The sequence below is a fragment of the Leptodactylus fuscus genome, chromosome 3 (assembly GCF_031893055.1).
Source record: "Leptodactylus fuscus isolate aLepFus1 chromosome 3, aLepFus1.hap2, whole genome shotgun sequence".
Lineage (NCBI taxonomy): Eukaryota > Metazoa > Chordata > Amphibia > Anura > Leptodactylidae > Leptodactylus > Leptodactylus fuscus.
This window is the reverse complement of record NC_134267.1, coordinates 187,182,309-187,254,397: the sequence shown is the minus strand read 5'-3', so window position 1 is coordinate 187,254,397 and position 72,089 is coordinate 187,182,309. Positions and strand designations below refer to the sequence as shown.

The following is a 72,089-nucleotide window of genomic DNA, read 5'->3' as shown; positions in this document are numbered from 1 at the left end:
ATTCCCCATTCTTCGGATTGATAGGAGCCTCAGCAGTCAGCCCCCCCAATGATCAGACACACATCCCCTATCCTATGTTTTAGAAAATGGATGTATATGTTAATAATAAATCAATAGTAAAGTTAACCCCAGAAAGGGTCAATCATTGAGCTATATTTACCCTTAAACTTTGGCATTGAAAAATACACTTGATCCCACAAAAAAAAAAGCCCATATGCCAGTACATCACCCCTGAAAAATGTATTGCTCTTGAAAGATGACAATGAAAATACAATAAGAATTGGTTTGTCCTTAAAGGGGTTGGACCAAGATTTGAAGTTGTCTGCTAATTATAGGATAGGGAATTACTTCCTAATCGGTCAGGATCTGACCCACTTAGGGTCAGTGCACACACAGTTTTTTGGCACTGATTTTGACGCTGAATCTGCCTCAATATCATACTCCCAAAAAAACCTCCCAGCCTCAAAAGCAGCCTCCAAAAAAGAGCCTCCCAATAGAGTTCTATTGGGAGGCTCTTTTTGGAGGCTGATTTTGAGGCGGATTCAGCGTCAAAATCAGCGCCAAAAAAAACGTGCACTGACCCTTACCCAGAGAATGGGGGAACACAGCTCTTTTATTTCCATGAGGGCTAACCATGAGGAAACAATCAGGATACCATTTAATTTGACGCTAGGTTCACACTAGCGTTCAGATCTCCGTTCTCAGCTTTCCGTCTTCTGCCGGCAGAAGACGGAAAGCTGTCAGACCGGGTCCGGCCGTGAGTGGCGGTGAGCGTTTTATGCTCTCTGCCGCAAAACCATTTTTTTTAAATCGGACACAGAGTACTGCATGTCCGACTCTGTGTCCGATTTAAAAAAAAAAACGGTTTAGCGGCGGAGAGCATAAAACGCTCACCGGCGCTCACGGCCGGACATCTTTCAAATGAATGGGTATGAAAGAGCCCTGCAGCTTTCCGTCTCCTGCTCTGTTTTGTGCAGGAAACGGAAACCTGCAGAACGGAGACCGGGCGCAGATGTGATCGAGCCCTGACATGTACTTTTAAAGGACATTATTCCTTATTATTTCTGTATTCTCCAGTAGTTTATATTAAGGCAAAATAGGGAAAGCAATTTGGCTATCTGAGTTGTTAAAGGGAAAGTCTCTTGGGGAAGGCGGGACATATGAGAGGGGTTTATATTGTGTTTGTAATACTCATCCTTTAACTCAAACCAGTGAACAAAGGCTGTGAAAAGAAAAAAGGGTCTTCATGTCACTCCCGAAATCAGTACCTCATCCATCATCTGTAACCCAAGAGCAGAGTCATGAAGTGATTTCCATCCATTAATGACATTGCTTTTAATAGGATTAAACGCTGGACATATTTACCAATTCTTTTGATTTTTTTTGCTTGTTAATACCACCCCCAAAACGTCTGCTGTATAGGCTGTCGTTGACATAGAGAACATATCTTTTTTTTATATCGAAGTATAAACTTGTTGAGGAAATCAAATTTTCATCTATTTGGAGACATTTAAAGGGATTGTCCAAAATGTCATATCTAGAAGGCCTATCGGGGCAACACGGGGGCTCAGTGGTTAGCATTGCAGCATTGGAGTCCTGGGTTCGAATCCCGCCAGGAACAACATCTGCAAGGAGTTAGTTTGTATGTTCTCCCTGTGTTTGTGTGGATTTCCTCCCATTCTACGAAGACATACTGATAGGAAAAAAATGTACATTGTGATCCCTAAGTTGGGTTCACAATCCACTATATATATATATATATATATATATATATATATATATATATATATATAATATATATATAATGCCTATCCTTAGGATACCTAAACCACATGCCGCTCACCACAAGCAGAAGTTTGTAAGTCCTGGGCTGATCCACTATATATATAGAATGTACCATACATGTTACCGTCCAATATAATATGGCAATCTCTTTTTCTAAAATTTCCACTAATTTCTATAGAAGGCCCAGCCAGTGATTTGTTACTGCTCCCTGATATATAGAACTACAACAAATGTAATAAAATCAGTAAAGATTATTATTAATACCATCATCATCATCATTATTTGTAGCCTAGAAAAAAACCCTGGACATCTAGAACAATCTTTAAGTGAACAAACCTTCAGGAATTTTATTTCATACCAAAATCTATAAAACTTTATTTGGACATACTATGTAATGAACTCAACATGTTCTCTTACAGCAAGTAATCTATGTAACTTGTTTTATATCATTGTTTCACAAAATGATTTTTATAGAATATTCACCCCCTACACATATAAACACAATATGGCCATGATTTATGTATATTTTTGGCTAAGCCCACACATAGGATCTACCTTTTACTGGCAAGGACTCATTTCATATAAGAACAATCTCTCCATAAAACACAAGCAGTTTCAAAGCCAAATGAATGTTTTATTTTTCTCCATTAGTTTTATGGCTATTTCATGGTTTTTCTACTGTCTACCTATATGGTATAGGCAGTTCAGGACATCTTAGACCTCTATATGCAAAGCATATGTTTATGGGATCAGCGCCACAAATATTTCTTATATTATGTAGTCCTCCCCTTAATAAAGACTTGGACAGAAAGGCCATACATAGCGTTCCTTTTACTGAGCACAATGAGAAAATAAACAGAATTGTCTGCTATGGATGAGAGATGTGAATGCAAGTCTATGAGTATATGTTATATCTCCGTAAACCACATCAAGGATGAAATTCCATTGACAAGTATGATAAGTACCAATAAGATCAGCATGTTCTGACATCACAATGCCCAGATGTCAAGGATGGAAATAAAGTCACCCCCTCACTGCTGTGTAACCTGGAAGTCAACCCAATGAATAGAGAAGGGGAAGCCTTGCTGCTGCAGAACCTCAAAAGACATAACTTGAAGAGAACCCATCACATTGTACATGCAGTTTGATCTGCCAGCAGTATAAGATAGAAAAAAAGGAGCCAAGCCAATTGGCACATAGTCTTGTAGGAATAGATTCATTATACCATGTAAATATTGAGTGAAATCCTGCTGTTTTGGCCCAAATAAAGTTTGGAAGTATTGCCTGTATGAGCATAGAACCGCCCACTGGACTCCTACTCGTAGATTCAATCAATAAAATTATATGGAAACTTTTCCCATCTACTCAGATCTATATCATGATACTGGGAGATAGAATACATACTGTATATCATAGTGGCAAGTTTCCTTTAAAGAGGCTATACCATGAAGAATATTGGTCCTTCATCCATATGTTAGAGGATAAATATCCGATCAGTGGTGGTCTGACTGTTGAGACCCCCATGATCCTGAGGAGGGAGTTGTTTTACGCTCAGTATGAATAGAGTAGCAGGAAAAGCTGCCAAACCCCAGATGGACAAAGGCATGCCCCCTGCTCCTATTCACTTCAATGGCAGCACCAGAGATACCCTAAGTACAGCACTGTCTCCGGCACTACTATTGAAGCCCACCATGGATTTAACCATTTTTCCTATGGCTGCATTCACAACAGGGGTATAGCACCTCCATTCTCTGGTTTGGTGGGGATCTCAGTAGTCAAGCAGGATAGAAAACATGTGCCACATACACCTAGGGCCATATGTGGGGTCTCTCGTCCCCTTTGAGAATTGCTTTTGTAAGCAGGATAAGGATAAGGTGGTGCATAAACCTCTGCGGCACTACTGACTAGTGATATTATTTGTTCCTGACTTGTACTTTATAGGGCTAGTATTGTACCCATTAGTTTAGTGTTATAAGATGCCCCCTTCCGATGTCTACCATGGTGACAGCTTTCCATCAATACAGTCATAATAACCCTCATTGACATATCCATATAATCTATTGGAGGGGACCACATACCCCCCAACTTTTTGGACTGTGAAATAGGGACATTTGTAGTTAACTTTGTTAACATTTACAATATGTTGCATAGCAATATGCTTGAATTTTTTGTCCTTAAAATATTAGCACAAACAATATATGACTATAGACATTTTATGACACCTTATATAGGTTGGGTACCAACAAAAAGAAATAGCACGAGGGATGGAGGCCTTTGTTTCATCCAATATAATCACGTGTCAGCAGAAGTCACATCTCTCCTCCAGTTACTGACCATTGTTGCAGCCTGTGTGCCAGGAATGTGTGCGGCAATGACACACACTGACCAGATATGGAAGGAGAGGTGTGGGAGTAGAAGTGTGGGCAGACTGCCTTCCTCCTTGTTATCCAACAGATCAGCTGCTTCTCATTGTACATTCAGCTCCTTCACTTTGCTGACTTGCATACTAAAGGGCTACAATTCAGCACCTTGTCTCATCTTCCATCATCACAGTGTGTGCTAAGTCTCTGCAGCTATGTGCACATTTCTATGGCCTCCCACTGGGCCCAGTGCCTGACTGACAGCAGTGATCTGGCAGGGAGATGGATGGACAGGAGTAGGTGGGCATGACAAAGACAGAAGAGTGAATTAACCCAGACTCCAGCGGCTCCAGCTTCCACCATTGATGGTTGCTGTCCCAGCTGTACGTGTGGGAGGGGGTCTTGTGGGTCAAAGAAAGAACTTATTGTAGAATATGGATATAACACAATGGTACGGGCATTGTACATTGCATATGTAGGTGCTGTAATATTTACACTACGTCATAGCCACATTTAGGGCAGTTTTGCAGATACAAATTGACCCTGGTTATTCTGGAAACTAACACACAACAGATTTGCCCTGCGCTCAGTACCGTCTGCTCAACAGCTTGCAGTATTGAAGGATTGCAGGTAGTTAGAGTACTGGGAGGGAGATTCAGCCCTAATTGTTACAAATGACTGCCGGAATGAAATGTTACTCACATTAATGGCCTTGGGCCAGCGTTTCCTGTTTACCTTGTACATGGCAGTACTAAATACTGCTGGTTATTCCCATTAATTGTTTCACTTATATGCTGCCCTTTAACCCACACTGTAATGACAGAGAATGTAAGGAAACTGTTCAGACCTGCATTTTATGGCATTGTTCAGTGCTTAATGTTTTATAGCCCAAGTAACGGAGGGGATGGCAGGCTACTTAAATGGCTTAAAGGGCTTGTCCTATTTGTGCCTATCCCTAGAACATTTTTTTTTATTTTATATATCAGAGCTTGTTCAAGAAGTTGTATATCTGAATATATAGCTTCACCATCCCCCGTCCCACTGCAGGGTGATCTTATATTGCTCCCAATGCTTCTAAAATACAAGACCTTCATATAGAATGTGAAGTAAAAAACCTCTGTGTACTTTCATGTTGGATTGGAGGAATATAGTGATACAGTATGGCCCCAAATTAGAGGATGTGTAATGTGAAGTGGACCTAGGGGGTACTGGTCTATTGTGGATGGATTGGTATGTGCAGGAATTTGAGAGTGTTGGGATGCATAAACCCCATGTATTGGCAGGCATAGTTCAGCTTGGGCACAGGGCATCTAGATTCAGGGAATACAAACTATGGAAAGGATGGATAACAGATCCCCTTGGAGCAAAGAGTGGAGTTCGAGATGGGAAGAATGTGTAATGGTTAACTGGATCCTAGTACGCAGTGACATTGATCCAGTACAAGTAGCTCTCGCACCTTCCTCACAAGTATCTCACCTGGGGGAGAAAGAGACTCTCCTGCATTGGCCATGTAGTGGAGGACGAGCAACAAGCGGTTGTTACATTATTGTTTCCAGTCCTATAGACTATATAAAAAGTTGTTCCTTGTCCCCTACTCTCAATAAAACACCTACCAATGACCTTCCAACTGGGTTGTCCTTTTCCTGCATGTTGCAGTTGCCCGGAGCTGTAATACAACCATATATATGAGGCTTTAGATTGGTCATAAATATTACATTTTGTCAGGATATCCTAAAGATAAAAGGCATCTACCTTATCTAATGGCTACTGCCACTGAAAACAAAAAGTTGGAATTGATTTCTCTGCTCTGTTACTTGCCAAATATATTGAGTTTGCCAGGACTATCCAACATTTTTTGTTTAAGCAATCCCAGTACATTTGGGTGGGATTTATATAAGCCACACCCACCCAGTTTGGGATCTGACCTAGAGACACAACTTAAAGGAATACACTAATCTCAGCCGTCCATAGTGTTGAGGAGTTATTGAAACAGTCAACAGTCCCTTATATCCGATAGAGGTAAAAAGGAGTTACAGAAACAGTATTGCCCAGCTATTACTCTGTTTCCATAAATCCTTAGCTATTGTATCTCTGATTTTACTCTGATTGACTTAGGAGGTTACAAAAACACCATAGCCTGCTTGCTGTAACCCCAGGCTTTGTGGCCAAATCTGATAGCCACATATTCCCATCTCAGCCATGATTTACAAAAAACACCCCATTTAAATGGCTCAGTATTGTCAACACATGCTGGTAATTATTATACAGTATGTACGAGCCTCGTATATTATGCTGTCTATAGATACATAGAGTAATGCAGTATGTATATTAATCTGTCTATAGATACATAGAGTAATACAGTATGTATATTATGCAGTCTATAGATACATAGAGTAATACAATATGTATATTAATCTGTCTATAGGTACATAGAGTAACATAGCTAATAATTCCTTTAACTAGGTTTCTCCACTTAATAGCATTGATCATAATCTATGTGTGACTACACCACTATTTAGTCACTAGCAAAATGTAACATATTGTGCCGTCCCCGCATGTAACCTATTTACTATATAAGGTAGAGGGCGGATTTAATTTTTAACAGCTGGTTTTTGCTGTGATTCACATTTTAATGAGAATGCGCTCACCCATGACACCTACCTGCTCAACCACCTTTAATGTTTTACAGCCAGAATTATGTTTAACAGTGTCGTGTTAGTGAGGCCAGAAAGTCATCCACTGATGAACGGGAGCAGATCGGGACAAAGGAATGGATGACCTGGTTCCTCATATGGGGATAACGCTCAGCTTTTTCACTATTGCATTAAATCTTGTGATGGATCCAGGAAGAACTGTAGAATCACAGTATTATTATTACCAACAATACATAGAAGAAGATATAATAACTGAAATAAAACTGGAATTAAACACTAGAAGTTGAAGTGGAAATATTACACAATAATAATAATAATAATAATAATAATAATAATAATAATAATAATCAGTTGTATAATGATAGCGATTAGAAGTGTTTTCTTTCAATGAATAGATTGCAATGAAGAGATATTAATCAACATCTTTTACCGCATAAGACCTTATTCACACAACTTCGTTAAAGATGAGCGAACACTGTTCGGATCAGCCGATCCGAACAGCACGCTCCAATAGAAATGAATGGAAGCACCTGTGACGCCGGCCGGCCGCCGGCAAAGTCAGCGTCACAGGTGCTTCCATTCATTTCTATGGGAGCGTGCTGTTCGGATCGGCTGATCCAAACAGTGTTCGCTCATCTCTAATCTTCATCTGTTTTCTTTTTTTTTTTTAATGTAGATTGTGAGCCCCATATAGAGATCACAATTAGAGATGAGAGAGTACTATGCGAAACTCCCGTTTCGATTAGCACGCACTCATAGGAATGAATGGACGCAGCCGGCACGCAGGGGGTTAAGTGGCCGGCCAAGTCTGCGTGCCTTCCATTCATTCCTATGGGTGCGTGCTATTCGAAACGGCCGTTTCGAATAGTATTCGCTCTTCTCTAATCACAATGTACTTTTTTTTTTCCCTATCAGTATGTCTTTGTAAAATGAGAGGAAATTCATGAAATCACGGGGAGAACATACTAACTCCTTACAGATGTTGCTCCTGGCAGGATTCAAACCCAGGACTCAGTGCTGCAAGGCTGCTGTGCTAACCACTGAGACACCACGTTGCCAATGTGTCTGTTTTCTGTCCATGAACACATTTAATTTCTCATCAGTGAAAATGTTCATTATTTTCTTCCATTCTCTGGCTGTATGTCTGGGATTTTCCATCCATACATCATCCATTATTCACGTCCATTTTGAAAAAAAGAAGAAGGTTAATTTTGTCGAAACGCACTGAACAAGGTGACATGGCTGCAAAAATTCGTCTCCTAGTTCTGAAATGCGTGGTAACCTAGTACCCACCAACCTATTAATGGGCCATGAAAACTGGATGGAATCAGTATTCTCTCCATGGTTTCACTGACCTATTGTCTTGAATAAGAATGTTCTGTCCAAAAAATGGAGAAAAGTGGTGCACGCTTCTGGACGGACACATACACATATAGGAGTCAATAAGTCCATGTGGTAGCTGTGGAAAATACAGACAGTAAATGGACACAAGTCACTAATGTCTGAATGAGGTCTTACCCTAGTAAAATGCAGCCATGTCATAGGGACAATCTACCATTGCTGTTGGTTCCTGCTCCAGGAATCCAACCCTGTTCAGACTAGTGCAGTTTGTTACATTTCTAAAAGATCTATACCAGATATTAAGCATTTCACAATAGAGCCGGAGTAATCTTATTGGCTTATAACTTTGTCAAGACTGGATTAAAAGGGAATGAGGAATGTAACAGAAGGATTTGCATTTCTCCTTTCTGCTGAATCCTCTTCTGGCCTTAAAAAATCTGCATCCAAAACTGCATGTATGATTCCAGATTTAAGCCTAGCTGGTTTCAGGTTACTAACTGCATTAGTCTCACAATACATAACACTGACAATGTATCTTTTAACCTTTTAGATAATAAACTAGTCTCAGGATCTAAAGAAACAGGAAATTCTAGTAATTCCAGGCCACCAGTAGGACAGATCCCCCAGTGCTCACTAGGTGGCGCTGTTGCTTCATGTTGTAAGCAGCAGCAATTTATGGGAAGTCCCAGGACACTGTTTAAATCATTGTTCAGCTTGCAGCTCGCCACATGAAAGTAGAAAAGGCTTTAAATTGCCACTTTCTGCACCGCAAACACTGTTAACAACCAAATTCATTAACAGAGCCATCCATTTTTCACTGACAATTGCGCTGCGCTCGCCCGGTTGCCTGGAGTCATGCATACTGGGGCTTGTATGCAGAGTGTTTGGAATATAGAGACAGACTATTCACATTGTACAGAGAGACACGCTGTATTGTCATGAAGGGCCTAGACTGCAGCCATATTGACTGCGGCATCCTTTCACTATCAGCACCTCAAGAGTTAAAGACGCTTGCCAGTCTTCACCATGCTACAGCTCCTTAATGGTCTACTGGAAATAACTGGGAATGTAAATGTGCTGAATGTATTACATGCAGATCTGTCATATTTTAATATGTGGAAATGATGTTTCGCAGATTATATAGGTCACTTCTGTTACAGGCCTCAGATACAAGGTGACTTTATGTCTAGGGCGATGCTATGGTCACATTACTATCCCTCCATCTATTGTGGACTGAGTCTTTCTACATACATATCGGGTATCTCTTGTATATGAATATTATTATATTTTTGCTTTGCATCACAAAGTAAATCAAGGACATGTATCTGGAGTTTGTAGTCCTCCACAGGTTTCTCCTACACACCAAAAACATACTGATGGCTTCATTTGGAACTTAGATTGTAAGCCCCAATGGGGACAGGGACTGATGTGAGTGATGACAATCTCTGTACGGCACTGTGGAATACGTCAGCGCTATATAAATGAATAAGGTTGTGGTCAATCCTGAGTCAGGGTCTTTGGCGCAGAGTCCATCAGAAATCCCAGATGCACGGTCCTGTAGTTTCTTGAAAAAAAAAAAGACACCCAGCGGATCCCATTATAGTCAATGGGATCCCCCGGGATCTGTTGTTTTCCATCATTAGATGGACCTTTTTCCATTATTCTGGTCCTTTAATAGACCACAAGAAAGGACAAAAGGATGCATTAAATTTTGGGTCGACCTGTTGCTGATCAAGTGAGGGCTCTCGATCTATAATCCACTGTGATCTACAGAATAGATTCTATGTTAGTTCTTGTTTCTTTCTAGCAGAACCTTGAATGGACACCAGAGCACCAGATGGGACTCTCTTCATAAAGTACAATCCACACAGGGGCATAACTAAAGTCTTGTGGGCCCCGGAGCAATCTTTTGTCCGGGGCCCCTTACCTCATCCCTACAGCGATTTCTTGATAGTTATGGTTATGGACGCTAAGTGTAGTTAGGGTAATCTGTAAGTCTCCTTGGTTTATGGGCCAGAAGGAAGCTGCAATCTCAATACTGATGCCAGTGCTTTTGGGTCCCCTAAGGCCCCTGGTTCACATCTCGATTATAGAACTGTTTAAATGACATAATCATTAAATTCTCATGCTTCTCCTTGGAGAATTATCATGTAAGATGCTCGCTTTTAGGGCACAAAACCACCACCATGTTGTCATACTGCTTGGTTGAAGTGTCCCAAATATGCTACTTAGTACCTGGTGCTTGCTCAGTGCAGCAAGATCAACTAGCCTTGGGTTCAGTTGTGTGGTGTGAATGCCCAAGATACCGCTGGACTCATCTCAGGACTCCTCTCTGGCAATTTCCATACAGTACATGCTACGATATAACCTCTTTATTCACAAATATTTGTAAAGGAGGATGTTTAGCTTGCTAAACCCCACCAGTATGCCGAAACATACTGATCCTAAAATCTAGTGACAGCTTCCCATTAATAGTAATTGCTCTGCATAGATAATCCCCCAAAAGTGCCCCCAGAAAATGTACAGTAATCCTACAAAAATGCAGAAAATAAAGATTTACAACGATCCATCCAATAATGAAATGCTGAACTTGTTTGTTTAATAATTCCATAAAACTTTCACATCCATTTCTAGCAATGAGATAATGATAGGTGTAGACGACATTGAAGAACTTGTAATACCTATCATTACAAGATGCAGATTTACTAACATTACAATAGTATTAGAGCATGCAAAATAAACAGAAACATACGCATAGAGAGAGTGAATGGAAGGAGTGACATAATGGATGGCAATGATGAGGACTCAATAATACAATCCTAGAAGCATAGAAAATAAGATTTCTAGTTGGTACTGAATCTTTATTATACCGCCATCAGATGCCACTGGCACTTTCTGTACCTGAACAACTAAGGCTATGTTCATATCAAGTGTGTGATGTATACTTAACCTGTACATCAGGAAAGCTCCCCACGTATGTGCTACACATAGGGTTATATTAGAAGGCCATTGGGTTTCCTTTGGGCCTCTGTCTGGCAGGTTTATATCAGTATACCTAAAGGAATGGTTCGGAATAGCAGAGGATACCTTCTATTGCATACAAAAAATAGTATACCGCACAATATACTTTTTTTTCCTACACTGAAACACTATAGGTGACACCTGGCACTGTATAGCACCCATCAGAAGTGTATAGAGGTCATAAATGTGATGTGAACAGAGCCTAATACACAAGATCCAAGCAACCCATGTATGAAGACTGCTAGAAGCCAAATTATAGCATGAGAAAAAGGAAAAACCTATCGGGAAAGTCATAGTCAGGTGCGGTATTATTTAGGCACTGCAAAGTGTTATTTATTTATTACGCATATTTGTATAGCGTAACCATATTCTGCAGCACTGTACAGACCTCGTCATATGTGTCCCATATACGGCTCACAATCTACTTTCCCTATCAGTGTTTTTGGAGTGTGGGAGGAAACCGGAGTACCCAAGAGGAAACCCACACAAACACGGGGAGAAGATGCAAACTCCTTGTTGCAGATGTTGACCTTAGCCAGATTCGAACCCAGAACTCCAGTTGTTATTTGAGCATTACATCTCAATTGTATCACCATATGACAGCATTCCATCTGCACGCTATGTCAGTATTATGTAGGCTATTTGGTACTATATATGTAGTACTATTATTTTGGCAGTATTGTATGGGTTTATTGACACTCTTCAATGGATTACGGTGAAGCGGTATTATTTTGCCAGTATTATGACACCATTACATTTAAAGCCTTTAAACTACTCCATCTAATCCCTGGTTTATGACAGTATCTGATGGATCTTTGGTGCTGCTTTTATTTGCTTCATCCTGACCATGAACATATTTAGGTGAATATTATAATTTTACTTTGAACTTGATCTTATTAACACGACCAGGTTTGGAATAAAGCGAGGATGTAATTGACAAGGGTCGTGGGCAGCAAAGGGTTTCTATTTTCCATGGTGCAATGCAGTTCTGCCTCATAGGTACATATAAGTGAGATGCTGCAGATTCAGATCCAGGGGGATTATGGTTTAATAGCAAAAAGATTGCTTGCAGCAAAAGCAATGGCAGGAAGCAGTGCTGTACTGAGTGGGCTCCCTGCCTGTAACACTTCACATCAGGGAGGGAGAATGTGTGTAGAACAAGGTGAATGACATGGGTGACACAGAGGAAATGGCCACACTTAAGTGGCAGACCACCTAACCTGGAGAAGTACAGGTGTGAATAGTGTTGCACATTGCTGCTACATTTTACACTTACACTGGGGAGTTAACATGTGGATATCTAGACACAGGGGGTCATGTACAGAAACTGCCTTCAGCACCGAATTATTCTCACTTAGGAAATGACTTATGCACTAAAATGTCCCAGTCTGTATGAGGGAACCCTTAGGGTGCGTTCACACGGAGCATTTTTTTTACGTGTGGAAATAAAAGAAAAAAGTTACATCCTTTCTTGCCACTGATTCTGCATCAAAAACCAAACAGAAAAAAACCCCACATCAAAGTCATTTTTTACATGATGTCAGTGCTCATTTTGGATGCATATTCAGAGCCAGATTTTTTTGTCTCAAACTTTTACTGTGTGAACATACCCTTACGATAGCTGACATTAATGTGTGTTCTGGCAAAAGTCGCTAAATATTATTTACAGATGTCCCATGATGGAAGCGACAAATTTGCAACCTATTTGCCAAAATGTCTCACATGTAAGATGACGGGATATGTTGTGTTTTGTATCACAGAATATCACAGTGTAGTGACCGCCAATTGTCAGTTCTGACCAAGACTTAAGAAAGCTAAAAAGTCTAACTTTATTACAGTTTATGGTGCAGGAAATATGTGACGTGTTCACAATATGCATGAAACCAGCAGACTATGGGTTAATAAAAGTAACAGTGTAGATGGATTAGATGGGAAGAAAGAAAGAAAGAAAGAAAGAAAGAAAGAGAAAGAAAGAAAGAAAGAAAGAAAGAAAGAAAGAAAGAAAGAAAAAGAAAGAAAGAGAAAGGAAGGAAGGAAGGAAGAAGAAAGGAAGGAAGGAAGGAAGGAAGGAAGGAAGGAAGGAAGAAGAAAGGAAGGAAGGAAGGAAGAAGAAAGGAAGGAAGGAAGAAGAAAGGAAGGAGGAAGGAAAGAAAGAAAGAAAGAAAGAAAGAAAGAAAGAAAGAAAGAAAGAAAGAAAGAAGGAAAGAAAGAGAAAGGAATAAAGAAAGAAAATGAATAAATAAATATATATGGATAGATGATAGAATCTGAAATATAGATAGATAGATAGATAGATAGATAGATAGATAGATAGATAGATAGATAGATAGATAGATACATAGATGGATAGACTGTCTAGCTAAACAGGCAACTATATGGATAGATGATAAATAGAGGGAATATATAATAGAATATGAATAAAGAGATATCTAGAATATGATTAGACAGATGATAGATAGATAGATAGATAGATAGATAGATAGATAGATAGATAGTAGGATAGATAGGAGATAGATATGGTCTATGAGTAGATAGATAGATAGACAGACTATGACTAGATAGATAGATAGATAGACAGACTAGGACTAGATAGACTAGGACTAGATAGCTGTGACTAGAGCTATAGACAGCCGAGTGGCCGCTCCGCACTCAGTCTCCGTCTCTCCCTGTCGCCGTCTCTCTCAGTTTGAGACTGACGGGCCAGTCCAGGTAAAGGGGGCGGGGCTTCGCCTTCCCTCTCCCATTTCCCCGCCCCTCTGCCTGTGATTGGCTTTAGAGAGGTTGAGTGAAGGAAAGCCCCGAGGCCCCGCCCACCTGGCAGTGTCTTGCCGCCGCACTAAAACTTGAAGCATTTATTCCACTGGGATACTGCAGGGAGTAGAGGCACAGAGTGTGCAGCCATCATCATCATCATCATCATCCTCCTCCGTCCACAACTCCTGCAGCCGCCATGGCTGGGATTATTCTACACTGCATCTTGTCTTCTCTGCTCTTTGGCTTGAGTTGTGCAGTTACGGGATCTAGGATCTATCCAGCCAGTGAAGGTAAGCCCCGGATCACTGCTGCGGCTACTGCTCCTCCGCGGATCTGCTCTTAGCTCCTGGGTCAGGGCTCTGGATGGTGGTGACCCGACTACTTGACAAAGGTGGATATATGGAGATCTACGGGATCTTGCGACCGCGGAAGTTTCTTGGAGGATGAGGGGACAAGGACTAAGTTTTACTCTGGATGGAGGAGAAGTTGGATGTCCTGCTGATCTGGATCGTCACTCCGGGGGTCCTGGGTAGTGGTCCCTGTACACACTGCTATAGCCCTGACTGTGGAGTAGATGCGGATTACTACATACAGTGTATATGCGGATTACTAGAGTAATAGGCTACATGGTGTAGAGGTGGATTATGACACATATATGGTAGAATGGTCCGTGTATATGTGGATTACTACATGTATATGTGGATTACTAGACTCCTAGCATGGTCAGTGCAGATCTGGATTATGACACATATATGAGAATTACTAGTTTTCTTGGATGATCTGTGTATGTGGGATGAAAGGTGTTTTTCCTAAATGGAAGAACTAGCTGTGTATGTGTATTACTAGATTTATAGTAGATACATTTCAGAATATAATATGTGCATGTCAAGTATTTAATCTGTAAAGGGGAAATGGGATTACTAGGTGTTATGATGTGTGGATTAGATACTAATGTGTGTTAGATGTGTGAAATACAAGATTACTAGCCCATATTGCTTAATATGGATTAATGAATATGTGTGGTGCACTAGATTACTGGATGTGTGAAATGTTGTTGTATATGTGGATTATCCTATGGGATATTAGAAATATAATATGTTTGTGGATTACTGGGATGTATCATGTGTATGTGGAATACTAGACTACTAGAAGGAATCTTGTGTATGGTGTGCATATGGATTACTAGATTACCGTGATGTGTAAATGGATTAGTAGATTATTGAGTGGGATTATGTGTTTATGGATTACTAGATTATTGTATGGAATGATGTGTATATGAATTACCAGGTTACTATGATATAGTTTTTGCATATGGGTTATCGATTGTTGGTAAGAATGATGTGTGGAGTGCAAGGTTAATATAATGTTAAACTATATTAGATATGACTGTTGTGTCTCTGTATATGCTGATACATGAATGTAGGTGTATGTGTGCATACCCTCACCTTACTAGCTAGGGGAACTTGGTGTGAGTGCACTCAGTGGGGAGCCAGTTCTCTCTGTTCTCCCCAGTGCACACTCACCAGTCTTTGCTATATGTAGTGAACAGACTCCTCATTCGCACTGTATCTAAGGGCATGTAGTTTAGCACTGGGGTGTATCTAAGGGCATGTAGCCTTGAATTGTGCAGTATCTAAATCTGGTAGTGAGTTACATCTGAGGTTTATATTTGCATTTATTATGAGTTATATGTAAAGGCAAATAATTTAGAATTGGAGTGCATCTAAGAACATGTAGCATTGTATCTAAACAGTGTATTGAACCTTCCTTTTCACAAATGTCATTGCAAATACAGATGTGTGTATGATGCAGGCGGTGAGGGTGATGCCAGGACTGTTCATGTCACTTGTATGTACATGGTCCGGGGATGCTTAGGGCTATGTAAGGAGATAAATGACATATTATGTAAACAGAGATTATTAAATGCCTCTTGCTCTGTATATAAATATACAATGTATACTATACACAGATGATACATAATGTATTTATATATTTATTTTACCGTGTATGCTGGGTTGTATAGCTATACTTGGAAATATATGTGCAGGGGATGGGACGTATGAAAGGATAGTGTGTCTCCACATTATTATTGTATTATATGGTATGTATGTGTGAGCTTTATGCCCATGGTAAACTTGGCAGCCATAAAGTTGCACTGGAGGTAGTGTGAATGCTGGTCACGTCTGCCATTCTTTTTCCCCTTATTCCCTCTTTTTGTATAAAATGAGACCCATTGTTCTCTTTGTATCTCCCATCTTCCTTATACAAATCTAGATGGATGTAGATTTCAGGGCTGCTGAGTGAATGCGGGTTCTGGGGATATGTTCCTGAATATAAAGATGCTGAAATTTGGTATCAGTTTTGGAAGAATAATGGAAAATAATCACCAGTGAATCGCATTACTGCCTTTAGGGCAGAGAGGACTCTACTAGTATATACTAGGGTACTGTAGTATACTACACATATAATGTATATCACTGCTATACTAATGAAGAATATAACATATATATATATATATATATATATATATATAAAATCTTTTAGCAGTTACTAAATACGAGAATTGAATATGTTGTATCTGAAGTGATACTTTATCACAGCTGAGCCGTAGGATTCTTATTGATACATGCCATTATAGGTATTCTATGGATCCCATCATATGACCTATACTTTTAACTATTGCTGAAATGTCTTGACTAAATCTGTAATTTGCAGGCTGGGCAGGCTAGTATAGCAATTGCCGTATGTATACACCTGTATGTATGGATCTATGTATTGGGCATATTCATGATAGTAGTCCATATTGATATATAAGATTATATAAGAATTATTGCCTCATTATTATCCTATGATCTGTACATAGATCATAGACTTAACCAATTCAATGCAATACCCCAAGATGGAGTTCCTAGACTACAGTGAACCAGTTCTATGTAGTATCCCAAGATGGAGCTCCTAGACTATTGTGAACCATTCCTTACGGTACATATCACTCACAACTATCCACGCTCTTCTCTTTTCAGTTACCCTCTTGGATTCCAGGTCTGTACAGGGAGAACTTGGCTGGATAGCTAGTCCTTTAGAAGGAGGGGTAAGTTCTTGATTCTGTACATTTAACGGAAGGTAATGGGGTGATTGACCCTTTATGTGAGTTACACTGATTATACAGCGTGGCCTACTACCTCTGGAGTCTGCCATATCAATTACCTATTCTGGGCCTGAATCCTTAGATTTTAGTGTGTTAACTATCACTGACAGATGTTGTGTTTTTTATTTTTTATGTTCTTTTTATTTTGTAAAACTACAGATGGTATTGGATTATTGAATAGTATTGGATGGATAGTATTTATTAGATGGAGTTAGAGGTTATAATGCCAGACTGGTCAATGAGATTACAATTATAATCTGGATTATTTCTGTAGATTTACAGTCCCTGGATTGTGAATTTATTTGCTACCCACTAGTGCATAAACAACATATACGAGGTGTGAACGTGAAATAAATTGATTACAAAGACGATGATACCCAAGGGAGATAAATCGTATGTATATAAGACTATAAGAAGTAGCAGTCCCTATATCTGAGCGTCTCTGCCTCTGGATTCTGAGCACATCTCTAGTTGATGTAATGTTCGGAGCAGATGTCAGCAGCAGAGGATCCAGGATGACTGACAGGCAGCTGGCATCGTATCCAGCTCATATTTGCTTCTTGATTGTTGCAGTAGACAGTGTTCTTCGCGTTTCTGTAGCCTATAGGGCTTTTGTTCAGACACAGCCTGTCCCTTTCCCACATGAGCCATGAACAGTGCAAGAGACCGGGGAGACTGAATCCCATACATTTCAAGCTTTGGCGCAGTCCATCCCATGACTGTTCAATATGACCTTGAGGAACATCATCATTTATCTAGTGAGGCTTCTAACAATGAAGCAGGGCAATGCTGCGGAAATAAGATATGCAGCAAACCGTAATTTTGCTCTGTGGCCTAATGATGGCAATCGTCTTGATAGGTTGCTTCACTTTTCTTGCTCCACTTTAGTAGATTACCCAATATTATTCCTGTGCCTTATTATAATATACACCTTCATTAATAGAGTACATTACCTTCTAAACCTGGATATTTGATAAAAGCCATATTACATATAGCCACAAGATCAACTGATGACTTTTTATGTTTGGTTTTATATGTATACACCAGTTTTCTGCTATTTTCTGCAGCTGTGTTATAAATAGACATATAATCTTGACAGTAACCTATAACTTGACATAATATGAATGTCTCGCGTTATTGGTAATATCGAGACTGTCAGGGCTACAGTAATAGTTAAGTGATGCTGATTTTACTTGCCACTCTCCTGTCTCCCTGTGGATATGACAATTTCCTCCAAACCTCGCATACGTATGCAGGCTATTTTTATACCGCTAGTGAAAAATTTAATAGTACATGGACAGTCAGAAATCCTCTGTAGGTAGCATTTGTTCTTTCTCAGTATTCACTGAGGTCATTGACTGAAAAAAATGAATATATTTTTATGCTGAAGGGGTTTTCTTAAATAAAATATATTTTGGTCAACAGTGTGGCTGATAGTTTATGACAGAAGCTCATTTTCCATAGGGACGACAGGCACTATGGGATAGAATAGTCTATTGATTTTTTTTTTAACTTCAGCTGGTCAATTTTGCATACTAAGCGTGACATCTGTCTAATAGATTTGTTATAATTTTATTTTGTAATCGATGTGTGCTTTATTTTTTTAAGACCAGCAGGAGGCGCTAGAAAAGAGTCCAGTGACTCAACCACAATCTGTTATTATGCTTAGAGGGTAAAATATAGAGTTTCTAATAATTCATTTTATTGCAGTGGGAAGAAGTTAGCATTATGGATGAGAAGAATACGCCTATCAGAACCTATCAAGTCTGCAACGTAATGGAATCAAGTCAGAATAACTGGCTAAGGACTGACTGGATCCCACGTAGTGGGGCGCAAAGAGTGTATGTTGAGATTAAGTTCACTTTAAGGGACTGTAACAGTTTGCCTGGAGTGATGGGCACCTGCAAAGAGACCTTTAATTTGTATTATTATGAATCCAACAATGATAAGGAACGTTATATCCGTGAAACGCAGTATGTAAAGATTGACACCATTGCAGCCGATGAGAGCTTCACACAGGTGGACATTGGAGACCGAATTATGAAGCTCAACACGGAGGTCAGAGATGTAGGTCCACTTAGCATGGAGGGCTTCTACTTGGCTTTCCAGGATGTGGGAGCATGTATCGCCCTGGTCTCAGTTCGTGTTTTCTACAAGAAGTGTCCATTGACTGTGCGAAACTTGGCCCAGTTCCCTGACACCATTACAGGGTCTGATACCTCTTCACTGGTGGAAGTTCGGGGTTCCTGTGTCAATAACTCGGAAGAGAAAGAAGTGCCTAAGATGTATTGTGGAGCGGATGGAGAGTGGCTGGTCCCTATTGGGAACTGCTTGTGTAATGCTGGGTATGAAGAGCGCAATGGAGGGTGTCAAGGTAGGAAACCCAACTGTATGTTTCCATCTGGTGTTAAATTGTATAATTGAATATGACATAAGATGAATAGAAACAAGCCATTAATTAGCAGATCCCCTGGGATGGCTGTTGACAGAAGGGTTGTACTCACAAGGCCAAGAGGTCCAGGTGGCAAGGGCTGGCACGGGAGGTAAAATGAACACATGGCACGGCAGAAGGCAGGGAGACATATTCAAGTACTGACTGAGTACATATTACTATGAATTAACCATTGTCCTATCAAAATAGTACTGAAGTAGGCATGGTGAGTTAAATTCCAACTAGCACCACCTTCTAGGTGTTGACTGTTTCAACCTGGGGTAACCTAATATTTTATGGTTTATAGAAATTAACCAATTTTTAACCCAAATTTAACATGTAAGAAGAGTTGCACATAGCAAATTGTGTCCATAAATTGTGCATGCATGTGCATTTTGTGTCTATATATCTGAAGAACACTTCATCTTCTGTATACGTGTATATTGGCTTCTAGTAGGTCCTAGACTCTTACAGAAGGACCGCTTTCCTCTAATGACATCTGATTTATTGTCTTACTGCTTATTCTCTTACTGGACCGGATGTATTGTGTGTGGCACATTGGTTGGCAAGGCGAATGCCTAATGGCATTAGGGTATCTGATTATATAAAAACTGAATACTTGACAAAGGAATATTTCTTTCTTTTGATGAACACATTGGCCTGCTAGTGGAATAAGGTTTTCCAAGAAGCAACAGGTTGCCCATGATCCGTTTAATTGAAAGAACTGTGAACTGCTTTTAAGTCTTGCCACCCTTTTGTGGCCCAGAGTGCCATAATCCAAGCACAGGTCCTTAAGCAAATTACTCAGGGTTCAGTTGTCTTGTAAAGCATTTATGGCACCAGTCTTAAATTGATCCAGGCTTCAATCCCTTTTGTCAGACGAGGTTGTGTGGAAACCTCTGATTAAGGGAAGATCATTAGCAGGCCAAATAGGAAAGCATAAGTACACGTACATACGCAGATGTGTATTATGGATGTGCATAGGTACATCCTTTTTACTCGCTTTATGTATCTCATTTTGCATGGCCTTATGGCCTAAGCTTTGTTGGTAAAATTTTGTTTGATGGTTGCAGCATCTGGCATGCCGGACACCATTTGGCTGGCTTTGTGTCACGTCCTTGCTAAGTTACTCACTCCATGATGTCAGGGCACTGTGCCTGATATTAAATTATCCGCATTCATTCAATCTCTTGAGATGTCCAACTTCAATGTCCAATTTGGTCATAGATCTTATACAGATGAAAGCTATGGGCGTAAATTTGGAGAAATTTAATTGTCCCAGTGAGAGGATAAGAAAGATATACCAGCCTAGAGGTTGTGACCCCTGCTAGCAGGTTGTTCCTTCACTGTCCATAGGAGGTCGGACACAAGCAGAGTGAATATAAGAAGGAGGTCCTAAGGTCATTCAATCCCTCATCTATCTTCTTCTTGTCATTCCCTAGTCACAGCCAAAGATTGATTAAGATCTTCAGTTTGACAAAGGCCTGCTGGCTCTTGGTGGACAAGGGTCAGGCCTAGAAAATCCCAAACCTGAAGGCCTTTGAAAGTTACTTCATTGGTTTAGGGGCATCAAGAACACATTGATCTCAGGTCAAGTAGGCAAACACGAGATCTCTTGTCTACAATTACCTGATTAGGAAGATATAATTTTCTACTGAACATGACCTAAAGCTATCCATATAAGTGTGTGTATATATATATATATATATATATATATATATATATATATATATGTATATATATTCTGAGAGGAGTCAAAATTGTAAAAGTTATCTTTATGTCTGGCATTTAACTACAGAAAGCAGTGACACATTATGATAGTAAACAGTATTATTCAGGGCATTGCTCATAGATAGTCATCATCACATGAAAGCAACATGGTGAAGCACTTGGCCTGTAGCTTGGTGTATTTGTGGTTCTTGAAATCTATTTGACCCTTACATACATTTACCTTACCACTAGTACAGTATATATGAAGTAAGTTGGTGTGTCAGTCTGACAAGGCTATATCTTTAGTTGGCCATATACATTTGATTAAGATGAGCCAAATATACCAGTTTTGGCGGCTTGCCTAACCATCTGAAGGGGGTTGTAGGGTTATAGGTTGGACTCGATGGACTGATGTCTTCATCCAACCTTATCTACTATGTATCTATATCTTAGGCTATCTTCACATCTGTAGTGTGTCTAAAATCTAGATAAAAAGTCTAGGCTTTTTTGTCTGGCAAAACTAAATGGATGCCGATGGAGCCCATTTTAGTCAGTAGGGTCCCTTAGGATCTCCTGGTGTCTGTCATTAGATGGATCCATCTTTACTAGTTGTTTCTTCTGATATTGTGATGGAACAGAACAACGGACTAAAGATCTTGATGTGAACTTAACTTAATCTTTATATGATATTGAGCTGAACTTCATTTGGACATTGGCAGGAGAATAAAAGACCTGACATAGGCTAAGGCCCCTTTTTTGTTGCTGATTTTGTTGCGGTTTTTTGAGTCAAAGCCAAAAATGGCTACAAGAGGAGTGGGAGATATATAAGAAGTTTTTGTACTTCTCCGTCCTGTTCAGTCCACTCCTGGCTTTGGTTCAAAAAACCGTCACAAAATCTGCAACAAAAAAAGCTACATTTCCACAATGTGGGGCCTTAGCCATAGACTTACTCCCCTCTCTCTCTCCTCCCGCAGACCATAGCGTGGTCGGACTGAGTGTTCATGTGTATGGGAAGGTAAAAGGAATATCAGTCATGCTAATGATCATGAATGTGTATGGTCACTATTAGTTTCTATGGCACATACCTTATTTCTTGCATTGCCTCTGCTTTAGGCCCTTTTTTTCTTGTTTGTACCTATACAAGCGTATAAATCCCTATGTTAAAGGCTTCTGCCTTACTAATGTGTAATAGGGACATTGCTTAGTAACATACAGAAGCAATTTCAATGGAGCAGCAGGTGAATATTATTCAACTTTGCAAACAATAATTTGCCTAACTACATGTTGATATCATGAATATTCATGAGTATCATCTCCCATAGCAAATACTGTCTAGGAAACCATCTCTATGTGCATCCTCTTTGCTTTTGTGTCCTCTGCCCTACTGAATGGAGTTTGTCAGCTATGTGTGGAGCTTCTCCCATTCTTCTATTGCATGACATGGTATTTACTTATTGTGTATAATTCTTTGTACACTTTGGTCACAAAGGAGATAACAACATATTTTTCCTAGCATTGGGGCCTAAACCTGCTACGTATTGAGGCTCCCCTGATTGTGTCAGATGCAAACAGATGCCATTCAGAACTTCAGAAAGGGGCAGCAAAAGTTTGTCTCTGCTCTTTTAAATCCGTCTCTCACCCACCTCCTGAGAGTATTTTTTTGGGGGTCCACAATAGTCTCTCCCCTGCGTCTCCTCTTTATATTTAGTTTTAAAGAGCAGTAAGCCATTGGTATGGGAGATTTTTTTGTTGGGGAGAGGGAGGTTTGTGGGGGTTTACATTTATTCGCTTTTTAATAAGGGGCGAACCACAGGATAAACAGTAATTAGGACACCAAACAGACTCGCTGAGCCGATCTAAGTTTTTTATTCCTACCAGCATGAAGTCCTAGCAGTCCGTTTCAAAAGCAGTTTGTTGGTGGAAACTTGAGTAGAAAGAGGGTTAATTCCATAGCGCCAAAGCTGGATGCTAAGCTCAGCTTTGTCTGATATAGCAGGCTTGTAAGAATTTAGAAACTTATAATAGCAAAGTGATGTCATCCATCCAACGCTATTACGGGGAGATTTCCAGGCCCAACTTGCCTTCCAAACCAATAATTGTGCCATGGAGAGTCTTTTAATAGACACACAAACATATTTCAGGGGCGAAACCAATGAAATGATACAGAGATAATATTTTTTATAGATATGCAAATCAGCCTGCAAATGTAGGGGGCGGGGCCTGATATACCAGATTTACCTACAGACGCAGGGAGAGGCTGATAATATAATCCAAAGCTACAGGGGCAACATTAAGCAGAGATTTAAGAGGACATTGAGGGTCAGTGCACGCAGAGTTTTTTGGCGCTGATTTTGACGCTGAATCCGCCTCAAAATCAGCCTCCAAAAAAAGCCTCCCAGTAGAATTCTATTGGGAGGCTTTTTTTGGAAGCTAATTTTGAGACGGATTCAGCATCAAAATCAGCGCCAAAAAACTCCATCCTTAGAGCACTTGTGACTGTTTGTATGCAAATATGACAAATCAGACCCCGCCCACAATGCACTAGAAGCCAATTTGCATATCCATGATTGACTCTTATGTTTGCATTGTCTTATCAATTTGTTGATACAAAAGTAAGTTTTTGCTCCTATTAAACCCCCCTACTCAGCACTATTATTGGTTTGGGAGGAATTTTAGACCTCCAAGCTCCCTTTAAGTACAACGCCATATTAGAAATATGATAGTATTATAAATGGTACCTTTAATGGCACCTTGATTTTAATTTTAGATTGAGGTCTACAATGACGCCCTTAGGATTGGTGCCACCGCTGGAAGACATTGTCACCCTGTGTATAAAAAAAAAGCAGTATAAGTTAATGGTTTGAAACTGAAGCCAACAGACGTATGAATAGTCCAAGTTGTGATTTTTCAGCAATGCATTTGCCATGGTAGTGACCTTCATCTGTAAGTCCCTAAAGAAACCCTTCAGGCTTGTGCCAAAAGAAAACAAATTATCTTCCACAATTGTATTAGCGGGTGGCGCTGCTAACATAATGAATTTTCCAACATATTTTCCTGTAGAGGGAAAAAACGAGAGAAGTGTTACTCTCCGGGAATTATGAGGGGTGAGTTATATTACTAGCTTTCAGCAATTTTGCTTTGTGGCTGCTTTAGAAGGGATTTTCCAGTGTCCCAAGGGTGCCCCTGGGCCCAGCCCAGCCCTCCTTAAACAGTTTGTTTCCTAGTCAAGTTTACTCTGTGCCTGAGGAGCACTGGAGTAAAAAAAATAAAAAAATAACAGACTTCATCTACTATTGAAAATCCGTCTCCTTTTTGGAGTGTGCCAGCAATGGACCAAAACAAGAGCGGGACCATTGCAAATAAATTAGCATGTCAATGCTTTCCTTGAATCAATACTCTTCTGTTTCCCTGTGCCTCTTTTTTTTTAATCGCCCCCATCTGCTTTATGTTTTTGGCGCTCTCCTTTCTCTACTGTGCCACCTTCACCCTCAGTGCAAATTTCTGGCATTGGATGTTGGAAGAAATAGCCCAGATGATCCGTCTGTGCTTGGAAAATAGGATGTCATTTTTATTTTAATACTAGGTTTCCTAAGCACCAGAAGCCTAGACAGTAGTAATAACCCAAGGCCGGTGTTGAATAAGTGTTGTTAACCCTTTGGGAAAGGATTCCATTTCACACTTTATCTTGAATTTGGTGCGCAGTAAATCTTCATTTATGCACTGGCAGGGTTAAATGTCATGTCTAGCCACAAGTGATGCAATTTCCCTCAGTCTTAGCCTGCAAATCTTCTTTCAAAGGTGAGTTTGTTTAATGCCACCTTTCATAGCAAAACTGCAACTTGAGGTCTTATTTTCCCAGAATGTAAAGCAGTAAAATAAATATCCAGGAATACCCAACACTACCACATTTAACCCTGTGCGTGTGTTTGTTCTCCATGTCCCATAGGTAATAACTAGGCTGTGGTCAGGAGTCATTCTGTTTATCCGCATACAATACATGAAGTGTCCGGTGATTCAGAGCCATGAATCCTGGGTGTAACACAGTCAGTAGGGTGGGTCAGGGCTGCGCCACCTTTGACGCTGGACTGAGCTCTTTATGTTTTGTAGAACCTGCATGTTCTCATAATGTTCCCATGCTGCATGCTAAGTACATGTTTTGTGTTGTAGTAAAACAAAAACTACTTCCTTCCTCTGTATTTGTGTGACTCTTCCGATTACTGCTTCTTGCTGATAAGAATTCCTCGCTATTTTCACCTTTCAACTCCCTATGGGAGTCCTAACAATTCATTAATATCTGCCAGCTTGTTGTGCAGGATGATGGGAAAGGTGGAACGTGTGATGGTACTCGTCTTTGTTAACAATTGCCGCTAGTTAGGGAAACAAACAAAATTTGTTGACACATTGAAGATGTGTAATGTGTAGATGTGTAATACATATGTTTATATAGCTTTTATATACTGTTATATAATCTATCTATTTTATATAAATCTACATCATTTACATGAATATTGTTGTGCAGTAATCTTACCAAGATATCCAGTTATCAGTCAATTTTTCTTCTAATTTAAAGGGGTTATGCATACTAATGACACACATCCTATATCCACAGCATAACAGCCTGCTTGCTGACAATCCAACCACATGGTCCCCCAGGGATCACCAGAACAGGTGTCCTCAAGTCTCTGAGGTCCTCTCAGGTTCAAGCGTACAATCACCATACCTGTCACATCTATGGGACTGATGGACTGTCTGTCTTACTGATCTGTATACACGCTACTGCTACATTCATGTATTTTACTTGTGCCCCCCATTGTCATCATCAGTGGGGGTCCCAGTGATCAGACATTTCTCCTCTATCCTTAGAAAAAGCCCTTCTATTATATTCCATAAGAGGACAATGGCATGGAGCAGTAAGAGTATTGTGATCCACCAAACAATATACTAAAATTATAAGCAAGTTAACTGGTTTAAGAAGTATATTCCCACCTGTAGTTTAAGACATAGTCAGTATATACAGTATATCCTGTAGCTGCTGAATACACTTTAATTCATGTGTTATTTCCTACATAGACTAGAACCTGTTAACATCTCCATGCAGAGAACAAAGCTCCAATTTGCATTTGCAATGTTGTATGTTTTGTATTTAGGAACACAAGGCTTTCCCGCCTCCAATCTCCTACTGTCCATCCAGGCACAGGTGGGGGCAATTACAAAACCTTAAGAAACCTTTTATGATATATGTTGCTGTTGTCACCTTGGAACAGACAAACATATCCTAATTGACATACACACATTACCCTAAATAGGAAGTCCTATAGTGTAGGAAGGTAAATAAGTCAAGATATGGGACAACTTAAAGGCAGAGGATACACATTCAGTTGTGACTTTGGATAGCCGCCATTGAGTTGTTTACCCGGGAAGGAAGTAGGAGTGAGGTTCAGCACCGACATGACTGTCTTGTTTGTGCTGAAATTACAAGTGCTTGAAGATTTGAGCCCTGACACGTAGTGCAGATCTATGGGAACATGGTGGTAACATACCAGTCATCACTGTGAAATGAGAACAGATGCTAGGTTAAAACAACAAACCCGAAATAAATATTACTAGAAAGAAAAGGATTATGTTGTGCAACTAATGTATGAAATATTTTATTATTAAATGCCCTGAACACTAGACGTGTCTGTCACATCTCATAAAACTACTCTACTTGTCACTTCTGACATGCTCTTGTACACAAGGAGAGATTTTTGTCCTGCAAACAGTTTGAGAATTTAGCCAAATTTGTGGAACATACTACACATGGCTACCCTTGGGATAACTGGTCTTATGGGCCTATGTCTCCTTGTTATAAGAATCTTTTAACAATAATCTGATCAGTAAGTTCCCCCTGTTATACCACCCCACCGGTGATCAGCTGTAATCTATGGGGAAATCTGTCAGTATGTTTCCTTTTTCTCTATAGCGCCACCACAAGGATAACTTAGTATTACATATGACTCATGCAAATCAGTTGGCTGTCTGTGTAATGCAAAACAGGACCAGTCCTCCATGTGGAGAGATGTTCTTTGCACATGCTGTCCATACTCTGTTATCAGAATGTACTGTAGGATATATTAAAGGGTATAGGGTATGTTAAAGGGTAAATTAAAATGGATTTTCTAAACTAGACAATCCCCTTAAGAGTATCTAAAAGCTGCCCTCCAGAGGAAACTGCCCCTCTGGTGCCACCTATAGGTGGCTCTTCTTCAAGGGCAAGTTCTTTTTGGCTGGATCACAAGCAGAATAGTACGTATATTAGGTTTACATTACAGCGCCTTTGAGTACTATGCAATGCAGTTGACTCACGGAAATCTATACACAGTCTGATGTTTATCTACAACCAGGAATACTTTATGGGCTCATAACTGTGTGATATGGCATCTGTCACCTATGATTGGTATTGGTTCTCTCATGTCCTTGGGGGATATTGCAACATTAAATCCTCCCAGGGTTCCCTGCCCCCTTGTAACAGGCCTGAGAAACTGCTGCTTCATTATCTGCCTGGCTGTATAAGGTTGATTTATAAAGCACCCGGCGCTAAGGGGACGCCGCGCTCATTAATAACTCAGGGAATTGAGGGATAACATCTCCTACCAGCCCTCCGTGCATAAGAGATGAGCTTCCAAGGTTTCTGGAATCCACCTGTGTGTTGTCCTGGCATTTTGCCCAATTTTACAAAAAGGGAAATCCCAACCAAGTTCTTTCCAAAGCAGAGCTTATTGTGCTGAAGAAAATAGCCAATTCGCACTGATGAGGGAGCTCCTGATAGCTTAATATGATGAGATGTATAATCAATACTCAGTCGAGTAAAATTACAGCTTGTTCCTTCTACGGAGCAGATCCATTTCTTAGGAATATGATGAATGCTGAATTTCGGGCCTTAGATCAATCCGATAACAAATATAAGAAAGTTAGAATTCTCAATACAGCTGCTCCCAGCTAATATATCTGTTGAAGGATATATATGTAAGCAGGGTATATTGAGCCGCGTACATGTCTACCTGATGAATTTGGTCATCTGGCATGTCTGGAAGTGATTGTAGGCTCTAATGCATAAACATGATGGTATAGCGGAAGTCAATCAGAGCAATGATATGTTTCTTATGAGGAAAGCCTCAATTATTTCCAAAGGTCATCTGCATATTTCTAATCTGTGTATGTGAAATGAGCCTTTTTCACTGACAGCCCTACAGGTCATGATAGACACATTTTCTATTAGGATGCCCCCCTCTATTGGGTGACGACAAGGTTGCTAAAGGGTAGATATTAATTCCCTTGCTTTAAAGCCATTCAATTTGATTAGAAAAAGTAATGACTTAGGGTATAGACCTTACACATGGCTCCTCATCAGTATCGAGGGTCAGCTCCATAGTCATCAACTCCCAGCGGAGGATCATTTTCCATAGTAATTGCTTCAGCTCATGCTTGCCATCTTTATAATGTATCTGTAATCATAATATCAAGGGACATTTCATTGTTTGGTTTTATTTAGTCATGAATTTTAATAAGATGTAGGCTACATGTGTCATATCGTGTGTCTTGGATCCATAAACCATGGGAGGGCTAATGTTCAAGGGGTGCGTGATGGGAATAAAAATTTGTTAAGGGGCTCAAAATGGGTTAAAACAGAAAAAAAAAGTAATACCACCCAGATAAACCCCCACTTCCGCCATTCTAATACTGCACAGGTATCCCAACAGTCTTGACTTCCTGGATCCTCTCAACAAACAGGAAGTGACCATTCAGCCAATCATTGGCGGTAGAGGAAACTACCTCAATCAGTGATTGACATGTCCTTCATTTCGAGAGGGACCAGGAAGACTAGCGAGGGGCCCGGGCACTATCAGAACAGAAACAGCAAAGATTTCAACACATTCTGAGCCTTTTATCAAAATGTTTCCCCGACTGGACAACTTATTGAAAAGTGAATTAATTCACCTTTGTGTTTTTTAGCCATACTTCCCCTATATTTCCTTCTTAATCCACTGTGTCGTGAAACTATACTTAGAGCATCCTCAATTTGCTATTTTAACACCAGTGAATGAGGTTGCACGCACATTCTCCGAGGTTTCAAAAAGGACAGAATAGACTTGTGAAGAGGTTACCATTCCAAGAGTTTGGCAGAACAAATGGTAGAGGTATTTCATAGCTTCCATAAAAATGTCAGCAGGAGTCACAACCCCTTGAAGATGTCCTGCATTTCTTTGTCTTCTCTTTTTGTGGGAGACCACCCATTTGGGCCAGTCGTCGCATTTGGTGGGCAGGAAAAGTTATAATCCATCATGGCTACCATGACTCTTGAAGTATAGTGCAGAGCAAATACAAAAACCGCAGTGAGCAGAAAGGAGAAAGAGGTCAGTGCTAATAATATGTTCACTGAACACTAAGGTGGGGCGCGGAGAACATTTACAGCCTCCCCTAAATAATATGCACAATGCTTATAACAAAAGTGTCCGCCCCTCATTTCATTTCTTTCATAGTTATGTTGGGAAAGGGCCAGGGGAATATGTTCAATTTGGGTTTTGCATCTCACACGCAAAGCATTGTCCTACAAGACGGTAAGAGGAAATCTTACTCAGTTTACAGTATACAGGACAGTATTAGGTTGGTTTCACATACAGTGCAGTTCCTTGAGCCATAGCCAGAAGTGTATGCAGCAGGATGGAGAAGTATAAATTGTTGGTTTATAATTTCCATCCCTTTTTTAATCTACTGCCTTTAGCTAAAAAAAACTGCATCAACAACAGCTGTGGCATTTTTCCAAAAACAATGTGTGTGAATGCATCCTTATAGCTTCAGAGCCTCTAGAACTTTGTGTCTTTACGATTGGCCTCGGTACACAAGTGAGTAAATACAGCTGAATTGCAGCACAAGGGGGCTCTGGTTCATCAAACTCTGATTTACAGATGGAAAATTCAGTGGAGCCGAACCTGGAGAGTAAATTTTTTTTTACAGAACTGGAAAACTTTGTTCTGCCAACGCTTTGCTAACAACAGCTGATCCCTCCAGCTCTGACGATTGCATCTCTTGAACAGATTGCTAAGTGATGGCTGTTCAGTTTGTTAGGATGGGCTCTGAGCGTAGCTGCTTTACAAGATGCTGAGGTCCTTGCAGTGTAGTGGAAGACGCTTTGCTGAACACAATAGCACACTCAGTAGTCCAATACTATATAGTTTTTTAAAGGAAACTTGTCACATTGTAAATGGAGTCCAGTCTTTGGGCAGCATGTTATAGAGCAGGAGGAGCTGAGCAGATTGATATATAGTTTGTTATAAAATAATCAGTATTTCTGGCATTTGATTCAAATCACTTCTTCCTCTAAATTTAGGAGTCCAGTGGATGCATGCACCTTCATATAGAGGAGGGTAGGACCGCCCACTGGAATCCTAAACTAAACTTAGAATGAGCAGAGATAAAAGTAATAAATGACAGATTATATGTAATCTATGTATCAAACTGTTCAGCTCCTCCTACTCTATAACATACTGCCTGCAGATCAGATAGTATGATCAATGTAACATTCCCTTTAATGTCCTGTTCAACTTCTTCTGAATGGTAATATCTTTGAAATAGTAATATAATGTGTAGGAGAGGGGACTGTTTTACTGGATATTAAGCCTGGTCTTACACGACAGCAAGTTTAGTCCGCAAATGGTCTGCAATTGTGGGTTCTCAATTGCGGACCATTTGCGGACACATTGTATTCAGTGTGGCCTCTTAAACCACCGGATATTTTATCTGTGGCGTGCCGTGCCATGACCGGGGTCTGCACTGAATACCGCAGGTCCACAAAGGCTGTGAATTCACGGCACGGCACAAACTGTCCCATAGAACTCTATAGGCGCATGCGGCTGGACACGGACGTCTGCAGAATGAGTCTTTGGAGTGTAATAAAGTGTTTCTGATCTGCAAATTGCAGACTGCAAACACCACTACGGTCGTGTAAGACCAGTCTAAGACAGATGTGCTGCTCAGGAGTCTGGGTGGCAACCCTTGGGAGCTATAATGACCGCTATATTAGTTGTCACCAAGATGTATGTGTTATGGCCCAAGATAGAATTGATATTTGCAGGGTTATGCTATGACCATTATTATGTATATGGCACTTATAAATCCATGCAGGTAATATACTAGATAAATAATAACAGTAGCATACCTGAGGAATTGGATAGGAAACCCTGCCCTAACCCTGCCCTGCTTTCCATGTTACATAATTTACATTCTTTGTTAGGTATGCTTGTGTTCCTACTACCATTATATCGTGTTCTATATCCGTCAGATCATGGGTTATGGGAAAATGAATGGATAAATACAAACAATTTACAGAGGAGACAGGGCTAAAAGCCGTTCATCTCTCTAGGGGTGAGAGTACAGAAGAAAGGGCTTTAAATAACAGGATTAGCCCTTGTCACTCAGCAGTTAACCAATTAATTAGCCCTGAGCTTGGGCAACCAGGCGACTGGCACTCTTTTTTTGCTTTCTGCAGACAGGGCACCCTCTTACTGAGCTTTTCAAGCTTCTTACACAAAAAAGAAATGAGATTGCATTCTTGAAGGAGTTATTCGGTATGTCATTTTCATTTTCTTGATCATGGTGACAGCCGGTTTGTGTCTGAAATATTCCATAATTCTGTCGGTTTGGTAAAATATAGTCACAAGCCAGTGACTTGACTCTTTTTCCAGCTCAGTAAAATATGCATTTAAACGTGTGAATACATGTATATAATTTGTATAAATCAAGGCGTGCATAATGTATGGCTCCTGTGCTGCAGTTCTTGCTTGACAGCAGCTACAGAAGTCGCCATATTTACCGTGTCCCTGATATACCAAATGTTACATTAAAATGATGGAAACTTTAGACTGGTCTGCAATCCACCATTTTTATGCTTCTCTTGAAATAGAAGAAGAATTTGGATTGTAAACAAGGCAACCAATGCAAGTGTTTCAAGGTCATGTTACTTGCTGGCATTTGTAGTTCAATAGGTGACAAATCTTTGATAAAGGTTACCCATTATATTATGTTAGAGAATGGGAATTTAAGCACTAAAACATATTTGACAAGTGCATAGATACCAACATTTCAGTTGACATATAGGTGAAATTTTGGGTGAAGGTTCACCAGGTTCAACTTTTGGACAGTTGAATAGGCAAATTTGGGACAGCTGGCAAGTGGGCGTGTGTATTTTGTTGTACTTTCTGGTGCAACAGTTTGACAGTTGTGAACCTTATCACCCATGTGTGAAATGGATTGGACCATGGGTTATATGGATAAATGGATGGATGGATGGATGGATGGATGGTGTTGTCTAGGACCATCGGCCCAGTGGGTTGTAGGGTCACTTTCCATGGGTGGAGATGTGAGTGTGCATCCAGATTAGTCTGATCTATTAGGACAGGACTGTGTATTCGAGAATCCTTCTGTTGTCTTTAGATCCTTTTTCTCACCAGTCTTGATCCTAAACCTTAACCCGTTGGTGTTTCTGTGTCATCTGGGTTGTGGATCTGCTTTTGTTGACTAATGAAAAAGAGGGGAAGAAAACTCATCAAAGCCATGCCAAAGATATTGAATTTGTGGCTTGTATTGAACATGTGAACTAAGCTGGGGACAAAGAGGATGGACCTAAATCTCTGGCAATAACCCTTCTCCTCCCCTCCTCATTCCCCCAGCAATCTTACCCAGCAAATCCTCAGCAGAAAAGCATAAGGACAAAACAGAGGACAGAGAATTAAGCACGCACCAAAGACTTTAATTTGTGGCACAGAGAATAGGGATTTGGTGTGAGAATGTATTAACAAGGCACAATAAGGCACACAATAGCGTCACATACACACTTAATGAGTGTCTCTGGAAAGCAGGTTGCATCCACCATTGGCTTTAGTAAATGACCATAGATAGGGAAGAAGTTTAGCACTGAACATACTCATCTGGGATTCTGCATTCTACATTGAAAACATCACCAATTGGAGCAGTTTTTGCTGCTGCAGCATATGCTGCCGATATTCCACTGCTGTATATACGCAGTACATTAGTCCCGTGTGGATATATCCTTCAATTGTAAGACACAGGCAGAAATAACGTCATACTCCTTGACATTAGGTAACAAATCTGGTGCAAGTTGTATTGGAGATGCTTGATAGTGACTGTCATCCGTCTTCTCTAGAAAGACTTTCATATAAATGTACACTTAGATATTTTACAAGATTAGTCAGATTTAGACAATGCTCTTTTTCAGAATGTTCCCTCAACAATAAACTGATCATAGATCCTTAGCAATCACTTGTGGCAAGTGCTCGGTTTCTCTGCAGCGCCATCATAGGAGATATAAGGAATTACACCATTTCCATTGAAATCAGCCGACTGTCTTTAAGTCGCATGAACATGCTAGGTCCTCCAGAATGAGAACTGATCTTTGTAGCCACTCTTTCCACTGAATAATACATAAGGGTGTTGAATGGTAGAACTCCTCAATGAACTCCAAAGAGTTCTCTGAATGTGACCTAGTAGCATTTTATGTAATATATGTAAATGTTAATAATGGAAGATAATAGCACCAATAGTAATAATAATAGTAATGATATCATGCTTGGGTAATGATGTCATGGTTAGAAATTGATTTCATTTCTGAAGAGTGCATCCTTTACTTTTCATTACCGACACAAAGCCTGGATTTTATAGAGCAGGCGGTGCAGCGCCATGTTATAAAATGAAGCATATTCATTTCACTGGGAGCATTTTGTTCCTCCGTAACATGAAATGCAGCGGTAAATACACAGAGACTGACTGTGTTCATTCAGCCGTATTTAAAATGTTGTCAAGTCCAAAGGAGAAAAGTGAGGCCTCCTTGCATACAGTGGCTGGCTGTACACAAGCTGCCTTTGTTTATCTGTGACGGCTGAGTGACAGGCAGTTTCCACTGGCTTTGGATTCTGTGTGCAGGGGATGAGGCCGTGTTTGATGTGGGGATAGGGGCCTGACCTGAGCCTATCTGTCTGCCAAGCTGTGGTTTGTGATTCCTATCAATTTCTCCCATGGGGCTGTTTTCAAGTGAAACTAATCAAACACCTAGCAAGTCATCGGGGCGATGTAACACATAAGTAAAGTTCACTCCGCGCCCTTGGAATGAGATCTGTCAGAGAACAAATAAACAATCAACGCTAGCGATATTACATATAAAATAATTGCAAATAGAATCCACAGAACATGGCAATGTGGGTATAACAGAGCTAAGAGCATCATTGGCACACATAGGAATGATATTGTTACTATCTGTGGTTTTCCATTGGGCTGTAGACAAACCGGTTATCATTATTTCTCTGGGCAAATAAATGTAGCACCCAAAGAGTTAACAAACCAATACCACTCTGCGATATCTATGCTATCACTAGAGACAGTATAAAATATGTCCGATGATTATTTTGTTAGCTACACCGACTCAGTGTATGTCATTGATATGAAATGACTATACCATGTTTTATTCACAATGATGTCTTTATTTTTTTTCACAGCTTGCAAAGTTGGCTACTACAAGGCCCTCTTATCGGATAAAGCGTGCTCCAAGTGTCCTCCCCATAGCTTTGCACTTCGAGAAGGTTCTACCTCCTGCACCTGTGATCGGGGCTATTTTCGAGCTGACAGTGACCCTGCTTCCATGCCATGCACCCGTAAGTTACATGATGCCTCAATCTTTCAGTGAAAACTAAATCCCCTCTTGTCTCTCTGCATGTGGTCACTCTCTAAACAGGAGTCTTTGTCATCTTGATATATGCCTCTTCTATCTCTTGTACTGTACAATCCATACAGTATAGCGCTTACTTGACAGCAGCTGTCACAAGTACAGGGACATTTCTGAAGGTGCCACCCATTGTGCAGCCTGGGTTTATGTTGCACTAAAAGAAGCTCAGATCAGTAGTTCCCACAGCCTTGTGACCTCCCAACTAGGGCTTACCATGAAGCGTTACATTGTCATCTGGAATCATTTGTGATCATATATCAACGGCCTAGCAAATGCCACTAATATATCTCATTTTTAGAACTCTAGATATGAAACATTTTGAAAATTCACCAGATATGTCAGCTGATAGACCACTAGTCTGCCACCAGCGCCAAGTAGTCTGAGACCCCTTTCAGATGGACATATTGCATCCATATTTAGGTGTCTGCATTCTGGACACTGTTATTCCCCACAGTAATATTTGTAGCACCATAGATACAACTAGTCTGAATGTGGTCTCAGGCTATAGGAACTTTATATGTTGTGTACACATATGGCAAAATACTGTGTAATAATATTTGCTCACAAAGATCATAATCATAGAAACTAAGTGGTGAAGCTAGCACCGACGCTCTCTAAAAAGTCATCAATGCATTAGAGTATAGCAAACTCTAAAACTATTAAAATGCATTAAAGGCAGTTATTGTCATTGTAAAGTCTAAAAAATTGCTAAAAATAGGATTATTGTTACTAATTTTCTGATAGCGGTGTCTATGCAAGATAGCGCAAACCAATATAAGGAATGCAGAAAACAATCCCATCAATTGCTTGTTAATGTAGACTTGTTGGAGAGATACAGTAAGCCTGTACACACATGTATACAAGCTGGATTAATAAAAATACCATCAAATGTTTTTGTAGATTCACAGAGAACCAAATTCATTTTTGCCTGCTCCTGTTTAATTTACATAAAGAAAACAGTGCTCTGGTCCACAATCATTTGCAGGCGATTATTTGTCTGAAATGAAGCGTATGACTCCATCATAAAATCCATGCCCTCTGGGTTTCCACCAGCACGCTCCTCCGGTCTTTCATTCATATCTTTTTTTTCCTTTAAATAATCAGATTTGCTGCTCGGGCTGTTATTTCCTCAAGTAACTATATTGTTTTTAAATGGCCATTGCAGCCCTATTAATCTCGGTCGCTTCCTCTAATGCGTCTTGACAGTTATCCGCGTAATGAACCCTAATGAAATGACTGGTGGAACCTGCCTGTGAATTCCACCGCTGCCGCCGGGAGCTGGCTCGCTGAAATGTAAGGGCAGATTGAGAAGCCCGGCCAACCTTCGCTCGCTCCCAAGGTCAAGGATGAAAGCGTAGCATTTCTTCACCGGGTTGTGCATGGTGAACATCTCTCAGCGGGGTTTATTCACGCTGAGTGTATTTTTTTCACTGCTGGAAGTATCTGCAGTGCAGAGTTTTGATCATCCCTCGGCACTAGAATAGTTAACGCTGTTACCCTATAAGCTTTTCTCTTTATGGTTTTTAACCTTCATCTGAATTTCTCTTTTCGCTGGCTCATAAGCACGTACAGATCTGCACAAAAGCAATTATCGGGGAATCTGCAGTGCCTGTTTTTTTCTCCAGGGGTGCTGGCATAACGGATTGAGAGAGCGCTGCAGCAAAATTCTAGCAAGAGCGGTGGTTGTCTTTGACAAAATACTGAGTGTTCTTGTGCTGCTTGTATGATGGGATGATCAGCAACGAGCAAACGCATTCGTATCTATGCAAGATTATAGATCCTAATGAAGTTCATGAACATATAGCTTAAGTGTACGTCATTTAGTCCTGTGTTAGCCTTATTAGGCTTAGTATTTGCTTTGAACCAGATTTTTTGCATTATAAAGAAGAGATGATTTTTTAAAGAAATATATGACTAGGGCGTACAGAAATGTCAGTCGTTCTGCTCATCTTTCCTCCATTGGTATGTTAGAGACAGCGATAGCGAGACAGTATGAGATGACTGCTTGACAAGGCCAATGGGGGACAGAGGTTGTGTCTTTCCCAGCTTGGTTATTAGTAGAAGTCGTCCACAGTAGCTCCATTTCTGTCATCGCTCTGACTACAACACTTGATAGGATGAACACAATTAATTAGCTTGGCAGACGACTTGTGGCACATCTGGCTTACGTTCCCAGCCTTCCTAAAAGCACAAGCAACGCAGCGCAATTTAGGCCGAAAGAACCAGCTGCTTCATTGTGAGCCGCACTGACCTTAAGGGAGTTTATGGTGTCATTGGTTTAATAGGAATCTCCTTTGTAAAAGTTTAGACTTCAGCAATTGTATTAGAAAGCACTCCAGTACTCTTGAGAACTCGGTTAGCCTCTAGGGAACGCGGGATTAATTGTAGGTTGAAATGTCTTGAAACGCATACCAGTCCTTCATAAATTCTTTGTAAAGTGACTCTGGAATCTCGCAAAATAACTTCATTTTTTTTCCTTCCACTTAGGTAGGTGTACTATGATGGAAAATAGGTTCAATATTCAGATTTAAGAGGCTTTCTATTAGAGATGGGTAGCTTCATAGACCCTCACTGGTAAAGGAATCATATCCATTAAGAGGATCTGATGCCTCCCTTAACATGTCTATTTCAGTAATAAATTGTATCCCTTATAGAATTACAATTTTGAAACATCTTCTCTTATATCTCTGCATTGTGCTGTCCTTCTGTTATTCCTCTTAGAAATCTATGAGCCTTATTCACACAGCAGTGCCATTTTTCACGGACCTAATGTCTGTTGAAGTTATTGACATGACAGTGAACAACTTGAAGGCCATGGTTTTAAAAACCATGAATGTCTATGGGTCTGTTCACATGGCTGTCAAAAATTGTCCAAAAAACAGACATGTGAACAGACCCGGTTTTAAAAACAGTCACATGTTCTGAGTCTGTCACACGGCCATTTTTACTACGGGGGGCATGTCACCGCATACTATCATGCTGCCAGTACCAGACGCTCCAGAATTGTTATTTTGTTATTACAGATATATAAGGTGACAGGTCCCCTTTAAATGGCACGTGCCTTTAAAATATGCTTTTTGTAAATAAGTAATCTCATGGTTATATTAGTATTTTTTTGGATTAGGACTTCTTGAAGCTGACAAGGAAATCTGTAACATTACAAGTTATCTAGGTGTTGGGAGCCAGTCAGACATATTTAATCATCAGCTTGTCATCTTTGGAAAGTAGCCAACAATTGGTGCCAGTAGCAAACTTCTAGGCACTTTGGCCATTCAGCTCCTGGGATTTGGCCAGAACCTGAAGCGTATTGTTGAGAGATTGATCATGGGATAAAAACAACATTTGTTTTCAGGTAATTTAGCTTGGCGTGACGTTGTATTATGTAACATAAGCTACAGGTTCCACCTTGGTTCTTCTCAATTTAAACACAGCCAGACTGGTTCCTCCGTCCTCCATTTAGGGTCATTAATCACTTGCTAGGCTTGGGACATTGCATCTCAGGTTATATTATCTGAAGAAGGAGAGCTGGGATCTTGTTTTTACAACTGTCACACGCTGCTACTTTATTTATCAATCCGCAACTACTTTCCTGCCTTCTTAAAAGCAAGATGGAAAGTCTTCTTATTGCCTTCAGCTCGGAGCGATGAATCCTTCCCAGTCACCCATGTCCAAATGTTAATTTACCAGCCTGTAAATCTTACGTGGATAATTTAAAGTGTTTTATACACACCCCAGGTTGTCTTGAGACTCGTAAACAATTTCCATTAATGCACATGACTATTGACTGTATCAAGGCTAGAGGGTCTTCTGCCCTCTATCGCTACATAATCCTAAGTATCTAGCTTTATAAGTGCAAAGTTGCTATATACGGTAAGCTCATTAGCCGGTACTGTCCTTTTCACAGTTTAGCTCAGATACTTTCCCGGTGTAATCTCCTGAACCTTCACAGCATATTGTTGTCAATGCTCAATATTACACAATGTTATGTGCAAGAAATTAATTATTTTGCTCAGGGCTTATTTGGATCCTGAGTGACAGACCATTGGCATCAGGTACAGAAACAAAAATAACACAAAAACACTGCATTAGGCTTCCCTTTGTCTTTTTTATATTACTAATCCGAGCCCACGACACACACCCTCTCCAGTCCGAACTCGCCTAGCAGAGAAACAAAATACTGTAATTTCCAGGACTGTGTCAGAGCCTTTATGTGGAAATTGCCAAGCTCAACAAAAACAAAATTCGACTCTAGAATTGACTGTAAACAGAACCTGAACCATAGAGATAAATTTGGGAGGAGAAGACATAATACCAGCAATTCCGCTATTCTTATTGAAAGACCATGAAGCGAGTCTTCAAGGTCACTCGATTAGAAATGGAAAGGTCAGTCTGGTCTTGGTGTGATTAGTATGAGGAGAGAAATCTAAGGGGATTGGAAATCCACAGATCTAGGAAATTAGTTTCAATTAAGGAAGACCAAGGTTTTGTACGGTCTCTAGCGCTGAATAGATGGCGTATGTGAAAAGACTTAAGACGTAAGAATAGACACAACAGGTTTATAAAGAGGACGCCTGAAGAAGAGATTTCCGTGAGCTTTTCTACAGGTTTTTCAATTTGTTCTCTATAAAAAATATATTTAAAAATATTCTGAATATCTGTATTAATGGATAAGACATCCCGCAGTGAATTGCATCTCAGTAGCAAGAGATGAGTCTACGATATTTGTTTTCTTGAAAAATGTGCAAGTGTGAAAAAGATATCATCTCCGTAGATAGCCTGAAATCAACCTGCCAGGAATGGCACTTCTGTTTTTACTCATTCTCCTGGATAACGTCAAGGTTTTATTCTTCATTTGCCTGTCTCCTCCTTGATGTTCTGCTCAACTGTCACCCCCTCCTCTATATAGACCATCTCCATTCATGTTGGAAGGGGAGGGTGGGGGGCTCTTTCTGACCCATCTCTCTCTTCAGACCTGCCAGCATCTGCGTGCCTAGTTTTCCGCTTGGCTGCCCCTGTGTTCAGAAGCTGCCTGGGCCTCGTCCCACATACCAATTACTGACTTTTTGCTTTCTGAGGATCTTGATTCAATGTGGCACATTTTCCCACGTGAAAGTGGACATAGCCGTTTGGAAAGGTGCCCTCTTGAGCACTGTGGTGTTAAGAATGGAAAGTACTGCTGGGGTGTTATAAACTATATGCATTTCTTGGTTTTAACCCTGTTAACCCTATAATACATTTGTTTTGAAGCATTGAATGAAGCATATATGCTTATCTTTCGGTAGGTTGCATGATCCTGTCCAATATATTCCATGTATAATCTCATGGCTATGTTTCATCCAACAGGACCACCATCAGCCCCGCAAAACCTGATTTCCAATGTCAATGAAACCTCAGTAAATTTGGAGTGGACTGCTCCTCAGAATACAGGTGGAAGGCATGATGTCTCCTTCAATGTAGTCTGTAAGAGGTGCGGTGCCGACCTTACTCGCTGTCGCCCATGTGGAAGTGGAGTTCACTACAGCCCCCAGCAGAATGGCTTGAAGACAACCAAGGTCTCCATCACTGACCTCCAGGCCCATACCAACTACACATTTGAAATTTGGGCTGTGAATGGAGTCTCCAAACAGAACCCTAGTCCGGACCAGGCCGTTTCAGTTACGGTTACAACCAACCAAGCTGGTAAGTGTGCATTCAGTGTTTGCCTTATGTAAATGTGAGAAGTATACCATGTTAATACCATTTGTACAAGCAATAACCAGTAACTATTATCTTGACAGTATGATGGAGAGGTGCAAAGCTTAGTCCTTGCGCTATTAATGGGCCAGGTGTGTTAACATTCACTCCACCCCATCATTAAATAAGGCGGCATACATATTCTCACTGTCTCATTGTCTAGCTGTAGTGTCACCACAATAGATGCCATGTGAAGACGTTGGAACACGAAGCAGTCACCAGCTTGCACCATGTGAAAATCTGCAGCCGCTTTTAATTTTAATAAGCAGAGAAAGCGTCCTGATTTGAATATGCAAATTGCATAATTCATTGATATTTTTTTATTTCCATGGACAGTTCATTTACCCATCAGGAGAGATATTTTTCTTGATCAATTTATGACAGTGCTTCAAAGTCTGAATGGTGCTTCTCCGTGACAAGAACTCCACAGGGAAGGGGAACATGGGGAGAAAAATGGGGTCCTATTCAGATATCAGTACAGGAGATTACAAAGCTGCCCTCGAATACATTTGGAAGATTGTTTTAGCTGGGTTAACAATGATTGGTGGAAATTTAGCATGTGCACTTTTTTTTAAGGTAACCCTGCCATTATTTGCAACAAATTCATCAAAATGTTGCACAACTTTTTCCTCATTTTGTACACTACCCACCGTTCACTTGTCTTGAAGTTAAAAAACACAGTTATTCGCTGTAGTGTGATTATAGCTTTACTCCGATGGTTAATAAATGTGTCTCATGATTTGTTAGTCACCTCTTTGGAGTAAATTATGCCAGAAAAAAGGCTTAACTACATTGCTAAATATGGGCCCATAGTGACTAGTTATTACATTACACAGTGGTTACAATATAAAGTGCACTGGTGGAAGGCTACTTTCAGATATGTCTTCCATACTTCTGGACAATGGAAGTGCCGGATGTTTAAAATGACAGACACCAAAGGAACCCTAAAGATCCCATTGTTTTTAACGGGGTCTGTTAGTCTTATATTTGGGCATTTGTTGTTTTGCCTGGTTTTCTGCCTGCAATTTTTAACAGATTCTGTGATGGAGACTCTTAATGGATCCGCCAACACAGATGTGAACTTAGCCTAAGATATACAAGTGATGAGTTTATATCCTACATAATAATGAAGTTGATGAGTCAGCGAGTTCCATAGGAACCAATCACAGCACAGCTTTCATTTTAGGAGAGTGTTGTGAGAAATGAAAGCAGTGCAGTGATTGGTTGTTCTGGGCAACAAAGACAGCATTGCTTTTAAACAGCTTTCTAAGCCTATCCTTAGGCCTTCTTCTTGTAGTAAGGCCCAGGTGTGACTGCAAACCCTGCACCCCTGTTATTCCATCCCAGATCACCACGACAGTCGATATTTTGGCTGTGCTGAAGGAAAGTCAGAATGGGTTTAATGACAATACAATTACAAAGTTAAACTATGCGTTTCCATAAAGATGATTTGTGTGTTTAGATAGGCTTGGGGGAGTCAGCCTGCATAAATAGTGGAGTGAAATGGCCGATTGTGATCACAATCCATCACCCATGAAATGTCGGAAAGTAAACCAGATGAGGACTGCAAAGAAAGACTCTCTGTTGGTCCTTTTGCTCCCCTCGGTTTACACGGGGGGCCTCTCCGCTGAATACTATTTCATTTAAGGACTCAGCAGTCTTGGCTTTGCCAACAGACATAAACAAAACGCGTTTGGGATCAGTTACCCAAACCAGTCACCTCTTGCTCTTTCCCTCCATCACATCACAGCTTGCTGGACACAGGATACGCCAATTAGCACCGAAAGTGTGTAAATAAATTGAACAAGGCTTTTTCCTTAGAGAGGCGACAGATAGTTTTAAACAGCTGTTGGCTGCTCAATGCGAGACTCCTTTAGAAATATGCCAAACACAGTCATCATAGCATTGTGTTGTATGGGGCCTCGTGAAATTACAGAACTGCGTAATGACACAGACAATCGCCACCCTAATTGCCAGCCCTTTGTGGTGCACTTTTTAGCATCCCCAGATGCACCCACTGGTGTGTTTTCATTGATACTTGGCCCTTTTCAGCTGCTGCATTGTGCACAATAATACAACATTTTCCAAAAGTACCATCAAGATCTGGCGAAAAGAAATGTATATTATAGCAGAGGAATAGGAATGTTTTATTGTTATTTGCTTGCTGTATGTTATAATGTAGTAGAAGGCCTTGTGCACGTCGAGCCTAAGTGGCGACATATGGGGGCAGACGTATTTAAAATGGCCTAAAAGCAAAACTGTCTTAATTTTGGTTGCGTTGGCCAGCTGTTTGGTTGCTATGGGCAGCAAGGACAATTTTGCTTTTAGACCATTTTAATATATTTTCCCCATGGTGTCTTTTTGGCTGCTGTTGGTATACAGTACCCAGTATGGTTTTATATTACAGAGATATTTTCTCCCAGACACAAGCTTGCTAAATGATTACTTTTGGAATGTTCACAATATATAAATAGCCATCTTCTAAAGGGGTATTCCCAAAATTGACATTTATCACCTAATACCTCATGCACGAGAGAGGACTTCTTAAATGGTCCATTCTTAATGTTCACTCTCAGGCTGAGGTCCCACGTTGCGGAAATGCAGCTTATTTTGTTGCAGTTTTTTGAGTCAAAGCCAGGAGTGGATTGAGCAGAAGGGAGAAATATAAGAACTTCCTATACATTTCCCATTCCCTTTGTAGCCATTCTTGACTTTGGCTCAAAAAAATGCAGCAAGATCTGCAACAAAAAAAGCTGCATTTTTGCAACGTGGGGTTTTAGCCTTAATCATTTTTCTTACATTAGCTGAAAAATGGACATTAAAAACAGACCTATAGGTTTGTATTGGGTTCATCAGGCACGAAAAGTAGACAAAAATAGGGCATGTTAGATTCTTAATGGACATTGTTCACAATCTGTTAAAAACATGGTATCTATTGCTCTAAAAATGGACGTGTGATGGAAAAAAATGACTGTCACATGTCTCTTTCACTGAGGCCTAAGATAAATGTCTGGCCACTGGGTCCCCACCGATCATGAGCACAGGGTGCCATATCCCTATGAATGGAGAGTCAGTACAACATTAAACTCCATGCAATGCTGTACTTGACTATCTTCGCCGGGACTGATAATGTGTATCCACCACTTTATCAAAGTTCCTCCTGGGTCCATGGGCTGCAGCAAGGAATAACAGGGAGTATGGCACCCCCCTGTTCTTATGATTACTGGGGGTTCTAGGCCCATAGCAATCACTTATCACTTATACTGTGAATAGGTAATAAAAGTCGATTAGGAGAAAAACCTTAATCCAAAAGCAGCATAAAACTGTCTGTTGTTTTCTACATCTAAAAAAAAAATCCCCACTTGCTTTAGAAGTTACTATCTGTTTAATAGCAATGCTTAACCTCTAGAAGATAACAAACAACATCTCACAGTCTGGGTGGAGGTATTTGCCCCAGGGGCTGAACCGTCTATTCCGCTTGCTCACTGTTTACCAACATTGGCGTGTTGTGGGTTCTGTGCTGAAGATGTAATCATTGGCTGCTGTGATCGCTGCTTTCTGTACACTGGGTGGTATAAACAATCTGCACCGATAATGAGTAATACTCCATACAGACAAGGTCTACAATATAGGACATCTGCCCCGCTCTATTTAGTGACATAGATGAAGCTTACCAGTTTTCTTCCAGCGCCAAGAAACATTTGCTTTTCATAATTACACTTCATTGGCTGCTTTTGAAGTATTGAGACGTATATTTCGCAATACATAACACTTTTTTTTTTTCGGTGTCCTAGTTTTGTAGCTAATAAGCGATGGCGTTTACAGTGTGTTGGCAGGCACAGGGTTAAACAGCAACATTCCCTGAGCTAAGCAGTAATTACACTGGCTTACTATTATCTGCGACTGGTTTTGTCGGGGCGTCGTGAAAGAAAAAAATAGCTATAATGAAGACGTATGCTGCAGCTAATGGCTGTGGGCTTAGATACACCTCATGAGGAGGTATGAGTATGGGGGGGCACTTCCTGGTAAAATATTAATGATGTTATTAGCCAGACCACCACTGTCGGAGTGTCAAAGCAAATGCTATCACCTGCTCTGCTCCAAAGGCAAAGAGCGTTTTGTATGGCAGGACAAATAGCCATGACCCCTGCTGGTTTCTGTGTCCCTGGAGTTAGGATTTCAATATTTTGGGCTGTGGAGCTGGCAAATTGCAGCTGTCCTCCCACATTTGTCCTTGGTAACAGGAGGAGAATTGGGGGATTCAGGGAAGGAAGGTTAGGAAAAAGAATAAGGTTTCAGTATAGCATGTAAGTGGTAATTTAGTCTTTCAGGAGTTATCAAGGTCCACGTCCACTTTCCAGAAATTGCTAGTTAAGGCCATTTTATATATTTCTTACCACAATCCTTATTATTATGCCAAAATGTATTATTTCAGACACCGTAGATAGATATGCGGCACTGACATTCGGCAGCAAATATGTCACATGTGAAAGTGGCCTTATATACAACTTATGGAAGCTGGATGACATAATCTATAGATGCCATTGCGGTTGTCATTAGTGTTTATCACCCCAGGAGGCAGAAAAACTGGTAGAAAATTGTACAGAAAACTGTTTTAGGCCTAATGCATATGTCAGACATGTATGCAGCTGCATGTGAAGTCCCTGTGGCTAACCATGTAAACTAATGCTCTTTGTAACATGACCTGCTATATAAAACCTATATAAGAACCTCTGATTTATTATGTATGGAACTGGAGGTGTACCGAGGCATAGTCGCCCCATAAATGCCTATAGTTACCCAATAAAAGGCCTATACAATAGAGATGAGCGAGTAGTATTCGATCGAATACCTCCCCTGCATAGTTATTGGTGTAATCGGTTGAATACCACGCGGTAAATGCAGTAAAAATTCAATGCCCCTCCCACTTTCCCTGGCGTTTTTAATACCAATGACTATGCAGGGGAGGTGTTCGATCGAATACTACGCACTCATCTCTACTATACAACCTAGAGGAGTTCTATGGCCATGTCCAGTAGGCCATGCTCAAAGGGAACCTATTTTATTAAACGTACAGTCAAATTTATTGCCTAAAATCCATTCTCTTTCAATGATTAAGAGTCCAGTGGGCGGTCCTATGTAATGACTTACAGTTATCTATAGACTTAATCACTGAATAGGACCGCCCATTGAGTTTTAATGATATTGACCAAATCTTTGCCCATAAAAATAATCTGTTCTTCTCTTCCTGCTCTATAAAACCAAGCCCAAGGATTGAATACCATTTTATGTTTAACTTTTTTGTATAAGGGAATACGGTCATTGCTGTGTAGCTTTTGTATTAGTGTTAGTAGTGACCTATTTGAAAGGATTGTACAAGCTGACTGATCATTCCTGAAGATGGATTCCACCGGCAGCCAGAACGCCTTCACATGTTTGTCACCAAGCCCTTTAACAAGCCGTGTACCAGCGCTTAACACAGCACTTAACTCTTATTTCCCAATATGCTCTGCCTCTTTTCACTCTCCAGAAACTTTCTTTCGCTTCCCTGGAGACAAATCTGTTCCTGCGATGCCACATGATTGATTGGGGAAACAGAGGGGGCACAGAGCTGGTGTTTGAGTAATGTTAAGAAATCAGGAGGACACAAGACTAATCAAATACACAGTCAGGGCTTGTGTTTTAACAAGATGATGGATTGCACTTCTGTGTTTTCCTGTCCTGCTCCTCAACATCTACTTTACTTTAATAACTTTTTTTTTTCCAAGGGCTAGCCTGCAATGTGCTGCAATTCCCTTGCCATTAATTAATTACTTCCTCCTCCGCTGCTTAATAACTACACGCCTAAGATTTATCTTACATTTACCCAAGAACGATACAACTAAAGTCTTATATTCTCATTGTGGTCATCTTAAAAACCCTGACCATTTTAAATAGTTTTAATACGTTTTTGCATTACAAAATTGCATCACAAATGACATCATCCGAAAGAATGTGGATACTTAGCATAACAAGACATGTGACACGTGATAACCCATCCGCAAGACTGAATTTAGGATAATGGGGAAAAAAGAGAGGTGGTAAAGGGGAAATGAGGGTAGAACAGCAGAGAATGCTAATCCAGACCACAGTTTTGGGAGGAGACAGTTCTCTGAATTGTTCTTAGATTGCTTTCTATGGAAAACTTTGATTGCTTTATGGCCTTAAAGAGACAGTAACAGAAAAATGTGGCATAAAAGTGCCTGGGTTTGGGCGTGCTGCAGAAAACTGTATGGCCCTTTACTTCATAGTGTGTTTTTTTTTTTATTTTTTACATTGTTAGGCTATGTTCACATGGAGTTATTTGCAGACTGATTTTGCGGCGGAATCCACCTCAAAAAACGCCTTCCATTCATTTCAAAGAATCAGTAGCAGTTTTTGTCCTATAGCTGGTATATTTCTTTTTTCAGCTGGAGGAAAAACTAAAAGCGACATGACCTATCTTCAGGCGGATTGAAAAACCCATTGAAATCAATGGGATGCGGAAACACCGCTAGTGTTTTTTTTATGTGGTTTTCGATGCGGTTTTGACACAGTTTTTGCAAAAACTGCATCAAAAACCGGTAGTATTTTTTTTAAAGAGAAGTTTCTAGGTCAATACAGTGTGCTGGAGCAATGATGGCAAGAACCGCGCTGAAAACCGAGACAAAAAAAAAAACCCGTCAAAAAATGCACCATGTAAAAAAAAGCATGAAAAATACTTTCCTAATTCCTGAAGCAGATTTTTTCAGCTTGCAAAAAACTCTGTGTGAACATCCCCTTACAGTTTTTGACAGTATTTGACACTGAATGTTAACAGAGCAGTTGGGACAGTTCTACTAAAGGCCTATTCACACAACCGTTGCTGATTCTCAGCCGTCAACTGCTGTTTGATAAGTTTGGTGTTTAGTCTAACATTATAACACTTTTTAGTTGCCTTAAAAATGTTGGCGCAGTTTTGAAGCATTAGTTGCAATTAGAGATGAGCGAACACTGTTCGGATCAGCCGATCTGAACAGCACGCTCCCATACAAATGAATGGAAGCACTCATTTCTATGGGAGCGTGCTGTGAGCATGCTGTTTGGAACGGCTGTTCCGAACAGTGTTCGCTCATCTCTAGTTGCAATGTAGCCCTACCTAAACTCTACCCCTTTTACGCTGAGGCCCCACGTTTTGGAAACACAGCTTTTTTATGTTGAAGGTCTATTTTGTCTCTTTTTGTTTAGTAAATCTCCCCATTGAGTGTAAAGTATCAGTTTCCCCCCAAAAAGATTGGAATGTGTTTGAAGGAGGTTTAAGGGTTAAAAACACCTCAAAGGAAACTTGTATTGTAGAAAGGTTGTTAGGAGTCAAGAATAACAAAGCAAAATGAGAAAATACTATACAAACTTTTACTTTGTGGAATGTGGTTGAAGAACCAAACTAAATCTACCGGTGAAATGGAGAGTGAAGCCGCTTACATCATGCGGTATAGACATGTATACACATTGGCAAAGGCGGCAGCATAAACAGAGGTGGCCCCGAGCATGTGAGCTTAGGTGTTTGGTTATGGATTTGCCCTTTTTATTAAAAAATAATGAAAAACCTTGTCTGGACAAATACTGGGATACACCTTAATGGATAAATCCATGCTTCATTAACACTAGGAATTTCCAGTGTAGAAAGAGGCAGCAGCTAGAGCGCTTTCTGTTCCCTGGTGACTGTGGGACTAAAACAGCGGAGGCCTCCTCTTGTGGGGTCTTGGGCTTGAGGTAGTTTGGCCTTTTGTATGTTTAAGTTTTAGTACTCACCTAGCAAAAGCAGAACTTCAGATACTTAAAGAATATTGTTCATGTTTCTGGTAAAGCTATAGTCAGGAACCATTACTGTTCACACTGGGGTTGTCACACAAATGCCTGTGACTATTACTGAATAGTTCTAAGAGCTGGCTGATACATTGGGGCAAACACTCAGCTGCGTGAGCAGGATTACACAAGGGTTTCCGGATATCAAGATAAAATAGATTGCTTCCATTTACTGACATTGACTTTAAGTTTTCCTTAAGAAGATTAACTCTCCTCCAGAAGGAAGAAATCTATGTCACGGTAACCAAACCAGACCAGTTCTTGCTACAACTCAAAGGCACCTCATCCAACCAACCAGTACCCTGATCTGCACTGGCAAGGGTCATAAATCCTGAAACGGCGTGGGGCAACATGGTGGCTCAGTGGTTAGCACTGCAGTCTTGCAGCGCTGGAGTCCTGGATTTGAATCTCACCAGGAGCAACATCTGCAAGGAGTTTGTATGTTCTCCCCGTGTTTGCATGGATTTCCTCCCATTGTACAAAGACATACTTAAATGAGAAAAAAAAATGTACATTGTAATCCCTATATGGGTCTCACAATCTACGTTAAATAAAAATAAAAAAAAATCCTGAAACGGGTGGAAGATATGGAACAGTTTTCTCTCTTCTGGAGAAGAACTAATTTACATGTTTTTTTTCCCTATGAAACTTTATCTGTTAGTAGGTCACCATATACCAGCTACATGACATCAATGAGAACATCACTAAATGTCTTCAAGTATCTAGCGTCAAGGTTCAAGCATTTCACATGTGGAAAGTTGTGACTATTCATAGCATACGTTGCGAGTCCAGGTCATGTTGCAGGTTATTGTCAGTGTACTTGTTTCTCTTGTAATTGCCTTGGGGCTGTGGAGAGTTTATTGTGGCTGTTTACTTCCTCCTCAGTATTTCATGTCTTCATTTGTGACCGGGTCTAGGCCTGTTCTGCAGACCTTTGGAAACATTTTATGACACCTGAGAAGAGGGTAGTATTTTTGTAGCCGGCTCTGTTCTGCCTGTGGGGACGTCCGCATACACATGGATGCTACCAGTAAATCTACAGTATTTAATTGCCCTGCCTGCGGAAGTCCATGTCAGACCTGGATGGGAATACCTAATGAAATACACAAGCTTTGAACTTTACCATATATGTATGGTGGTGGGCGCTATCGCTGCAGCCCCTGAACCCTTCACTGCAGGGTAACTGGCACAACAGCTGAATTACCCCAATAAAACCGACAGTCCTACTATTCTGAGCTCTTCAAAGACTCCAGAATGCTTTCCACTTTAGAAGTGTTATCCGCAGATTACCTACAAGCTATATTCTGTGTCTGAGATTTGACAGACATGAAAAGTCTCATTATGAGGTGTTGAATGCTAGTTCTACATAGAAGAAATGAGGATAAGTGTGTTCTGTGTCAAAGGAAATACTACTCAAGTAGCTTCATACAGATGTAAATGCATCAAATAATATATAATGGCTTTTCTCCATAATGTAGGCAGTAAGAATACAGGATCCTCTTTTCTCTTTACAGTAGATGAGTCTCATGAATATCCATTGAGCATAATAAAAAAAGTTTCTAATAAAATAGGTTGACGGATTCATTGGCTGAGTCTTGGTGTCCATGACCGTGTCACTTCTACTTCCAGTGACATCCCACAATAGCCTTATTTGTCATGGGCAGTGACCTATATGTCATACTATAGGCTTAGTACAAGAGGACTATAACAATAAAATGCTCTGTCACTAGAGCCGATCATTAATTTGTGGTAGTTTGCGGTCTCTTATTTATTAGCCCTTACTGATGATGTCATCACGGTGTCCGGATTAGCTGCTGATTCAAGGAGTCTTTGCTAGTAGTGAGTAAGCACTGGAGTCACGCAGCCCATCTTAATCTGCACTCTTTACTGAAATACGTTGGAATAGATTTGGCTTATTATGGGTGTTTCCGGCATCCTACAGTAGAGGCCACAGCCTTAGTTTCGCAAGCATTACTAATTAATATCATCTCGTCTATAAATCTGCATAGCTATTTTCAGCAACAAGGATGTATATTAGATTTGTTGTTCAGGAAAAGGGTGGCTGAATAATTAAATTGAATTTAATTAATGTTCTACATATATATATATATATATATATATATATATATATATATATATATATACTGTATATATATATCTATCTCTTATAGCAAGAAGTATGATTGAAATGTAAAATTTGCTTTTTTTAGCTCCTTCTACTGTGACCCAAATTCAGCCTAAGGAGATCACCAGACACAGTGTGTCGCTAACCTGGCCAGAACCGGATCGCGCTAATGGGGTTATATTAGAGTATGAAGTCAAGTACTATGAGAAGGTAATATAAGATAAGATGTCTCCATCTTACTGTATCATCATTTCTTAGATTGCGTACCATTAGTTTTACAAAAAAAACTTCTTTTTGTTTATCCTCAGGACCAAAATGATCGCAGTTATCGCATTGTAAAGACTGGGTCACGCAGTGCAGATATTAAAGGCCTGAACCCACTCACTGCATATGTGTTCCATGTCCGAGCCCGGACTGCAGCAGGTTATGGCGAGTTCAGTGGCCCGTTTGAGTTCACCACGAATACAGGTAAAGCAAATTTATTCCCTTTGAAATGTAATGTAAAGCTAACTATACAAGTTAGGTGTATGCTGGGCTAACCTGACAACTTTGGAGAGACTGGACAACCTTCTAATATGTAAGGGGACCTCTCATCTCTCCCTCTACAGCGAATGTGATGGATAGTATGGATTTCATCATGCCCAATCTTTTTGTTTTTTGGAGGTGCTTGGCAATGGTTACTCCCAAGGCTAGGCCAAACTAAGTGTCCATGTGTATGTGGGGAGAGGTAGCTGACCACTAAATGACCGTGGTCGATATTATTTTATATGAATGACCAGACTATGTGCGATGGTGCATAAGTTTGGCGCATACTGTCCTAGCAAAGTATAGTTTATTGGCAGCTTCCTATATATAGCCTTAGTGCCTATACAAAGGAAATAAATGGCTTCCATAACCTGAAGTCTCAGTATGGTTTTAGCACCTCTCAGCTGTGTGGCTTTGAATTCATTCTAATGCATTGTGTTTCCTTTGCTATTTATAGTTCCATCTCCTATGATCGGTGAAGGAACCAGTCCTACTGTGCTGTTGGTGTCTGTGGCGGGCAGCATTGTCCTTGTGGTCATTCTCATCGCTGCCTTTGTCATCAGCAGAAGGTATGGGGTCGGCTTTGCCAATTTTAAAATGAATAGTAAAATAAAACATTGTAAACCGCTGCTAAATTATTCATAGGCTGCTGTGTTGGGAAAATCTTCAGAGATTGTGATGAAAACAGTAAGTCACAAAACTACAACAAAACCATCTTCTGCTTCATTTTTTATTCTATTTGCTTGTTTGCTCTCCGAATGAAAACAGCATTACTTTTTAAAGCCTGCCCCCTCCCTATTGGGATCCGCCGAATGTTCGAAGAGGCAGAGAAACAATTAGAGAAAAAAATTACCGTAGATAATTAAGGCCTGTAGAAAAACAACCGATATAAGAGTAAGAGTAATGTAGTCGAGTAGACGAACCGGTTTTCCTAGACTGTATATATTATATATAAATAGTCATATCTTTGATTTAAAGGGGGAAGAAGTTTTTGAGAAAGTACGGTATGTTAGATATTTTTAGGAGTCGGAGAATGCCTATTTCTGCCTTTGTCTCTCTCCTATGCCAGTACTTTTCTCTTCTGGGTGGAGTTCAGACCTGAAACAAAGACATATTCTCTGATTAGCATCTAAACATAGCATTCTCAGTACAAACCCCTACCAAGATCTTTGATCTCCACAGCACGAGAGCAGCAGCAAAAGCACCCCGCAGTTTAAGCATGATGTCTGCAGCAGGAGTCCCGCTTCAAATGGAAAATTAATTCCACTAATTCCCGAGATCTCAATTTTATGTTATTTGAGCATCTACCAGTATGCCGCCACTCTATGCAAATGGTTGTTTGTTTATTTAAAAGGGATGTGTAGGTGGTACGTCTGTGTTTGACGGCTGTGGCAAGCGAGGCACTGAAAAGCAACTGATACCGCATAATCAGAAAATCATTTCGAGACCCTCTACCCAGGTTGTACTTTATCAGGTCTCTGGCGGTTTATCATTCTATGAAGCTGTCAGTGCAGCTACCATTAACAGCCATGCAGAGGGTGGGCTCAGGTCGATAGAAGGCCAGCAGTGATTGGCTCTCAATGGATCACTTTATATAAAAATGAAACGTCGACCCTTTGGACTTTTATTGATTCTTCTTTAGTGTCAGCCGTAAAGCTGTCTTAGGGAACGCAGCCAAGGAAGCTCGAAGCTGACAGGCTCACGGCTCCTAATGGGGATTCAAACAGTTTTTCCATCTGCAATAGAATACAGAAAAAAATGTGCCGCACCATGTGGGTTCAAAAATGTTCACATGCCTCCCCTTTGTCTGAAGTCAGTGCCCATCAAGGATGCATTTTTAGCTGTATGATCTGATCTGCTAAATGTAAGGATCCAAACAAAGGGACAGATCCTGAATCCAGTCCTCAACTGAAGATGTCATAGTGAAATGACAGGAATGTACAAGTGAATACAGCGAGGGGCATTCCAGTGACATTCATACTATAATACATGGAGGAATCTGCTGGGAATGCAACCTGGTGTGGACAAAGAAGGGACTATTCATAGGATCCTTTCTGTCCCACTGAGCTCACAGACTGCCATAAGACTTCACATAGGTGGGGAGGTATGCATTCAAGTGGCCGGCCTTTATGTCTTTGGCTGGTGCTGAGTTTCCAATAGGTTATTCACTTTATTTATTTTGCTTATTTAGCACCATCATATTCCACAGCAATTTACATATACTGCCAACAATGTCCCATATAGGGCTCACAATCTACATACAGGTTGTGTCTGGTATTGCGGCTCATCTCTATATAAGTGACTCCGGTTGAGCTGCAATACCCCACACTACCTGTAGACAAGTTAGGCGTAGTTTTTGACAGAATGCAGCCATGTTTTTCTAATCCCAGTTTAGCCTTGAGTTTCTAGCGCTATGTCCTTACCAAGCTGGACAGTTCTGAGCGTTTATTCCTATGCACTTTAATGAGGTTATGTAAGCAGTTGACAGCGAGGAAGGCAGATGGTGTCTCTGTAGTTTCATAGCAGCTTGGCACCCCTGTATATGGCTTCAATCTCTTCATTTCCAATGCTGCTTTTTAAGCAGTGTTTTTGGATGTGGTTTTCTTCAAGCTGACTTCCATATTAGGGTGGATATGAGTCAGCCCTACATTTTCTGCCATTAACCATTTGTATGCTGCATCTGCTTGTAATAAAAAGTATAATTAGAGACTCTAGATGGGCTATTCTTCCCACAGTATCATATGACATATCAGCAGGGTATAGATATTTACCATCTTGATATAAATAGAATTGGATGGGTATCACATGTGCACTTGCTTTGTCCCATATTATCAATCTTGGTCATTGAAAGTCTGTTCAAAGCTGACCTGTCTGCTTCCTGCACCTATTCTCATTGTGTCCGTATCTGATATTCGAGGAAGACTTCTCACACTACATTACCGTTCCACAAAGCACATACTTTCCAGTCTTTTGTTTATAGCGAAATCCTGTGGGAAAAGTTACCTCTTGTTTGACCCTCTCACCTGTAGTGATTTGTAGAGGAGGGGGAGCGCTGACCACCTCTTCTTCAGCAATGGTGGGACCACTTGAAATTCTAGTATCTCTTCTTACCACGACTTTTGGAAACTGAACGCTGCCCACATATCATTTGGCTCAGATGTCAGCATTTCACTTTTCTGATGAAGACCTGTAGACTTTGCCAAGAAGCGACAATGATAACCAGCCATGTCCCTGATCACACACAGGCAATGAAAGGTCACACAGGTGACAAGATATGCGTGGGGAAGGGTTTTATGGCAAAGCTGTCATTACATTCTCAAAGCCTTCAATTAGTGTTTTATCAGTAATCCTGTGTGCTTGGACAAAGCCCCCATAGATACAATATAACCACCGATTGTCCTAATTGGCCTTGTCTATTCATATCATCCCGGTTACCTCTACGTTTCTGTCTAAATGTTTAACGAAACCTCACACCAATGTAGCGCCAACAGATAAATACACGTCTATCCTGTAAGCGGGTATCTTTCCTGAACAGTTTCCTCCTATTTTTTTACCCACAGCCAATCTAACAAGTACAATAAGTATTCATGTGAAGTTTTATTGTATATTACTTACAAATGGTACTTGTCTGACTCTCTTAAAGGGGCTCTATCAGCAAAATCATGCTGATAGAGCCCCACATATGTGTGAATAGCCTTTAAAAAGGCTATTCAGGCACCGTAAATGTTATATTAAACTAGGGCTACGACTAAGGGGCTAGAGCGCCCAGAAACGTGTCAGCCATGATTATTTATTAGACACTTTTGGGGAGTTTGTTCACTGGCACTTTTTTGTACTTGTAATCATTTATTTTAAATAATGAAATAAAGAAGAAGTTTTATGAAATATAAAGGAGTGCGGACCAACTTTCCTCTTGTATTTATATTAAACTACCCCCAGTTTTAAAATAAAACCCTAAAAAAAGAATATTATCTACTTACGCATCGTGCACGCTGGGCGGGCATTCAGGGTGTGTCTTCTTCTTCATCCACGCCTCTTCTTCCTCCGATGTCCTCCGGTCCCGTCCTCCTCCGGCGCTCGCGAACTGACACTGATGTAAAAAAAAAGGTCTGGGCGCATGCGCAGTAGCACGCGGCTTCTACTACGGCTACTGCGCAGGCGCCCAGGCCATTTTTTTTTATCGGTGTCAGTTCACGAGCGCCGGAGGAGGACGGGACTGGAGGACATCGGATGAAGAAGAGGCGTGGATGAAGATGAAGACACACCCTGAATGCCCGCCTAGCGTGCACGATCCGTAAGTAGATACTAGATAACATTCTTTTTTAGGGTTTTATTTTAAAACTGGGGGGTAGTTTAATATAACTTTTATGGTGCCTGACTAGCCTTTTTAAAGGCTATTCACGCATATGTGGGGATCTATCTGCATGATTTTTCTGATAGAGCCCCTTTAATCCTGCATGACTGGCAGACTTGACATTTAGGAGCTACAAAAAGCTGGTTGAATACTTTTAATGGCCGACATACTGATACAAATAAGTTCTATGCTCTAGCATCCAGTTGGCAATGTTACTTAAAGGGGTTTTCCCATGAACATAATCATATTTACATTTGTAGACAAGTGAAAGTTTAAAGATTTCTACAAATTGTTAAAGATTTTTCCCCAGATATCTTAGTAGTCAGAGTATTTTTTCTTGGTAGGTTGCTATTGGATACGACCATGTCAAGCTGTGATATCCTTTTTGTGGCCAGTTATCTTCTCAGGCATATAGGGTCTCTGACAAGTGCCAGACCTTAGAAAGTTCTTGTATTCATGGTCGTATCCATTGACAATTGATCATATTATTGACTTTAAATTTGGTTATAGTCATAAGAATACTCCTTTAGACTGTATGAGTGTGCATAGAGAGATGACACACACTGACTAGGACCGCCCACTGGACTCCTAGATGTAGAAAGTGCAGTGATTTCACTCAGTTACAATTTATACTGACTCTTTTGCATCAAAATGATATCAATCTGCTGAGCTCATTCAGCTTTTTTATTGTGTTGCCTGCAGATCATACAGCATGGATAAGGTTCCCTGTAAGGATGGATTGATATATCATCTTGTTGTACCAGTGTTATGTACAATACATGATAGTAATTGCTTTCTTCTTTATTCCTTCAGACGAAGCAAGTACAGTAAGGCTAAACAAGAGGCGGATGAGGAGAAGCATTTAAATCAAGGTAATGGTTGTTATACTTCTTAATATCCTCTATAATGTACTTTTTTTTATATATTTGCTTTGTTTGATGTGGAATACGGAATTAATCTTCTGCCTTCCTTACCAGGAGTGAAGACTTATGTAGACCCATTTACGTATGAAGACCCTAACCAAGCAGTGCGGGAATTTGCAAAAGAGATTGATGCTTCATGTATCAAGATTGAGAAAGTAATTGGTGTTGGTGAGTACTTGTCACATTCATATAACATATATATATATATACAGAGAGAGAGAGAGAGAGAGAGAGAGAGTAATCTTTGCCCCTTAATTGGTGAACGTTAACCCCTTTCTTACTTACAGGTGAGTTTGGAGAAGTATGCAGTGGTCGACTTAAGGTTCCTGGAAAAAGGGAAATTTATGTGGCCATCAAGACTTTGAAGGCTGGATACACGGATAAACAAAGACGAGACTTCCTCAGCGAGGCCAGTATAATGGGCCAGTTTGATCATCCGAATATCATCCATCTGGAAGGTGTTGTCACTAAATGTAAGTGTCATGTAACCTTAATAGTCCATATTCATCATTACATGTAGAGTTAGAGCTTCGGTGATACAACATCAGAGAATGAATTTTTCAGTAGACAACAGCATTGATTGCGGACAGGTCACATGATCTGAAGCGCAGGTTTCCCCGCAGGTTATACAGCAGAGATAATATATTCCTTCAAATTGGCATGCCGCTCGGTTCTGCAGTATTTATAGATATGTGTCCTGCCGAAACTCCTTCAATTTTGCTTGCATATTCAGAAGCATAATAGATCATCCCACCGTAGATGTAAAATTTTGGTACGAAATGACAGATGGCGCAGCTACAGTATTACCTAAAGCAGCAGGACCAAGCCATCCATCTTGATGTCAGATAAAAATGGCTTTGGTGATTCTCACGGATACTCTTTCCCTAGGCGAGAGTGCTGCAGGTTTTTGAAAGAGGGGCATGTAGGACATATTGCAGGGTGGAGTGAAACTGAGACTTGCTAAAGTATAGGCAGGAAGCAGATGGCTGCAGCTCTTCTCATTTTTGGAAAGAAGAAGGAAAACATGGTCTGTATCTTAACCTTGTTTGGCACCGCTTACTGTATCATAGAGCCCATCAGTGACAATGGATGGCACATTGCAGGGATAGCAGCTTTCATTACATCTCATTACAGTCATCTGCTGTGGCAAAGTCCTTTGGAATTGCTCGGCACCGCCATCAAGTGTCGTCTTAATTTCCAGCCCAATAACAGTGTAATGTAGAAAGAACTACTCAATTCTTCCTAGCAGCTAATGGGTTATATAGACTTTTTATGCTTGCCATCTGTTATTTCTACCTTGGCTTATCCTTTATGCCAGTACTTTGGCTCTGGTGGTATGGCAGTGTGTTGCAGTTAGGTGTATGAATAACATACTCAGAGACTAATTTTAGTATTATTCATTGTGAGGTGTGAATGTTGTGCGATGCTGGTCCTAGCTTTTTCCGTACATTGCGAGCTCCTGATTTAGATTCCAGCAGTGTCTTATTATCATCTCTGTGACTTATGAAACCATAAAATCTGAATAAAGCCCTCACATGCCCAGTATTAAAATATGCCGCTGCTCTAATAGCTGCAAGAGAGGAGAAAAAAATAAGTGTGCTGCGTGAAAAATAGTTCTAAGACAGAAAAGTGCTTACATTTCCATACACATTTAGATGGTAATTATGCGAAGAAACAGACACCCACTATGAACCTGTCACTAGATTCATGTTTCATAGACTAGGTCAGAAATGCAATGAAATAACAGTTCTAGCAAAGTACTGAAGGAAGAAAATAGTCGAGGAAGAATATTTCGCATAAAATGTCTTAATGCAATTTCATGGGGTTTTCGGTTCAAATTATTTACATCCAATAAAGTATGTTACATTTGTGTCGTAGGCAAACCAGTCATGATCATCACAGAATACATGGAGAACGGCTCCTTGGATGCTTTCCTTCGGGTAAGTTGGAAAAGCTTTGGAGAGCCTACACTGAGGATTGGATGGCCTCAATTGACCTTGGCACTATTGCCTGTCTTCTTCAGGAATTGTTCCACAATAACAACTTACCACCTATTGACAGGATAGCTGATATTTATTGTCTAATACCTAAGGCTTCCACCGCTTGAACCTTCGCCACTCACAAGAATGAGCGTCTAGTGTCCCCCATTAAAGTGAAGTGATGGTCACGCACTGTCGATTCACTCAATTTCTATGGGTCGGACAGAAATAGCTGAATACAGTACTCAGCTATCTACAGCGGTCCGATAGACACATCCATCAAATTTTGGAGGTGGGAACTGAGTTCTTGTGATTTCTTGTGAGTTCTTAAAGCCTATCCAATGGATAAGGCCATATGACCTTGCACTGTTGGGTGGTAGTATTTAAGAATTCAATAGTATCTGTGACCAAAGTCCAAGAATACCACATACTCCATTTCTTTACATTTAGTGTTACACAGACCAGACAACTTTAATGACACATTCTTGTAAATGTAATTATTTTTTATGGTCCTGTTTTTTTACATGTTACCGCTTGCCAAATCTTGGCTCAAGCTGACCTAGACTAAAACACCTTATGTGAGGCACGGCACTGGTTCTAGGTCAGCACTGGATTAATGGCAGGAAAGCCACAATCATGTGATTAAACTCCCATTAAAATCTGCACTTCAAAAAGTTACACCCTGGGAAGTTTTAACCCATTAATTATCAGAAAGCCATCAAAAAGGGCTCCGGCCTTGCACAAGAAAATGGCAATGACTGTTCCCGTTCCCTGCTGAGTCTGTTCTTCTCTAGCACATTACACATCTTAAAATAATACAAGTCATGATTGAAGTTAATTATGTACAAAAGTTCCCAAGCAGATGTTTGGTTTAGCTTTCTTAAGGTGACCGTACAATACACATAGCTGTCTGCTGAATCCTTGTTCTGCTGCTAGTTATATCATACGTGTATACTTGGCCCAGCTAAAGGTTGGTTCATATTTGCGTTGGTACTTCGTCTAGGGGAGTCCGCATGGGGAATGGAATACCAGACGCAATTGCAGGTGGTGCGCACTAAAAGCACACGGACCCCATAGACTATAATGGGGTCCGTGTGCTTGCCGCCAGATCTCTGCACAGAACTTGCAGACAGGAAAGTACAACACAATCTGTGAATGAGGGGTCAGTTGGGAAAGAGGAGAGAAAGCCACTCCTAGGCACCTCCTTGAAGATGGAGCAATGTAGACTACAACAGCCTGATCCTTGTGGCTCTGAATATTTGCCATTGGAGGGAAGTTTGGCCACCCCTATATATGTTATATGAGTGACTGATTTGACCAAAAATAGGTACGTTCCGCCGACCTTCTCGTAATGTGTACAGATATTCTAAGGTATACTCACATGGAGTGACATTAAGCAACAATCGATCGTCACTCTGCCACTATGTACTGCGGCTAACATATAAGTAACAATAGTTGTTTTCTTCCAGAAGAACGATGGCAGGTTCACAGTCATCCAGCTGGTAGGAATGCTCCGTGGTATTGGATCCGGCATGAAGTATCTCTCAGATATGAGCTATGTACACAGAGACTTGGCTGCCCGCAACATACTTGTCAATAGTAACCTAGTCTGTAAAGTCTCTGACTTTGGCATGTCCCGTGTTCTGGAGGATGATCCAGAGGCAGCTTATACCACCAGGGTAAGTAGAAAGTTATAGTGACATATAACTCCAAAGCAGATATGGCAATGTACAATCTGGCATGAACGTAACATATGGTCACAGTTGGTGGTTGTGGGCAGAAGCAGAAGAAGCTGCGTCTTATGTATTACTTTCACTTGCCACTAGAGCAGGAGCGAACAGATCTCTGTATAATTCTTGGCAAGGCATCTAACCTCACATATCACAATGTGCAATGCCTTGTTTCTGCGCTGCATTCCACAGTCTCCATGTCTTGGAGTTTACATAAACAGCTTGGAGCTTAACAAAAAAAGTACTCGGAGAAGGAGGGGGCTAGGGGAAAGGAACACACTTTGTGCATTACCACAACAATTAGGTGTATCAGTGGCAGGATCTCAGCCAAGTGAATCGGGGAGAGATAAAAATCAAGAACTTTCTTTACAAACTTAACCAAGCACTGAGGCCGACTACGGAAGCCAAGCCCTTGTTGGCTTTTCCATTAATTGAAGGCATACCAGCGCGGATCTTGTTGCAGATGATGTGTAACACCTTCACTGCTGGTATGTTACATAAATCACTGCTCAGCAGCCTGAATTATACAATACATTCTGTTAATGAATGGCAAGGTGACAGCTTGATGACCACAGGCCATATCTGTCACCGCAGTCACCTTGCTGTAAGACACACAAGATGAGCTATTGATTAAGGCCAGTGCTGACAGTATGGGTTGAGGTGAGAAATACATTACAAGACATTTCTATCTTCATTAGCCCATTTTAGGAGTATGGAAAAATGTGAGAGTGGCCTGCGGATTGGCATTAGACAGGTCTTTGCTGAGATTTACGGCTCGTCTAGATTTTTCAGTATGCATTAAAATTCTCGACAAATGTGCCATGGCAGAATTAAAGGGATTATCCAAGATTAGAAAAAACTGTGGCATGCCTGTCCATCAGTCATGTGTGATGTTTGCGTTTATCTCCATTGTAGCCGAGATACCACATACAACCTGTAGACTGCCATGGCGCTGTTTTTGAAAAATAGCAGCCATGTTTGTTTTTAATTCTGAACAACCAATTTATTCTGCGTTTAATAAAAATGGATTCAGTTTGATATATTTTATGTATTCCAGGGAGGCAAAATCCCAATCCGATGGACAGCCCCTGAAGCCATTGCATATAGGAAATTTACATCTTCTAGTGATGTATGGAGTTACGGAATCGTCATGTGGGAAGTCATGTCCTATGGAGAGAGACCTTACTGGGATATGTCGAATCAAGATGTAAGTAGCATTTTTTTGTAATAGTCTAAAATTTTTGAGTCATTGGCGACTTCTTTGAGAAGATTAACTCTCAGCTGAAGAACTGGTTGGAGCCGTCTGTTTTAATTAGACTTTCTGCCGGTGATGTCACTGCAGGATTCCCAATTATTTAATGATATGACATCAGCGTATAAATCCTGAGCTATAGACAGTATTAACAGCAATGGTCCATGTGTCATTAACCAACTCACCGCTGGGAGAGCCGTCCTTGTAAAGCACAATGAGCTTAGTGTAATTATCTCTTGAGCCAATTAAATGGCTGTCTCTGGGGGACATTAAAAAAATAATTCTTTAAATGGCCTTTCTTAAATTATGCATATCTTTTTTAAGTGTACCATCTGTATAGCCTCATAAGGATCAGATTCAGACAGCTGTCTCTGGATGACCCACTGAAACTTAAGAATAGTGACAGGGGAAAATAGCCTGTATTGTATTTTCACATGCACAATAACAAGGAAGAAGATTGTTTTTTTTCTGTTCTTGGTTTCCCTGAGTATAGCATTGAACATTGATCTCATAGTATATATCTAGAGACGGCATTGTGTGTGATTTCCCTCTATTCTGAAAAGGAGCATCCAAGTTATTTATACCCTGCTCATACCACAATGTTGTGTTCTTGGTAGACCTTGTAGACATTGTCCAGGTGCATCTGGAAATATGATGCTCTCATGTCTGCGGCAGGGGAGGTAGTCAAGGATATATAATGAGAGGGTCATCTGGTCAGCATATCCTGAAACATAAGCTAGAAATTGATCTTCCAGATAATTTCTGCCTTATTGCTAGATACAGTTACTGATATGTTTTTTATTGTCTTGAGATGTTCGTGTAGGGATCAGACGACTTGTCTCTCACTTACTAGTTGTATGGCATCTATATCTAGCTATATTATTTATCTAATATATCTGTCAATTCCCTGTTTAAGGTCATCAAAGCCATAGAAGAAGGATACCGTCTCCCTCCTCCCATGGATTGCCCCATTGCACTGCATCAGCTCATGCTGGACTGCTGGCAGAAGGAACGCAGTGACCGACCCAAATTTGGACAGATTGTTAGCATGCTGGACAAACTCATCCGAAACCCAAATAGCTTAAAAAGGACTGGACTAGAAGGCTCAAGGTGTGTGTGCGGAACTGCATCCATTATTTCTGATTTGATATGATGTAGTGTTGTAAAGATCCTATAATTAAAATTCATTGATGACCCCAATGGACCATTAACTGGTTAAAAGTCCCCATGGGCACGTAGTCGGAAATCTGCGGCAATCTGCTACATTTTTAATTAGGTATACCAGGAATGAATCCCCCTCTTCTCCTGACCCTAAACCAGCCCCCGATCAGTTTACATTTGTAACCGCATTGATCAGACTTTTAAGTATCTGTGTTTATGGATATTGATCGGATACTTTAGAAAGCAGACCGACTCCCTTGGGCTGAAAAGAAGAAGCTCAGACTAAAAAATTTATTGGAGCTATTGCTTCTTAACAGTTCAATCCCATGTTGCTTTTAGTGTTTGAGTTGTGCCTGCAGCTCCATTCAGATTTACAGGGGTTAAGTATAGGGGAAGAAAAAAAATAAAAAGTATTTTTGGTAAAAGCATTTCCGAAACCCGATCTTCTAATCAGAGCAGAGGAAGGTCTTAGCTCAGCATCAGCAGGCGACTCCATGCCCACCAGTGAAGGAAGGGTCCGTAGTGATATATTTCGCAGAGAACTGGGACAGCTGAGAGCTGTGTATGTGTGCCTTGTCATTTTTCAGAATTTGATGAGGTTTGCTTTTTCTATATTCCGACTCCTAACTAAAAAAAAATCCTGATTTTCTTTCTCCATAAGAGTGAATACCCACAGCAGTTGCCTGGCCTTTTTGCACATCAACTACTGGATATGTTACTAATCACGGCAGTGAATCTGCTAAAGCAATTACCCCAAAGGTCCGGCACAGAGGGAACTGAGGAGAATTACATTCCTCATGCCCAACATCAAAGACCCCCTTATTCTAGCCAATTCCATCATATGGCCTGTTCAGGAACATTTTGATTAAAGAGCGGATTATCTCCCCTGCAAGCTAGGCTTTGTCTGCTCTTAGAGAACTTGTTGAGGATCTAGTTGATTGGGCTGTTTCACCACGACTGAGTTCAGTATAAGCAGTATAAGTACAGGGAGGCTGAATACAACATAATTCATAGATAGAGAATGCATAATGGGAATTTGTACAAGGTTCCAGTCACACACAGTCCTGACAATAGTCCTAATACTGGAAGAGCCACTCACAGGTAGCAAATTGCTGGGACTCGCTAATAATGGACCTTAGACCAACCATTACCATAGCCGCCAAATATTACATAACAGAAAAGCAGTATCCTGTGTATCAGTTTCCAAAAACTACCCAAAAATGACTTCCTGTGGAATTAGATGTAGTCTGTCTGTATGTTTGGATGCCAGAGACAGAAAAATGTTACACTTATCCCAAATTTTAAGCTTATCTTCTATACACAGGTGATAAATGTCTCATCTGTGGGAGTCTGATCAGTGGGACCCCCTGATCATGAGATGTGGGGTCCCATGTTTTTTGTCTGAGCATGTGGGCTGCCCTTCAATTGATCTTTATGGGACTACGTAGGAGAGGCTAAGAAATTGTTCGAATGTGATCCACTCTTGTGGGGAAAAACGCTCTTTAATTGGAGGGATCCCACTGGTCAGACTCTTACTTATGAAAATCTATTCTGTAAATGAGTGATAAGTTTATACTTTGGGAGAAACCCTTTAAAGAAGCTAAGAAACGGTGCTAAATTTAGAATGGATAGAAAAGGAATAAATAGGAAAAACGAACCTAAAAATCCAGATTGTGATTGGTCGAAGACTTGGTTATGAGCAGATGGAATGTTGTAGGTTGTCTGTCACAGTGACGGATATATGGCGACATTCTGTCTACTGTATATTAATCGTATGGTCCAATTCCTAATAACAGCTACATATTATGCATAGAATATATTTGCCGTCCTTGACTAATATTCCTATATTTTCACTGGCAGAACAAACACAGCTCTTCTGGACCCCAGCTCACCCGAATGGTCCCAGGTGGTCTCTGTGGTGGATTGGCTGCAGGCTATTAAAATGGAGAGATATAAAGATAACTTTACAGCAGCGGGATACAACAACCTGGAGTCAGTTGTCCATGTCAACCAAGAGTAAGTGTTTCTATGATTTTATACAAGTGGTTTAGTGTTGTATTGTATTACCAGGATACCTTGTATGGTAAAGACGAGAAGGATTGAATTAATATATTTTTTGTATTTTTGTCTAGTGACCTAACCCGGATTGGGATCACTTCTCCCGCGCACCAGAACAAGATCTTGAGCAGTGTCCAAGGAATGAGGACCCAGATGCAACAGATGCAAGGCAGGATGGTTCCTGTCTGAATGAATAGTGCATCAGGGCAAAGTTTCTCTCAGAACTCTTGAAAAAATTAGTTTACCTCATCCATGCACTTTAATTGAAGAACTGCACTTTTTTTTATTAGCCTCACCCCATTGGACAGAGACTTTAATTACGGAAGGAGTGAGGTGAGATCCATTAAAAACACAAAAATAAATTTAGTCATTTGTGCCACACTTACAGTAGATCATACATCAGGAAGCTACAGACAACCATTGAAAGTGGACTGGGCACGCTCATGTTGCTTGATGCATACCATATACAAGACTTATTTCCGTGGATTGTTTTCGCGTGTCACATGGACATCTTTTTTGGAATGGGTGCAAGCGTTTTTGTTTTTTTTTGTCTGTGTGGACATATGGAAGTACTATGTGACCTTTTGCTGGAGATGCAGACCATTGTTACGGTCTCGTGGAAGCTACATCCTGTGTGTCATTGGCAGCCTAAAGGATCCTGTGGTCGGTTGGTCATCTGCTAACTGGATCTATCAGGATTGTCCTGGAACACTTTGTTACAGATGGAAGAGTGTTTCTACTACCTAATGGCAGCACAGAAGAGAAGCATATGAAGGTATGTTTTCAATTCCTTTGGTGTAGTATTGCTGGACCATCTGCACCATGGCTGTTTTGCATGGACTACTGAAAGCATCATCTTGCTCTAAGGATTTAGTTTGCAGGCAGCGCAGCGAGACAAAGAATCTTATTTCTCTCTCCAGCTGTATCATGTTTCCTACAGATTTGACAGACGTTTTTAATCTTTGAGGATATTTTATCGGAACAATCACTTGGGAAATTTGGTGGAGGGCAATATAAATTATTGAACGCTCAGACATCAATAGCTGGATTATAGTCATAGATAACATGTATTCATAACTGGATTAAGTGGAGGAATACTTTCACAATCCAGTATTGTAAATGGTAGACACTCAAGATTTGCCTTCTTTTCTTTTTTTAGAGAGCTGCACTCAATTTCCTTCCTTCATCCATGGCACACTCAAGGTCTGGAGACACCATTCCGTTGAAGACATAGTGTTGCTTCGAATACAGAGATGAGCACATGGATTTCCCATCTTAACGGCACAGCTGCTTTTTCTCCAGCAAGAAAAATTTCCAAACCGTCCGACAGGTCTTCCTGTGCACTCCATGCCCAGCTATGGTCTGTCTCTTACGAGGCAGGCGATGGAAGTCAGCTGATGTTTACTAAGGATGCCATGTTTTCATGCCAGGATATTGTACTTGCCTTAGTAAATGGTATTACTGAGGCCACTCAGCATTATCCGTTTTTTTTGTTTTCTTCAGTAAAAGGGAATAGAGGCACGTGAGATGAGATTTTCTTACACTGCGAAGCAAAGAACAAGAGAATCATTTGTGGAATAAAGCATTGTGGACAAACGGCAGGTCACAAGGAGTCAATTATAAGCCAAACTAACCTTTACAAGGGACCCAGCTTGGTATGGGCCAAGGGACAATTTTGCTTTATGGTTTGACCCATAAGGTAATGAAGGATGGTGTACTCCGCTCAAGGCCTGCGCCTCATTTGTAACAGCCTCTGTAATGTAATATGACTTTACTTTTTACATAAAAAATATGCAATTTATCTGTTTCGGCATCTTACTGGTACCAGTGACAACCAGACGGAGCTGCCAGTTAAGTTTATATATATATAATAGGCCATGATCAGTTATATATATATAAACGTATGTTATTGTGCTTTACCCTTTGTCTTTGTCTAACCTCCTTCACCTCTGTGCTGTGCAGACTGACCACAATGGAGAACTAGGAATATCAGGCAGTCCGAGGGCCTGCAGAACAACTTTAGTGAGTTTTATCACCAGATCCTATTGCATTCCCTACAGAGATTCCCTTCCTCCATATGTGAGCTACAAAACCCATCGATGCTAAGAACATTATCAGCAATGATGCTAATAAAGACATACTGCCAGCCAAAAGGGATTTGATAGAAAAAAAGGCTTGGGTACCAAGCATAACATAAAGTTAGATCAGGTTTCTTCCATTCTGTAACACCGACGTAGATAGTCCTTGCAACATTTGCCAATGCAGCAAGTCTAGACTATATATTGCTAGCTTGGAGAACTCCCTTTGTCATAGGATAGGAGGGCATTAAAAGTAGTCTGACATGTCAACAGAAATACAGTCAATGCTTTATCCCATTGCATTACCTATAATGGGTCAAAGTGCTTTGTGGCATTGCTGCAAGTGAGGAGTGATCTGCAGTAAGAATCAGTATTTTGTGTTACTGCCAAAAACTATATGTAATTTCAAGAGTTGTTTACCTAGCAATACCCAAATTCTAATGGGATTTATTAACTTCCATACTTATAATTGAGCCCTATGATGCTACAGGCCCAGTTATGGTTGAAAATATTATGGTATGATCCAGTTTATTAATAGCAGTATTTTTCACTTGTACCTAACCCACCAAACGTTAACCAGAAAAAGAGAAAAAAGTAAAAGGGACATTTATAAGTTTTTGTGTCACTGCAAATGAGGAATATTAATTTAGCTTCTACTAAAAAAATGGAAAAAAAATTAAAAAAATATTCTAACAGAGCATATTTTTTCTCGGTTCACACATTGTTTAGACTTGTTATGTTTTCCAATTTTGTCTCATTTGTAATTTTTTTGCCTTTGTTTTGGCAAAGGGGAGAGTAACTGGTTCCTCTTCCCTGGAACTTAGGTACGCATAACTTATCTTCTTTATTTATGGTCTTTTTATACCTAGTTTGTAAAATTGTAAAATAGCAAAGTTAATGCAAATGTTTGCATTCTGGACAAAATAAAACAAAAAATAAAGTAGTTACTGAATACATGAGTGTAAATGTGTCGTGTCATAAATAGCAGTGTTTTGTTAGGGTGCAACAACTAAAAAAATGTACAATGTACTCAGCAAAGTGGTTTCTAATATTTGGAGACATGTTTAAAGGGATATTATCTTCATTTTATGTGTACTCCATATCACTCAGCAAATCCACCCTACTAATAAAGCTGCCTAGTTATGCATTGATATGCATGTGCCCATGTAGTAGCTGGTTTAAGGTTGGAAGCCCTTGGGCAAAATGTGGTACTCCCTTCTTGGTATCAGTGTCATATAACACATGGATAATATAAGCCGACCATACACTTCAGAGAGCTCAATAATGTAGCCCTCCAAACTTCCCCCATACATATGCATATTTGTCTTTGGTGTGTGTGCATGTGTTGTCAGTAGGGAGAAGAAAGTAAGCTTATCTTCACAAGGATTGGCAGTGTTGACCTCATACTCAGATAATAACTGGCTTGCCCCATCAAACTTGACTCGTTTTATCAACATTTACTTACATACATGCATAGCCTTTAGAAATGCTATACCACACCTACCTTTTGTATGTAAATCAGTAGTTTTTTAATACGTCTGTTTTTTCATATGCTAATTAGGCTTCTCTGTGCACTCCGGAAGTGTCTGTGATCACTGTCTGCTATTCTCTATGTGTGTGAGAGCAGAGAGGCTGCTGCTGCTGTTGATGACTCTTCTCTCTCCTCTCACACACATAGAGAATAGCAGACGGTGCTCACTGACACTTCCGGAGTGCACAGAGAAGGCTAATTAGCATATCAATAAAAACAGACTTATTCAAAATCTACTGAGGCAATTAGCATACAAAAGGTAGGTGTGGAATAGCCTTTCTAAAGGCTATGCAATGATGTGCTTACCTTAAAATGACTTTTCCCAATGATAGAGCCCCTTTAAATAAGCACAAACAATAACCTGATTGTGACACTCCTTCCTTTATGCATATCCCTGCAATCCAGCTTCTCCTCATTTCCCGATCAGACACCATCTTGGTTTTCTTTTTGTTTGCTCCACTATGAAACCAGTAATACATAAACACAATATCACTTGGGCAGCTAGAGACTGTACTATATCTACCTGCTGCAATTATCCTTCTCTCTAAATCCTCCTAAATCTAAGTATATAGATAGGGAGGCTGAGTTGTGGGGTCCTACATTATAACTGTGTGACAGAAACTGTCTGCACATCAGTAGTTAGTGGTAGAAGTTTCTGTCTCCCCATGTGATAGGTTTATGCGGTAGAGTCATTCATACTGAAGTCAAGGATTTATGCAAGGATTTCTGTACATTTTATCCGAGAAAGGAACGACCAACAGCACCTTGGGATCCTTGGACAACGAGACGGTGAACCAGGAACACCGTGCTCACCAAAACGTAGTCAAACTTGGAACTGTATATAAGAACCCTGACTCCCACACAGAGACTCCAATGTCCATGTGAAATTAGAGTCTCTGTGTGGGAGTCTGAGTTCTGATATACAGTTCCAAGTTTAACTATGTTTTGGTGAGCGCGGTGTTTGTGCATCAGGCCGTCCTGGTTCACAGTCTGGTTGTCCAAGGGATCCCAAGTTGCTGTTGGTTGTTCCTTTTTCAGTTTTATATGCTGTCGCAGAGACGTCACGTATCTGAGACCAGCTGCCCCAAAGCCTTGTACCTGGAAATAGGGTATTTGCAACAAGTTTAAGGTTGTAGTGTTCCTTACACAACCGTCTAAAGTGAGAGTCTTTTCTATTTTTCTTGTTGTGCCACATCAATTGGGACAGTATCACGTTATGCACAGCTCAGTGCTCTCTTTTTTTAATTCTTTAGTACATTTTATCAAGTCAGGGTGATAGTCAAATGATCTAATACTAGCTTATTTATATATACTAGGGGACTAGGTACAAAATTAACAAAAAAAACCCTTTTTTTTTAATGTTGACATAAACTTTTAACAATTTTCTGTATCTAGGCTGTCCTCCTATAGCTACACGCAGGAGGGTGTAGCTACATGGAGAGTGGATGTAGCAGTTGCTACTGGGCTACCTAGTCCCTCTGTTGCATAAAATTACCATTATTTTAAATGGGACAACGTAGGTCAGGCCCCATTAAAAATTTTGCATTGGGGCCCTGGAGTTTCAAGTTACACCTCTGACTACACAATGCAGCAAGGCGTACTTCAACACTTTTCAAACGCCAATGTCTTATAGTTGAGAAAGTCTAGGAAGAGCTGTAGGTTATTAGAGGTGGAGGCCTATGGCTGGGTTCAGATGGGGTTTTTTGGTCAGGATTTTGACGCGGAACCTGATTCAGCCACAGATATCTGCCTCGCGACACCTCCCTCCTGACTAGACCCATTCATTTGGGCCTAATCCAGAATGGAATTCCGCGACTGGATGCCGGTGGACTGCGTTTTTTTGGTCCTGAATCTGAGGCGGCCTCCGAGTCTAATTCTGGACCAAAAATCCCCATCTGAACCCGGCCTTACGAGGAGGAGAGCTCTAGGCAGTTGCTTGTTTTCCCCTTCCTATATTCTGTCCCTCATCTCATATTATAGAATGGTTAAATAGGACCTTTCATGGTCCGGGGCACAGGCAGTTCTATATACTGCTGGAAAGCCAACAGTGCGCTGAGTTCAGTGCACTGTCAGCTTTCCTGATCTGTGCCCCGGGTAAAGAGCTGTCAGTCCCGGTACCGTAGCGCTTTACAGTCAGAAGGGCGTTACTGACAGTCTTCTCCACAGCAGCGCCTATTGTACTGTATATAGAACTGCCTGTGCCCCGGACCATGAAAAGTCCTCTTTAAGAAAATTTACAGTTCAGAATTGTAGGAAAGCCCTGTAGTGCTTCAGGTAGAAATCTTAGATACAAAATAAAATAAATACCGTTTATACCTATTAGTTTTTTTTCATTTTGTTGGATTAAATCTTTACGCATAAGGTAGCAGTTACCATTTACTTCATCTAAACCAAGAAAAAAAATATCAAATATTCAATTTCTAGCTCGCCATCTGTTGCACAGCAGTTTGTAATATTAGCAGTGTACAAACACTACATACAGTAAACATGCTGTACATTAAACTCAATCACATGGAACGTCACTATAAACAATCACATAAATAGGAAAACTGTAAGAGACTCCATCACCCTCTTCTCAAGGAAGAGACTATTTCTGACATTGAATTGTAGAGAATAAAGAGAAATGATCATGCAATTTGTCTAATTCTCTGCCTCAGCCTGAGCACAGCATGGCGGACCCCCCACCGGCAGCTTGCAGCGCTATGAATGAAATTTGTAGGAAGGGTTAAATACTTTGATAACCAAAGAAGCTTGAAGGATGTAATGAATGCAATAGATTGTATGTGGGCTGCTCCCCTCCTTCTGATATCTTCTGCAATGGATATTTTGTTGGTGGAACAACAAATCTTTTGCAGTCATGACAGTCTAAATGACGAGAATATATTAAAGGGGTTATCAGAAGAAAAAAAAAAAAAAAAAACGCTTTTTTTTCCCATTTTTGCCTCCTAATATTAATCTATGGGAAAAATGTACCGTTTCGCCAGAAAAAAATGAACATGTTGGGTTTTTGAAAAAAAAAAAATCCATGTGTTTTTGAAACTATAGCTTTTCTGCAGCATTTTCTTCTTCAATGTTTGGATGAGATTAAACAAAATCTAATTCGCTTTTCTGGGACTGTAAGGCTAAGGCCCCACATAGCGGACTGCAGCAAAAAAGTGCTGCAAGAATAACCGCCGCAGCAACGCATTGCTTTTTTTCTGCATCACTTTTCACAGAGAGTCCGCAGAGGTTTCTACTGCAGACTTTCTGCTTCCATTATACCTATAGGGTACCTGCTGGCATTTTCAGCGGAACCAGCCGGTGGACACACTGTGATTTCCCAAATCGCTGCTTTGACAGGTCCTTCCTCTCTGGAGGGCCTGTCGTGTATTGAAAACTGTAAACGCTGCTAAATAGTGTATGTACATCTTGTCTTATTACTTAGTATTAGTTTCTTTGAATGTTTTTCACATCTTACTGTTTTATTCGCTTTTCCTTTTTTAGTTATTTTCTGCATCAAAGCCACTGTATACAACCTGAATAAAGAGAAAATAATGAACTTTTGCTCTACATTCATGTATACAGTGGCTTTGATGCTTTTGTTGGAAACAATTGCTAAGCTTCACCCTTCACCATGCACAATGCACGAGACATCAACCCACAATGTCTTTTTTTTTTACACTGATAAGTTTTAACTTAGGACTACATACAGTGGCGTAACTACCACCATAGCAGCGGTAGCAGCTGCCACAGTGCCCAGGACATTAGGGGCCCGGTGACAGCTGCTACTGCTGCTGTCATTATGCTCGGAGGTCTTTTCGGA

General features: G+C 40.5%; 1 protein-coding gene across 2 annotated transcripts; it reads left to right on the top strand.

Annotated features, from left to right (window-relative positions):
- The first annotated feature begins 14,035 nt into the window (after positions 1–14,035).
- On the top strand, positions 14,036–67,684 carry EPHA4 (EPH receptor A4). 2 transcript variants are annotated; one of them, XM_075268881.1, is made up of 18 exons: positions 14,036–14,205; positions 16,939–17,006; positions 18,774–19,437; positions 34,749–34,904; positions 40,319–40,654; positions 50,782–50,906; positions 51,005–51,164; positions 51,679–51,790; positions 56,389–56,447; positions 56,553–56,666; positions 56,786–56,971; positions 58,377–58,438; positions 59,950–60,156; positions 61,265–61,414; positions 62,376–62,569; positions 64,481–64,636; positions 64,753–65,453; positions 65,838–67,684. In XM_075268881.1, exons 1-17 carry the CDS (start codon positions 14,112–14,114, stop codon positions 64,865–64,867), a joined length of 2,958 nt encoding a protein of 985 aa, XP_075124982.1. In that variant the 5' UTR covers positions 14,036–14,111; the 3' UTR covers positions 64,868–65,453; positions 65,838–67,684. The 2 variants fall into 2 exon arrangements, with proteins under 2 accessions (XP_075124982.1, XP_075124981.1); XM_075268880.1 differs by having other exon boundaries at positions 59,947–60,156.
- The last annotated feature ends 4,405 nt before the right edge of the window (positions 67,685–72,089 follow it).

What these genes read in the sequence shown, in the direction of transcription:
- EPHA4 (XM_075268880.1), top strand. Translation starts at nt 14,112, where the DNA reads ATGGCTGGGATTATTCTACACTGCATCTTGTCTTCTCTGCTCTTTGGC. An exon ending in TGAGAAAGTAATTGGTGTTG is followed by an intron (nt 56,667 to 56,785) that starts GTGAGTACTTGT and finishes TCTTACTTACAG; the next exon opens with GTGAGTTTGGAGAAGTATGC. An exon ending in CCTTGGATGCTTTCCTTCGG is followed by an intron (nt 58,439 to 59,946) that starts GTAAGTTGGAAA and finishes GTTTTCTTCCAG; the next exon opens with AAGAACGATGGCAGGTTCAC.